At 42.5% G+C, this 68,352-nt stretch overlaps 2 protein-coding genes across 9 annotated transcripts in view; one reads left to right on the top strand and one right to left on the bottom strand.

Moving 5' to 3' along the window:
• Nucleotides 1-16,050, bottom strand: part of LOC109898302 (ABI gene family member 3) — a 22,531-nt gene extending 6,481 nt beyond the window's left edge. For 2 of the 8 annotated variants that reach the window (XM_031833871.1, XM_031833869.1), the window contains exons 1-7: nt 15,791-16,047; nt 15,445-15,660; nt 6,239-6,409; nt 1,922-2,101; nt 1,111-1,172; nt 390-491; nt 1-246 (exon numbers count right to left, since the gene is read on the bottom strand). The exon at nt 1-246 is cut by the window's left edge and continues 59 nt beyond it. In XM_031833871.1, coding sequence (XP_031689731.1) covers nt 1-246; nt 390-491; nt 1,111-1,172; nt 1,922-2,101; nt 6,239-6,409; nt 15,445-15,576 — 893 coding nt within the window. In that variant the 5' untranslated portion in view covers nt 15,577-15,660; nt 15,791-16,047. Of the gene's footprint in view, nt 247-389; nt 492-1,110; nt 1,173-1,921; nt 2,102-6,238; nt 6,410-15,444 lie in introns of all 8 variants that reach the window. The other 6 variants (XM_031833870.1, XM_031833874.1, XM_031833872.1 and 3 more) reach the window with 5 other exon arrangements.
• Nucleotides 16,051-50,227: 34,177 nt separating this feature from the next.
• On the top strand, nt 50,228-65,969 carry LOC109897266 (interferon alpha-G-like). The gene is made up of 6 exons (XM_020491801.2): nt 50,228-50,371; nt 50,591-50,662; nt 50,751-50,900; nt 51,024-51,113; nt 51,265-51,359; nt 65,696-65,969. Exons 1-6 carry the CDS (start codon nt 50,228-50,230, stop codon nt 65,967-65,969), a joined length of 825 nt encoding a protein of 274 aa, XP_020347390.2.
• The last annotated feature ends 2,383 nt before the right edge of the window (nt 65,970-68,352 follow it).

The raw sequence follows: 68,352 nt of genomic DNA, 5'->3' as shown, positions 1-68,352 counted from the left end.
GGTTCAGGGGTGCTGGTTGTGGTGGTGGGGGCCAGAGGAGGGACATCCAGAGAGGAGGCAGGAGGCGCCATGGGAGGAGGAGGAAGAGGGGCCGCAGCTGTCATGGCGGCGTCACCATCCTCCATCAGAGACAGGGGCGGTGGTGGGGGCGGGGCCTCCTCCAGCAGGGTGGTGATGATGTCAGAGTCAGGTGACGCGGGCCAGCTGGGGACCACGGGGGGAGGCACGGCCTTGCCGAAGCTGGACCTGTTACAGGAGGGGAGGGCAACGTCAAAGTGAGCTAGAGGTATATTTCCACGTCTGGTTGGAGATATTCTACAGTGTTTGGTAGTAAGTGTCAAAGCTTACATGTGTAGAGTAAAACTGTGTTTCCAGTAAGTGTTTTTTACCCAATGGAGCGATCATTGAGAGAGGTGAGGGACGCCCCTCGAGACAGAGAGGGGGCTATGGGACACTGGACAGGCTCTGGGGGTGCTCTGGAAGTGCTCCTGCTGAAAACACACACACAGCCCTAAGCGTCACATAGCATTATCACAAATGCTGACACTTGGACATCACACAGACCAGCTCTATCAACTCATAAATAGTGAGAAACATGCAGAAAGCTTCAAATCGCACTCGCGCACAATGACAGTGAGACGTTGTTCTCTTCTCTCGCGAAACAGTTTAAATATGCTACTCGGTGGCAAATGACACCCGCACATTTGATTTCTATACTTCCTGGTTTGTTCTTGGCATAATCACAGTGTGAAAGCTCTGTAATCGCTCTCTCCTGTCCACAGTAAATCTCCCTCTGGCTGAATGTCATTCAACCCCCGACTGAATGAACACAACAAACATGACTGGACAGGAGGTGTGGTTTTAGCCATGAATACATTCCCCAATCCTACCCACAAGCTCACACAAATTATTTTAAACATTTCTTTTGCTGATGTTTCTGGTCTCGAATAAAAGTTGAACAAGGGGTTTTCATGGACCACTGAGCACAGAGGATGTGCGGAAACTAGGCTTCCTGCCCGAAGGACTTTTACAGGAAGTGAAACAGTTACAGTTCGACTGGTAGTGTGAGAGCAGAGCAATCACATGGAGTCAGCTGTGTCAGCATCATACCTGATTGTGCCGCCATGTTTGCGTTTTGATGACCCTGCTTTCCCCATCAGCTTACCAGAATCCTGTGGGGATGCGGTGAGACAGAGCGATAGATAGAGAGAGAGAAAGAGAGAGACAAAGGGAGAGCAGAGTGAAAAGGAAGAGGTCGTTTATGTGTGTGTGTGTGTGTGTGTTGTAGATGAGCGAATTGTGTTGGAGCATCAATGAAGCGGCTGAGCCTTGGCAGCACTAATTAGTGTGTCTAGCCATTTTCCCACGGTGCACAGTGGCTGGCTGCTTGTTCTTTGTGTGTGTGTGTGTGTGTGTGTGTGTGTGTGTGTGTGTGTGTGTGTGTGTGTGTGTGTGTGTGTGTGTGTGTGTGTGTGTGTGTGTGTGTGTGTGTGTGTGTGTGCGTGCGCTAATCGAGGTCAGCCTTACGCAACAAGCTGCTCCTCTCTAACTGGATGTGGTGTAGACGAGAGGCAGGGTGGTAAAAACAAAAATCATGGCTGCTGCCTGGTTGCATCTTAAACGGCTTGTCTTGAGAGCTAAGGAAAACTACGGAGCCTTTGGACTCCAACCACAGTACCCCTGGTGACACAACCCAGGTTTTAAAAAGCCGTTTTCACCAAAGAGAAATGACATTTCCACATCAGTAATTTCCAGCATTACTATTGAATATTGATTGCAACATACAGTAGTGTACAGTTCTGTAGCTGTATAGTAAGACACGTGCAGGGAAAGTATTTGCGCCTTTGGCCTTTTTAATGTCATGGGAATGTTACGTAAAACATGTGAGTAATTGCACTTGAACTTGAAAACTCAGTCTCACCTTCATGCCATGTCCCAGTGTGTCCAGGTCAGAGTAGGCGATGGGACTACGGGTGTACTTGGGTTTGGGCTCCTTGCCTGTTGCCGGGGGGATTATTTTGTGACTGCGAGGAACCCTCTTGGCTGTGGTGAAAGCACCGATCTCTCTCCGGGCCACCTTCTCTCTGTGCATGTCCACTGTCTGCAAGACAAGAGGCAGAGGATGTTGCCGTCAGGGTATGAACCAATAACACTTTAAAAAATATATTAAAAAATTGTTTAACTACAGATAAACATGTTCTTAATTCCTTCCCTCTGGTAAATTGTACATTTTTCCAAAATACAAAATAAACTATACAGGATGGAATAGCGTGGTACCCTTTCTCTGGCAACATCATTGGCTCAATATAGCTCATAAACGAAAGTGGTAATATTCTCAAACCCTCTTTCAAGTGAGCCCTATCATTTAGTATACAGTTGTTAGGGACCCTTCACGGGTGCCAGCAGACAATGGAGGACATCAATCAGAGGTTTGCAGGAAGGAACGCTCAGAACAGAGAACATTGGGGTCTTTCATTCCATCCCAGCCCCAATGATGCTCTGTGTTGAAGGTCAATTTTCACCCTGTAGCCCCTCAACCCACTCACCCCTCCACCCCCAACCCCCTCCTCAGGTGACCTGGTTCCGTATGATAATGAGCATGCAGGAATGCCTGGGGTCTGTGCCAGCTTTTGGGGACAGTGGGCTACAGAGAGGGGGAGGGGAGGGGGTGCAGCGGGGAACAGTGGGGCTACAGAGAGGTGGATGGGGGGGCAGCGGGGGACAGTTGTGCTGGTGTAAGAGAGTAAGCTGGGGGGGGGGGCACGCGGTGTACTGGGGATGGAGAATTCAGCTATTCTGCATGGTAGAAGGCCAGGGTCCCCAAAGAGTCCCTGGAAACCAGCCCAGATCAGCGGAGAGGCAGACCCTGCAGCTTTCATATGCTGAGCACCAGGTGTAAGGAGATGAGGGGGAGGAAGGGATGGTGGGGTGGAGGGAGAGGTAAAAGGGTAGAGGATAAGGAGGGTTAGAGGAAAAGGAGGAAGAGAGGGAGGGGGAAAGGAATAAAGAACATTGGCACAGTGGGTACCATTGACACTCAGAGAACCCTGCTGATCTAGGTGCAACAGCGCATCAACCCGGACGGAGGGTGACTCATGAAATCAAATGTCCTTTTTTTGTGCCCCTTCAGTCCAGTCACTAACTCTGATGGGCCTCCTCATTCTAAATCCTGGGTTCAAGCAAGCAAATCTTCCTTTTTAGCAAAGTTAACTGTACATTTATGCTAACTAGTGAAGGTGCCTGAGAAGAGGAAGGGGAGGACCATCCTCCTCAGTGAATTTGATCAAAATAAAAATAGTGAAACACCAAAAAAGTTATCCTTTTTCAATAAATGAAACTATGCTAAATATATTCATGTCACCAAATAATTGATTAAAACACACTGTTTTGCAATGAAGGTCTATGGTAGCCTCAACAACACTCTGTAGGGTGGCACCATGGTGTAGTCAGAGGACAGCTGGCTTCCGTCCTGCTCTGGGTACATTGACTTCAATACAAAACCTAGGAGGCTCGTGGTTCTCACCCCCTTCCATAGACTTACACAGTAATCATGACAACTTCCGGAGGACGTCCTCCTACCTATCAGAGCTCTTGCAGCATGAACTGACACCTTGTCCACCCAATCAAAGGATCACAGAATTAATCTAGAGCTAGCTATATTGAATATTTTTTTCTTTTCACTTTCACTTACTTAGCTAGCAAATGCAGCTTGCTAGTTTAGCCTACCCAAACAACTGGCTCAAACAGATTGGGATGCTATGTTAGTTAGCTGGCTATGGCTATCCAACACAAGAATTCTTCCAAAGATAAGCTTTTGGTTTTATAAATGTTTCGCAACCGGGGCTTGCCAGTGTAAGTGCTAAACTGCTTGCTGCTGACTGTACACTGTAGTGCATGATTGTAGTGGGTTTACTAACGTGTTAGTTCTAGTACAGTGGGGCAAAAAAGTATTTAGTCAGCCACCAATTGTGCAAGTTCTCCCACTTAAAAAGATGAGAGAGGCCTGTAATTTTCATCATAGGTACACTTCAACTATGACAGACAAAATGAGAAAAGAAATCCAGAAAATCACATTGTAGGATTTTTAATTAATTTATTTACTAATTATGGTGGAAAACAAGTATTTGGTCACCTACAAACAAGCAAGATTTCTGGCTCTCACAGACTTGTAACTTCTTCTTTAAGAGGCTCCTCTGTCCTCCACTCGTTACCTGTATTAATGGCACCTGTTTGAACTTGTTATCAGTATAAAAGACACCTGTCCACAACCTCAAACAGTCACACTCCAAACTCCACTATGGCCAAGACCAAAGAGCTGTCAAAGGACACCAGAAACAAAATTGTAGACCTGCACCAGGCTGGGAAGACTGAATCTGCAATAGGTAAGCAGCTTGGTTTGAAGAAATCAACTGTGGGAGCAATTATTAGGAAATGGAAGACATACAAGACCACTGATAATCTCCCTTGATCTGGGGCTCCACGCAAGATCTCACCCAGTGGGGTCAAAATGATCACAAGAACGGTGAGCATAAATCCCAGAACCACACGTGGGGACCTAGTGAATGACCTGCAGAGAGCTGGGACCAAAGTAACAAAGCCTACCATCAGTAACACACTACGCCGCCAGGGACTCAAATCCTGCAGTGCCAGACGTGTCCTCCTGCTTAAGCCAGTACATGTCCAGGCCCGTCTGAAGTTTGCTAGAGAGGTAAAAACTCAACTCGTCATGTTTGGAGGACAAAGAATGCTGAGTTGCATCCAAAGAACACCATACCTACTGTGAAGCATGGGGGTGGAAACATCATGCTTTGGGGCTGTTTTTCTGCAAAGGGACTAGGACGACTGATCAGTGTAAAGGAAAGAATGAATGGGGCCATGTATCGTGAGATTTTGAGTGAAAACCTCCTTCCCTCAGCAAGGGCATTGAAGATGAAACGTGGCTGGGTCTTTCAGCATGACAATGATCCCAAACACACCACCCGTGCAACGAAGGAGTGGCTTCGTAAGAAGCATTTCAAGGTCCTGGAGTGGCCTAGCCAGTCTCCAGATCTCAACCCCATAGAAAATCTTTGGAGGGAGTTGAAAGTCCGTGTTGCCCAGCAACAGCTCCAAAACATCACTGCTCTACAGGAGATCTGCATGGAGGAATGGGCCAAAATACCAGCAACAGTGTGTGAAAACATTGTGAAGACTTACAGAAAACGTTTGACCTCTGTCATTGCCAACAAAGGGTATATAACAAAGTATTGAGATAAACTTTTGTTATTGACCAAATACTTATTTTCCACCATAATTTGCAAATAAATTCATTAAAAATCCTACAATGTGATTTTCTGGATTTTTTTTCTCATTTTGTCTGTCATAGTTGAAGTGTACCTATGATGAAAATTACTCATCTTTTTAAGTAGGAGAACTTGCACAATTGGTGGCTGACTAAATACTTTTTTGCCTCACTGTAGCTATGTTGACTATGAACATTTGGTGACGATGATCTAGGCTGTGTTTAGCGGTTAGCAGTTATGAAAAGAAGGTTTGGCTTCTGATGACAGTTGATGTGTTCTGCACTGAAGTCCACAAGTAAAGGGGAAATGTGAGAGGAGGAGATTACGTAGATGCGAGAAGGACTATACAAAGATAAAAGTGATCATGCTGTTTGTGAGTGGCTGCTATGAAAGTAAACGGTGTTTGCGTGTGATCAGGGGTGTAGAAATTCCGCCGATTCTGTTGAAAAACCTTTCGTAAACGGAAGCAAATGGAACTAAACGGGTATAAAGATTCCTGAATTTGTCCTATAGAAACTCTTGTTTGCAACTGTTAGAAGCTAGATGCAGGCAAGGGTGTGCAAGGCAGTATTGAATGTATTAATGTCTGTCACCTTGACTATTCAAATTTCTCTCGACCTGTGTGCACCTACGTTGTAAACTCTCATTCATAGGCTAAGTTGTAGCAACCTCATGATGCGTATAGGGAAAATTTGAGTATCGTGTAGTAGCCTAAACCTATCGATGTTACATTGAGCTGGGTGAATGGAATATGAATGACAGTCATCCAATATCCTGTAATAGAAATTAGTCCATGCTCATTAAAAAAAAGTGTCCTCCCTTACCTTAAACGGCACCAACCACCACTGCCGCTAACATCCACATGCTTGTGTTCTCTTCCTGAATCTGAATCGGGGCCTAACCCACAAGTGTGTATGGAGACATGCTAGTGACAAAAAAGTGTGGAGATGATGTACCTGTCCGATGAGGTTGACAGAAGACTCCATGTGTCTGAGCTGGGAGTTCTGTGCGTCTAGCAGCTTGAGGACGTTGGAGGCCAGGGTGCTGATCTGGTAGGCCACACTGGCCAGAGACTGGGTGGTAAAGTTCTTAGTCTCCTCCAGGGCCTTGACCGCATCTGCACCTGCCTAATGGGAGGGAGAGAGAGAAAGAAAGAGAGAGGGAGAGAAAGAGAGAGACAGAGAGCGAGACACGGGGAGACAGTCGTGAAAAGAGGATGCTCATGTCACAAATATCAAACAATAGAGTTGGGGACAACTTGGGGATCATAACAACCATGATAATAATAGCATCTGATTTTGACATTGACAATGTGAGATTACATTTTTCAGAGTTATATGTCATAGGATTCTGTTGACGCGTCTGAGAAGAGCAGTGCAATAAGACCTCTCACTTCCTCCTCACACAGTAGAATGCCTTCCTGAACTAATTCTCCCATAATATCAAAATACACACACAATGCCCTTTTTTAGATAGACATTGAAAGCACCTATTTACTAGCCTGGAAGAAACAGCCTGAGCGCTGGGTTCACAATTCTATTTCATTTCGTGGTGAATGTACACAGCAATTTCTCCGGTTTTCAATCAACGCTGACAGTGTTAAGTTTAACACTGGGAAAGTGTCTATACATTTCCACACTTTTGAGCGTTAAATTAACACTGAGCTTAGTGCTGACCCTGTTAGTGTTATACAATAACACCACAAAGAATTTCTAACCATTACACTACAAGGTCTGTATCTCTTGACAAGGTCATTCAGCGTTGGACATTATTAGTCTTTATTGCCACGTGCTCTTTTGTACGGTTTAACAAAGACTTCAGAAAGGGCAGCAGATGTGCTCAGACTTTAATTAAAATAAACCACTTTTTTTTTAAACTTATTTAACTAGGCAAGTCAGTTAAGAACAAATTCTTATTTTCAATGACGGCCTAGGAACAGTGGGTTAACTGCCTGATCAGGGGCAGAACGACAGATTTGTGCCTTGTCAGCTCAGGGGTTTGAACTTGCAACCTTTCGGTTACTAGTCCAATGCTCTAACCACTAGTCTACCCTGCCTCCCCCACTTAAATTGAGAAGCGGCAAGTATCCTAGTGGTAGAGCGTTGGGTCAGTAACTGAAAGGCTGCTGGATCGAATCGCTGAGCTGACAAGGTAAAAATCTGTCTGAGCAAGGCAGTTAACCCACTGTTCCCTAGGCCCCGAAGATGTCGTTTAAGGCAGCCCCCTGCACCTTTGTGATTCAGAGGGGTTGGGTTAAATGCGGATGACACATTTCAGTTGTACAACTGACTAGGTTTCCCCCTTAAATTTATACAAAACTTCTACCCACAGATGGCCAAGTCATTCAAAGCCACTAAGCCATGACCCCAAAATAATTTCAGTGTGATATCAATCAAATATATTTATAAAGCCCTTTTTTACATCAGCCGATGTAATGACTGTATTTGTTAGTGACAGAGACATGATTGTTAAATTTGTTCATTCTCAGTCCTGTGGACTTCACTGAGTTCCTACTGTTAAACTGTTTAGGAAAATACATTCAATTCAGAATATCATCAGGACTTACTTTGATGGCCATGTTTCACCCCCAAAACAGTGGTGTTATGAACCTTCTGGTTTACAGGCCACATCAGGCCTGCAAGTCACATTATGCTGGCTTGCAAAGTGCTATGTAATTCCTATTGGAATCGAGCCAGAGTTAGGACAGCCAACAGTTGGAATTTTTATTCACCTGCAACCCGCATTCAGAATGACTGCCAGGGTTAGGAACATTGATAAAGGAGCCCACCTAAACCCTTTAAACTGGAACAACTACTTCAGTGTGTCACGCCCTGGTCTAGTATTTTGTGTTTTTCTTCATGTATTGGGTCAGGCCAGGGTGTGGCATGGGGTTTTTGTATTGTGGTGTGTTTTGTCTTGGGGTTTTGGTGTGTATGTATTGGGATTGTAGCTAGTGGGGTTATCTAGCAATGTCTATGGCTGTCTGAAGTGGTTCTCAATCAGAGGCAGGTGTTTATCGTTGTCTCTGATTGGGAACCATATTTAGGCAGCCATATTCTTTGAGTTTGTCGTGGGTTATTGTCCTTAGTGTCTTCGTTCCTGTCGCTGTGTTAGTTGACACAAGTATTGGCTGTTTCGGTTTTCGTTACGTTTATTTGTTTTGTAGTGTTTGTGTTTATTTCGTGTTTCGTTTTGTTGATTAAACATGGATCGCAATCTACATGCTGCAGTTTGGTCCGACTCTCCTTCACCACACCTAGAAAGCCGTAACACAGTGATTGGATTACCGGTAGTTGAGAAAACTGTATTATTTATCTTTGTGTAGCACAAGATTAATAAATCAAGAAATGAAAATGCAAAAACACAGATACTAAAGACAATCCCCCAAAATTTAGCTGCAGTAGAGCATGCTGGGAAATCACATAATGACTCACACTCAACACTGGTTCTTAACATCAACACTGGGGTTCTTTTACACCACCGAGAGTTAATTTCACTCCTGAATCAACCCTAGAAAGGTTACACTGAGAAATCAACACTGGGTAACACTGTCCAGGTTCCAGCAGGCTACCTACAGTATTTAGAGCATCACCTAACAACTTGGTTGACAAAAGGCTGCTCCCGCCTGCCATAGAGCATGAGGAAGTAGAGCCTACCCTTACATGTGCACTCCTTCACACTCATGTAGAAATGGGCACATATACTGTAAACGCTCACTTTACATATACTGTACTCGCTCACTTTACTCTTCACATATACTGTACACGCTCACTTTACACTTCACATATACTGTACACGCTCACTTTACATATACTGTACACGCTCACTTTACACTTCACATATACTGTACACACTCACTTTACATATACAGTACACGCTCACTTTACACTTCACATATACTGTACACGCTCACTTTACACTTTACATATACTGTACACGCTCACTTTACACTTCACATATACTGTACACGCTCACTTTACACTTCACATATACTGTACACGCTCACTTTACACTTCACATATACTGTACACGCTCACTTTACATATACTGTACACACTCACTTTACATATACTGTACATGTTCACTTTACATACACTGTACACACTCACTTTACATATACTGTACACGCTCACTTTACACTTCACATATACTGTACACGCTCACTTCACATATACTGTACACGCTCACTTTACACTTTACATATACTGTACACGCTAACTTTACACTTCACATATACTGTACACGCTCACTTTACACTTCACATATACTGTACACACTCACTTTACACTTCACATATACTGTACATGCTCACTTCACATATACTGTACACACTCACTTTACATATACTGTACATGTTCACTTCACATATACTGTACACGCTCACTTTACATATACTGTACACACTCACTTTACACTTCACATATACTGTACATGCTCACTTCACATATACTGTACACACTCACTTTACATATACTGTACACGCTCACTTTACATATACTGTACACACTCACTTTACACTTCACATATACTGTACATGCTCACTTCACATATACTGTACACGCTCACTTTACATATACTGTACACGCTCACTTTACACTTTACATATACTGTACACGCTCACTTTACACTTCACATATACTGTACACGCTCACTTTACACTTCACATATACTGTACACGCTCACTTTACATATACTGTACACACTCACTTTACATATACTGTACACGCTCACTTTACACTTCACATATACTGTACACACTCACTTTACACTTCACATATACTGTACACGCTCACTTTACATATACTGTACAAGCTCACTTTACATATACTGTACACGCTCACTTTACATATACTGTACACGCTCACTTTACATATACTGTACACGCTCACTTTATACTTTACATATACTGTACACGCTCACTTTACACTTCACATATACTGTACACGCTCACTTTACACTTCACATATACTGTACACGCTCACTTTACATATACTGTACACACTCACTTTACATATACTGTACATGTTCACTTCACATATACTGTACACGCTCACTTTACATATACTGTACACGCTCACTTTACACTTTACATATACTGTACACGCTCACTTTACACTTCACATATACTGTACACGCTCACTTTACACTTCACATATACTGTACACGCTCACTTTACATATACTGTACACACTCACTTTACATATACTGTACATGTTCACTTTACATACACTGTACACACTCACTTTACATATACTGTACACGCTCACTTCACATATACTGTACACGCTCACTTCACATATACTGTACACACTCACTTTACATATACTGTACATGTTCACTTTACATACACTGTACACACTCACTTTACATATACTGTACACGCTCACTTCACATATACTGTACACGCTCACTTCACATATACTGTACACACTCACTTTACATATACTGTACATGTTCACTTCACATATACTGTACACGCTCATCTTACATATACTGTACACGCTCACTTTACACTTCACATATACTGTACACGCTCACTTTACATATACTGTACACGCTCACTTTACACTTCACATATACTGTACACGCTCACTTTACATATACTGTACACGCTCACTTTACACTTCACATATACTGTACACGCTCACTTTACATATACTGTACACGCTCACTTTACATATACTGTACACGCTCACTTTACATATACTGTACACGCTCACTTTACATATACTGTACACGCTCACTTTACATATACTGTACACGCTCACTTTACACTTCACATATACTGTACACGCTCACTTTACATATACTGTACACGCTCACTTTACACTTCACATATACTGTACACGCTCACTTTACATATACTGTACACGCTCACTTTACATATACTGTACACGCTCACTTTACATATACTGTACACGCTCACTTTACACTTCACATATACTGTACACGCTCACTTTACACTTCACATATACTGTACACGCTCACTTTACATATACTGTACACGCTCACTTTACACTTCACATATACTGTACATGCTCACTTTACATATACTGTACACACAGATGCACAGAGACTTCCTGTGTTACTTGCTGTGCTCAGATGAACACCATTTCTCTCTCAGACTCGAATGCCCGACAGAGACACGCGTCACACGCAGGCACAACCAATTATGATGCACTCAATTGTGTTTCTCTTTACAATGAAACACTCTCTTTACACTGAAATATTTGAAGGAGACGGGTGTTCACCAGAAGTGCACTTCTTCCTGCTCATCTCGACAATGCCCAATCTAGCAGCATCACTCTCCCAGGGTGCACACTGGATTACAATACAAGCACCGAAATGCTCCTTGTCACTTTAGTAAGCTTTCAAGATGAGTATGAGTACTTCTGACTACGTAAACTCATCTGTTCCTCTTTCTTTGACAGGAATGTTTCTTAATGTATACTGAACAAAAATATAAATGCTGCATGCAACAATTTGAAAAAATGTTACTGAGTTACAGTTCATATAAGGAAATCAGTCAATTGAAATAAATTCATTAGGCGCTAATCTATGGATTTCACATGACTGGGAATACAGATATGCATCTGTTGATCACAGATACCTGTGAAAACCAGTCAGTATCTGGTGTGATCACCATTTCCCTCATGCAGTGCGACACATCTTCGCATAGAGTTAATCAGGCTGTTGATTGTGGCCTGTGGAATGTTGTTCCACTCCTCTTCAATGGCTGTGTGAAGTTGCTGGATATTGGCGGAAACTGGAACATGCTGTCATGGACGTCAATCCAGAGCATCCCAAACATGCTCAATGGGTAACATGTCTGGTGAGTATGCAGGCCATGGAAGAACTGGGACATTTTCAGCTTCCAGGAATTGTGAACAGATCCTTGCGACATGGGGCCAAGTATTATCATGCTGAAACATGAGGAGATGAATGGCACGACAATGGGCCTCAGGTTCTCGTCACGGTATCTCTGTGCATTCAAATTGCCATTGATGAAATGCAATTGTGTTTTTTGTCCGTAGCTCATGCCTGCCCATACCATAACCCACTGCCACCATGGGGCACTCTGTTCACAAAATTGACATCAGCAAACCACTCACTTACACGACACCATACACGTGGTCTGCGGTTGTGAGGCCAGTTGGACATAGCACCAAATTCTCTAAAATGACATTGGAGATTCCTTTTCATTAACATTAAATTATCTGGCAACAGCTCTGGTGGAGATTCCTGCAGTCAGCATGCCAATTGCACGCTTCCTCAAAACTTGAGACATCTCTGGCATTGTCTTGTGTGAAAATTTTTTAGAGTGCCATTTTATTGTCCCCAGCACAAGGTGCACATGTGTAAGCTGTTTAAACAGATCCTTGATATGCAACACATGTCCGGTGGATGGGATTATTTTGACAAATGAGAAATGCTCAAGTGCCAAAATGTCCCTCCATCCACCCTCTGTGACTTCTAGGAAGATTTTAACCCACTAACCCCCCCCCCCCCAAAAAATACTGCCAAGTTTAAAACATTATTGTAAAGCCCTAGTTATTACTTTGCTTTGACAAAGTTATTTCTGAATATTATTTATTTAACGTGATTAGTGATTAATTTAAGTCCGTGTTTTCTGGTGAAAAACTGAGCGTGTCGAGCATAACACCTCAACCTCATTACCATTAGATAGACAGGCTAGAAATGTTTTAACAATTGAAAGTTTGTTGTGGATCTTGCATTCAATTGTCCCTCCATGTTGCACACAACAAGATTCCATTCCCTTTGTCACAGGGGGATTCATGGCAGATTTAACTAGGAATTAGCAGTTGGAGGGTCGTTCAAGTGGATATTTCCCAGATGTGGTAAATTCCCATTTCCCACTTGGTTACGAAAGCACCATAACACTGCTAAAAAATCCACTGTAGAGCCATATAGTTGTCACGGTTGTCGTAAGAACTGAACCAAGGCGCAGCGCACGTAGAGTTCCACATCTTTATTATCAACTAAAACTTAAGCAAAAAAATATATAAAAATTAAACAAACAACAAAATGTGACTAGGTGATGCACAAACACAAAATAAAATCCCACAAACACAGGTGGGAAAAATAGCTACTTAAATATGATCCCCAGTTAAGAGGCAACGATTACCAGCCCGCCTCTAATTGGGAACCAAACCAAAACACCAACATAGAAATGTTAAACTAGAACACCCCCTCGTCACACCCTGACCTACTACACCATAGAGAAACATGGGCTGTCTATGGTCAGGGCGTGACAATAGTAGTATAGTAATAGCATAAACACTCATTGGAAGCACAAGACACAGACCTACACTTTGACATACTGTGGACCGTTGTACAGTTTTCATTTAAATCGGGCACTTTTATTTTATTTTCATTATTTAACTACGCTGAAGAGAGGCACTTGTTTTACCACTTGAGATAGGAAAACATTTTTCATGAAGTTGAACATGTGCTGTTAATCACAGAATGTTAAAATCTGGTGAAATCAAACATTGTTTTTGACTCACCATCACAATTTCAATTATATCACTGCAACAGTTTTGGCTTGGTGGCCCAAAAAATTATCTCCATTGATCAATACGTAAAGAGTAATTTAAGAAGCCGAATTAGGAACCACTTTGGCCACGCTGTAGCCTATATTCTTAGAATTAGTGGTGATTCGAGGAACCCCATGGATTTGCAAGGAACCTTTGCTAGTAAATGGTTCATATTTGCACCTTCGGTTATTTGAGGGGTTCTTGGAGGAACCTTGAATGGTTCAATGTAGCAACACATTTATGGTGGAACAATATACAATGTATTTATTATTAAAAAAGGTTGAACCCCTCCCATCACATAAAGATTCCGGTTTGAACATTTACACAGGGGTTCCTCGAAGACCCTTCTCAGAGGGGTTCCTCAAGGAACCTTTTTGAACTGGAAAGGTTCCGCCGGTGTGGCGACCCAAAAGGTTCTTCCAGGCACCTTTACTTCTAAGAGTGTACACGCTTCGGAAAAAAAGGTGCTATCTCGAACCTAAAAAGGTTATTCGGCCATCCCCATAGCAAAACCCTTTGAAGAAACATTTTTGGTTCAAGGTTCCTCGAGGAACCCCTCTGCATCGGGTTCTACGTTGTTTTACCTAGAAACAAAAAGGGTTCTTCAAAGGGTTCTGCTATGGGGACAGTTGGCACTATGCATTGGTGCCGGTAGCTTTGTCCTGGCATCCGCCAAACCCAGATTCGTATGTCGGACTGCCAGATGGTGAAGCGTGAATCATCATTCCAAAGAACACGTTTCCACTGCTCAAGAGTCCAATAGTGGTGAGCTTTACACCACTCCAGCTGATGCTTGGCATTGTGCATAGTGATCTTAGGTTTGTGTGCGGCTGCTTGACCATGGAAACCCATTTCATGAAGATCCCGACAAACAGTTATTGTGCTAATGTTGCTTCCAGAGGCAGTTTGCAACCGAGGACAGACAATTTTTACGCGCTATGGGCTACAGCACTCGGCCATCCCGTTCTGTGAGCTTGTGTGGCCTACCACTTCACAGCCATTGTTTCTCTTAGACGTTTCCACTTCACAATAACAACACTTACAGTTGACCGGGGCAGCTCTAGCAGGGCAGAAATTTGACAGAACTGACTTGTTGGAAAGAATGCATCTAATGACAGTGCCACGTTGAAAGTCACCGAGATCTTTTGTGAGGCTATTCTACTTCCAATGTTTGTCTATGGGGATTGCATGGCTGTGTGCTCGATTTTATACACCTGTCAGCAATGGGTGTGGCTGAAATATGCGCATTCCACTCATTTGAAGGGGTGTTCACATACTCTTGGATATATAGCTTATGTTGAAATGTATATCATTTTTCATATTGGATATGCTGTGTGATAACAGTTGTGTTATGGAATGAGGTGAAAGATTCACCCATTCTTTTTCACTATTTTGACGGATCGATGCATGATGTCGGGCCTAGATTTGAATAGCCTACTCTCGTTGCTGTGAAGTTAACGGTACTGTGGGCTATTTGTTCAACTGTACAAGTAATTGATAGGCTATGGCATGTCTACTAGCTACGGCATAACTTAGGCAGTGTCCTAACACTGACGTAGTTATACATTAACTATGCGATGTCTGCACTAAACTTCCAATCTCACCTGCAGGTAGTTGCTCTCGCAGTATTCAGCCACCTTCATCAGGTTGTCGTAGTTGTCCAACAGGGCTCGTCTCGCCGACGGAGCCTCTTGGAAGATTTGTGTAATTTCATCAGTACAGCTTTGGTCCTTCATGATTCCCCTTTGCGCGCAACTGTCTTCTTTGGAAACCCGTGGCGACTGAAACCTCTCCGTGAGGCACTTGTGGGAACTTGTAAGCTGAAGAAAAAAAATCACTTTATAAATCCAGCACGCAGAGACATCATCACTTTGCAGAAGCAGTACCAAAAGTCGGGCTGGAGATTCTCCCGTCTTGCATTACCAAAAAAAGAGAAGCTGGTTTACTTACCACTTGACTGTGTGTGTCGTGTAGCTCACTTGATCTTCCTCTTTCTGCAACGCCTTGACATTTGCAAGACGTAGCTGCTGATGGTGTGTATAACGCAATAAAGCCTTTGATGTTGCATCTCACGTGAACCTGCCGCGGAAAATCAGTGCTTATAATAAATAGGCCTAATGTGTGCAATTTATCCCTAAATCATCTCTTTAAAACCAGTGAGTAATGACAATAGAGCTTCTTTTTTTAAAGGTATGCATGTCAGTTTAGCCTACGGTAAAACATGGCTTAAAAGAAAAAGTAATAGGCTTCGAGCTGTCAGCATCATAGGCGTCCCCATTGGCATCCAGGCTAATGCACTAGTGCCACCTATTGGTTATCAGGCAAAAATCCAATAGGGTAGGCAATAGCAGAAGTTTTTGGACACATTTTCCTACATCATTAGCACACTTTATTAACACACTTTCTTTCTTTAGCTTGGAGTTAGATCAATTGGAAGTAGAGGCAATTCTACATTTCACAAAATGATTTATTCAAAATAACTCAACAAAAAACAATCTCACCAAGTGTCAAGCACACCTCAAGTATTTGGCTACTTTTGGTCTTACTGTTGCGCCAAGTATACTTCAACAGCACTATCAAAACAAATATCCCCAGTCATCCCCCCATAGTAGAGGAGAATAATCCTCAGGGTCAGAGAGCAGACGCTTGCAGCCCAGATGGTAGTAAACACACAGCCTGATCTCAGCAGCCCTCTTCCCCTGGATCCAGCAGGACCCTCTGTCCTCCTGGGTTGCTCGGCTGCAGTGCAGGTGGTGGCCTGTGTCTATGAACAGACGGGAGGTCTCATTCAGGCCCTCCATGTAGTGGGAGTGGTACAGAGGCCTAGAGCCTTGGTCCCAGGCTACCACGTGCTGAGGTTTGGCCCCAGGGCAGGAGAGGATGAGTGGGGTGTCCACTGGGTGGTTGTGGTTGTAGACAGGGACCCCTGGAGCTTCTGGCTCATTGAGGCCCAGGAACTTCAGAATGACATAGTGCGCCACTAGGTGGCGCAGCACCACTTACATTATTTGGGTAGAATCCTGATATTAGAATGGAGAGATGTTTGTGTTGCTGTGTGGTGGCAGAAGTCTAACCTTTAGGCCTATTTCATTACAGCTAGTCTGGTCCTGCCCTTTGTCAGCGGAGACGAGGGCATTCCAGGGCTGTTTGCGAGGAGCTTCAGCTTTATCCATCCTGTCCAGTGGTTTCAGGTGGGATGCCAGGACTATGTCCCTGAGAGGATTGGGACATAAGGTCAAAACAAACCATAAAACTGTCTGCTGTTTGGACTTAATTGTTTCAAGACAACGTTACATTTCTAATGGGACATAATGATGAAAAAACATACAGTACATATGTCGTCTATTAACTTGTGAAACAACAGTGTGTAGGATGTTCAATTAAACGAGAAATCAACCTAGCCATCTCACCTAAACTCCTCATAAGTTCCGACCTTCCGGTGTAGAGCACGAAACCTTGCATCATTTCCTCTTTGATATTTCTTGTCCGCCTCAACAGCAGACTGCATCTCCCGCTCCAGCGCTGAGAAGTTTATAACCTCAGTAGAGTCAACCATCCTGTGAGACAAGACATGACCTGTGAACCTATGGCATCTCTTTTTAGTTCTGTGACACAGACACTGTACTCAGAATTGCCTGACAATCAAACTGTGATACTGTACCTCTGGTTCAGTCTGAGATTAATGCCATGTCTTTGTTTGGAAAAGTTCCTATCACACGCTCTACAAGCCAGAATGTAGAATAAAATGATATTTGTACTTACTTTACTGGTTGTCCTTGCAGGCTTTTTTGCAGGTAGGAATGTGAGACAATATATCCAAAGGAAAGTATGGTTAAATCAACTCTTCAATGCGCTGGTAGTGACTTCAGAATTCTATCACCTGAAGCATGCACAGAACCATGCACAGACATCAAGTCAATTCAACATCTACTCGACATTGTCTCAATGTAATTTTATTGAAATAGAGTGGAAACAACGGTTGAATCAACCAGTGCCTCATGCCTTTTGCACACAATGTATATAGACTCTTTTTTTCTTTTTTCTTACTGTGTTATTGACTTGTTAATTGTTTACTCCATGTGTAACTCTGTGTTGTCTGTTCACACTGCTATGCTTTATCTTGGCCAGGTCGCAGTTGCAAATGAGAACTTGTTCTCAACTAGCCTACCTGGTTAAATAAAGGTGAAATAAAATCAAATCAAATATGTATTTTCATCTTGTGCACATACTTTAGGTAATAGAAACCTGAATGCACTAATTTACCAGGCCATTGAAAAGTTGATTTAATAACAGTCCTGTGGATGCCTTCTTACATTCCTACCCGCAAAAGGACCAAGCGCACGGACAACCGGTAAAGTAAGTGAAATATTATTTTATTCAACATTCTGGCATGAAGAGATCTTGAGAGGAAATGTTCCTGAGGGGGGGGGGGGGGGGGGGGGGGGCTTTACATTGGCTCATTGTGCGTTAGCGATTCCTTGTGGCAGGCCGAGTGCCTGCAGGCTGACCTCGGTCATCAATTCTTAATTGTAACATGTTTTATTTCACGTCAAACACTTATGCGACGTAAAAAAAATTAAATAAAATTTTTTTGCAGGTTCCCCTCTGGATATTTTTTTGAATGTACAAATAAACACTTAATTATGTGTCTTACTTGATGCACAACATATACCGGTATATGCACAAGCATTTCGCTACACTCGCATTAACATCTGCTAACCATGTGTATGTGACCAATACAATTTGAGAAAAAAATATTATATAAGGCTTTTTATATTTAGGTCAAGACAACTACTGCTTTGGTTCAGTGATATTATAGGCCTAGCAGAACAGCTTTTTAAAATCTGATGGTTCTTCAACATGGAATCAATTTTTTTTAAACATATGAAATTGCAGAAACGTCTTACATTGAATTAACGTAAAACAAAAACGCAAGAATGCAATACTGAAATAGCCACTGGATCTGGTGTTGGAGGCCACAATGCATTGAAATAGTCCCTGGTTTTGTTCAAGGTGGAGGAGACCTAGAGCTGGTAGGCAGAGCGCTAGTGCACTGGAGGTCACAGATGGTGAGCAGGTAGATGACGGGCACAGGGGGCCACTGATGTTGGCTTGCTTTTTTTGTGTAGTACTCCCAATGTCCATGTGTTATTCCACACACTGAGACATTCAATGGGGTGCCTTCCTCTTCCAGCTGCATGTGCCATGTCCACGCTCTCCTACGGAGCTCTTTGCGGGGAGTGCCTGTCCCCGGTGAAACTTTGCTGTTGGTCCAGGGTTGGCTATGCCAGAGTTTGATAGTGCGGCTATGAGTTCACTGTCTGTTATCATCTTCTTGAAGCTGGGAAACGAAGGACGCTACTGCAGGCCTGAAACTCACAGGATCCTCCCTCATCCTCTTTTTGAGGTCTTCAAAGATCTCCATCCACTCTTCCTCTAACATCGCCCCCTCAGCTGGTTTTCCAGATGTACCTTGGAGAGCACTACAACCACCATTCAGATTACCAAATGAGTTCTAGACTATACAGTCTTCAATTGGAGCCCTTCACTTAATATCAGATACATTGTTGTGACATTGTACATTTGCCGTTAACATCAGAAACGGGCATGCTCAATTTCAACGGTGTCCTCGGACGCATTGCCACGGTCTATTGTAGGAGGAGAGAATTACAACCATCATACAACCAGATTGTTAGTCTTCTATTATTGTCCTGTCAGGGATAATGTTGCGAAATTGTAGATTTATTCAGTTATTGAGGAACATACCGAAAACATAGCATTCTGGTGATTATATTCCAGTTATCCAGATGCTCGTTAGAATCATCAATCTTCTCCTCTACATACGATGCAACACATGCTTCTTTGAACAGCTTGTGGTACAATCTGCAATGGACAAATGAGGAACACACCTACAGCGCATTATTTCTGGTGATAGCATTTAAACACACTGAATGAATCAGCAGTTCGAGTGTGTCAAGCTACTGACTTGAAGCAGAATTGAAGGTCGGGGCAAATGGAGCGATCCACAGAGGCATGCACATGGTTGTCTCCATACTGCACTTGCAACTCATATTTGATTGTATTTAGAGCTGATGAAGGAGAGTGGCTTATTTCAAACAGCTTTGTCAATTTCTCAATGGTGTCCGCTGACATCTCTCCTCTTCAGTCCCTCAGCACTTGTCAGACTGTGGTTGTGGTTGTTCCGTAGACAGACATGAAAGAGGTATCTGGGACCTAAAATAAATGTGTTTAAAATAAGAGAATTTCAAGCTACTTTCTGAAAACAGGAACTTCATAACTTTTAGGCCTACTTAATAACTTTGTTTTGACTTATTGTCTTATGATAGTGTGGATCAATTGTATTGCACTTATATTACTAACCTTGATTCCCTTTGTTGGGTATATGAGTGGACCTCTTCAAGATCAGGTACATTATTGCACCACAACATGTGTTGTTGGTACTTCTGGCTGACCTGGACCTTGTGTTATGCTGGCCTCTTAGGTCCACCTGTAGAAGATGTAAATCAAATGTTAATTTCAATTCATGTTTTTTTTAACATGGACCAACTTACTCTTATTACGTTTCATTGTAAGTTGTATAGCCCTTGGAAGCCCAGGCTTCTCATGTTTCAATAGTCAAGTGAACGAGATGGGATTTGGAAGGATGGCTACACGAGGCTACAGGGCGATTCCTCACAAAACAAGACCATGATTTGGGGGATTTTCATAAAAATGTAAGCCATAGAAGGTTCTTTGGAGGTTGATCAAATGTGGACCTGAAGTTGAGATGTCCATCTGAAACCATAACATTAGGAACACATGGAGGCTAATATACCAGCTACTGGGATTCTGAATAAACAAAACCCAACTGAAATAGCCCTGATAATACTCCAACAGGTTTACCGTGAGGTTGGGTGTGTTGACGATGTCTCCAGGTGGCACACAGTGAGAGTCTGACGTCCCTTTGGTCAGGATCTCCGTCAGGTACAGCAGCTATTTGCCATTGGCTACCTCCCAGGGCCAATCAAACTCTGCCTCCGGGTTTCCAAGGTTACCCAGTGGCTTCCCCAGAACATTCACCCATGAGGAGAGGAAGATTTTATTAGGATCTTCAGAGACACTAGCAAGGATTGTTTTCTAAGTAAAAAATAAAATCATTTTTACCTTAAATGTGAACTCCACATTGGGTCACCACATCATGGATCAGAGGGTTCTGTGGCATGTTGAGGGCAGCTTGCTTTTCTCTCAGTACTCCCCTTCTCTTCCAGCTCCGTGAGAAGCCTTGGACCAGATGACGGCAGTCCTGCTATGTCAACTCTCTGAATTGTCAGAGCCCTTGAGATGGCCAGGTTCAAATTATGGCCAAAGCACCCAAGCCACAAATCGGGGGAACTCTTCAAAAGCCTTGATCATGTTTGTTGCGTTGTCTGTGGTTATGCAGACCAGGTCTTTCTTGTTGATCCACCACTCTTCCAGCAAATTCACACAAAAAAACTCTGATGTTGTGAGCCGAGTGATCTTCTGGGAAGAACTGCGTTTCCAGGCAGTTTGATTCCAGTTGCCAGTGTGGGTTGAGGTAATGGATAGTGAAGTCGATGTCGGGTTGACCACCTTCGCTTTCACTGGTCCAGAGGTCAGTAGTTGCAGAAAACCATTTTCCTTGAGCCAAACTTTTTCCAACATCAGCTTTAACCTGGTTGGACAGGTTTGGGATTTCAGTCTTGGAAAATAAAGTTTGCGGTGGCACTTTGTAGTGAGGCACGGCAACCTTCGTCAGCCTCAGAAAGCCAGGCCTCTCAACAATTTGAAATGGCATCATGTCCTTTGCAATGTAATATGAAAGGGCTGCATCGAGGTCTTGAGGATCTTTTGATGTGGGTGCATAAGTAGCCTGCCTTTTAAATGGGTGCATAAGCAGCCTGCCTTTTAAATGGGTGCATAAGCAGCCTGCCTTTTAAATGGGTGCATAAGCAGCCTGCCTTTTAAATGGGTGCATAAGCAGCCTGCCTTTTAAAGGCGTGCATAAGCAGCCTGCCTTTTAAAGGCGTGCATAAGCAGCCTGCCTTTTAAAGGCTTTCTCAAGAGTCTGTGTCACAACTGTAGATGAGTGACCAGTAGCATCACTGGGTTTGCTTGCTGCACGCCCACTCTGTAAACAAAGGAACAGCAAATGTATAATTATTATCATTGGTGTTGTTACATTCGAATTCTAATTATTATTATTCACTCACTCATCACCATGCACTATGACCCCATGCACAATTTACATAAATACAAAAGAGTCTTAAGAAGACAGTGATAGTAATTGCAATGAGCCCAACAATTGACGTAAATACATAAATGAGTCTTGTATAGGAGTCTATAGTGTTTCTCCTGTTGGAACACTTTTTCAACCAAGTCAACGACTGGCGGATTTTAAATGAACACAATACATAACGTGTTATCGTGTGCAATGGGCGAATAGAGTCTGCAGACACATGACACATACAGCAGCAGAACAAAGTGTAGTGTTTTTACAAGAGTAGGTAACACTGAAAGCTTCAGTTCACATTATTGACAAACTACTAGCAAGTTAGACAGACAAACCATGACATTTTCCTCCTTTCCGATGTCCCCACATCATGAATTGAGCTAAATGTTAACGTACCTTGCATTCGCTATAAAGTAGTGGGTGGTGGTCACAAAGATGACTCAAGAGATTTGAAGTGTTGCCCCCTTTCCCAGCAATTGTTTTTCCATGTTCTGCAGACAGGGTGACCATCTTCGATTAAGTTTCCCTCAGCACTCTTGTAAAACCCATAATACGACCACACTTCAGATTTGGTTCTCTTGGAATGCTGAAAAATCTCCCGAGCGCTGTCACTGCCTTCCACCATGTTTTCACACAAAACAAAACCCATGTTACATGTGGCGCCTGCATCAGACTGTTGCTAACTTTGGTTGATGCTGGACAGTATTTACCGGGAGTTTTTCAAACCACGGTAATCAAACATGGTTTTAATGATGATTCAAATTTGAAACGGTAACCGTCGGGAATTTTACCTTGGTAATCGTTTCATCCCTATCTTAGTCTTGATCACGTTGAGGGAGAGGTGAATGTCCTGGCACCACACGGCCAGGTCACTGATCTCCTCCCTATATGCTGTCTCGTTGTTGTTGGTGATCAGGCCTACCACTGTTGTGTCATCAGCAAACTTAATGATGGTGTTGGAGTCGTGCCTGGCCGTGCAATCATGAGTGAACAGGGGGAGACTGAGCACGCACCCCTGAGAGGCTCCCGTGTTATGGATCAGCGTGGCAGATGTGTTGTTGCTACCTGGGGGCGGCCCGTCAGGAAGTCCAGGATCCAGTTGCAGAGGGAGGTTTTTAGTCCCCGGGTCCTTAGCTTAGAGATGAGTTTTGAGGGCACTATGGTGTTGAACCCTGAGCTTTAGCATTCTCACATAGGTGTTCCTTTTGTCCAGGTATGAAAGGAAGGTTTGGAGTGCAAAAGACATTGCATCATCTATGGATCTGTTGAGGTGGTATGCAAATTGGAGTGGGTCTAGGGTTTCTGGGATAATGGTGTTGATGTGAGCCATGACCAGCCTTTCAAAGCACTTTTTTGCTAGTCGTGAGTGCTAGTAGTCATTTAGGCAGGTTACCTTAGTGTTCTTGGGCACAGGGACTCTGGTGGTCTGCTTGAAACATGTTGGTATTACAGACTCAGACAGAGAGAGGTTGAAAATGTCAGTGAAGACACTTGCCAGTTGGTCAGTGCATGCTCAGAGTACACATCCTGGTAATCCGTCTGGCCCTGCAGCTTTGTGAATGCTGACCTGTTTAAAGGTCTTACTCACATCACACAGTCGTCCGGAACAGCTGGTTCTCTCATGCATGTTTCAGTGTTACTTGCCTCGAACCGAGCATATAAGTAATTTAGTTTGTCTGGTAGGCTCGTGTCACTGTGCAGCTCTCTGCTGTGCTTCCCTTTGTAGTCTGTAATAGTTTGCAAGCCCTGCCACACTCGACGAGTGTTGGAGCCGGTGTAATATGATTCGATCTTAGTCCTGTATTGACGCTTTCCTGTTTGATGGTTCGTCAGAGGGCATAGCGGGATTTCTTATAAGCTTCCGGGTTAGAGTCCCACTCCTTGAAAGTGGCAGCTCTAGCCAGTAACTTATGTGGTACACTCCTCAGTGCCATCCGAACATATTCCAGTCTGTGCTAGCAGAGCAGTCCAGTAGCTTAGCATCTGCTTCACCTGACCACTTTTTTATTGACCGAGTCACTGGTGCTCACTGGTGTGAAGTGTTCCAAAACCACATGGTTTCACATGCGAAATCATGTGGGTTTTCCCGTAAGGGTTATGCCCAATTGCCCACTTGAACATACCTTGTACATAATTACATAGGCAGCCTGCCTTCTCCCCTGCTATATGATATTGCACACTTGGACAGACTGCTTTGATTGCTTGGATTATTATGATATCATCCGTGTTTGAGGTGTTTTCCTTCCCTTCAAAGTATTTTCTAATGTTTTGCACCTTTGTTCTTAGCAACTGCCCTGTGATAAACAACTGCAACTGAAACTATACTGTGTAAGTAGAGCTCTTTTCAACATACTACTATTTGAGTGAAATCACTTAATTTGTATAGCCTAACCTTTTTAACGATGTCATTGTCATAAGCAGTTAACAAAAGACACATTACTAGTTGTGTAAAGTACTTAAGTAAAAATACTTTAAAGTACTACTTAAGTAGTTTTTTGGGGTATCTGTACTTTAATATTTATATAACTTTTACTTTAACTTCACTACATTTGAAATAAAATAATGTACATTTTACTCCATACATTTTCCGTGCCACCCAAAAGTACTCGTCACATTTTGACAGGAAAATTATCAAATTCACACACTTATCAAGATAACATCCCTGGTCATCCCTACTGCAGCTCATCTGGCAGACTCACTAAACACTGCTTTGTCAGTAAATTATTTCTGTGTGTTGGAGTGCACCCCTGGCTATCCGTCAATAACAAAAGAAACAAGAAAATTGTGCCGTCTGGTTTGCTTAATTTAAGGAATTTGAAATGATTTATACTTGTACTTTTTATACTTAAGTACATTTTAGTAATTCCAGTTACTTTTGATACTTACGTATATTTAAAACCAAATACTTACAGACTTTTAATTAAGTAGTATTTTACTGGGTGACTTTCACTTTTACTTGAGTCATTTTCTATTAAGGTATCTTCACTTTTACACAAGGATGACAATAGAGTACTTTTTCCACCATTGCATATTACCAAACCCCTTAAGCAAACACACTCATGTAATAGAAACGGCGAGAGTGCATTCACTTGTGCTACAGCAGGCAACGTTGTGGGCGACTGAAATGAAAGAAGCATAAGGGTCTCTGATTAAGCAGCTTTGCCTCGGCTGCATGGGAGCTCATGCTAAGACACGTCACAATCACTTATTCACTATCTCTGAATCTCACCAAATCCTTTAGCGATGAGGTGGGAAATCAGGGATAAAGAGGAAGATATGTCACAGTACACGTACACGTACAATAGACCTACTGTGCACACACACACCTCCTAGTCCTAACCTTCCCACACTGTACAAATGTCACCATTGACAACTCTCAGGGGGGAGAGTTGGCAAAGTAGAGTAAATAATTGACTATCTACATGAACACTAGATATCGTGAAAAAGCATGCACAGTAATAAGACGTGTGTTTTTCTTAGGGGTTGTGCTTCTTAAGGCATAAGCTCTGCTGGGTTTGAATGCACTTCAATGTGTAGCTCAATGTTGTGAAGCAAAGTCTATCTGTAAGTGTCACAAGGGTGAGGGTGCTGGCACACACTTCTGCCAACTTCCCAATGAGTGATTTTACACTGGAATCTCAATCATCTCACTAAACTTGTTTTACTCTGTGGTGAATACCAGGACTATAGCCAGGTGGATGGAGTATTCAGAATGGACTTTAACACATGGTCAGTCTGCTGTGAAAAGTGAATGTCCAAGATCGATATTCATAGTGACCTTCATGCGACCTTTTGCCACATTTCAGGCTTCAAACATAAAGATATAAAACTGTATTTTTTTGTGAAGAATCAACAACAAGTGGGACACAATCATGAAGTAGAATGACATTTATTGGATATTTCAAACGTTAAAAAAAAAATATTCGGCCCCTTTACTTTCAGTGCAGCAAACTCTCTCCAGAAGTTCAGTGAGGATCTCTGAATGATCCAATGTTGACCTAAATGACTAATGATGATAAATACAATCCACCTGTGTGTAATCAAGTCTCCGTATAAATGCACCTGCACTGTGATAGTCTCAGAGGTCCGTTAAAAGCACAGAGAGCATCATGAAGAACAAGGAACACACCAGGCAGGTCCGAGATACTGTTGTGAAGAAGTTTAAAGACGGATTTGGATACAAAAAGATTTCCCAAGCTTCAAACATCCCAAGGAGCACTGTGCAAGCGATAATATTGAAATGGAAGGAGTATCAGACCACTGCAAATCTACCAAGACCTGGCCGTCCCTCTAAACTTTCAGCTCATACAAGGAGAAGGCTGATCAGAGATGCAGCCAATAGGCCCATGATCACTCTGGATGAACTGCAGAGATCTACAGCTGAGGTGGGAGACTCTGTCCATAGGACAACAATCAGTTGTATATTGCACAAATCTGGCCTTTATGGAAGAGTGGCAAGAAGAAAGCCATTTCTTAAAGATATCCATAAAAAGTGTCGTTTAAAGTTTGCCTCAAGCCACCTGGGAGACTCACCAAACATGTGGAAGAAGGTGCTCTGGTCAGATGAAACCAAAATTGAACTTTTTGGCAACAATGCAAAACGTTATGTTTGGCGTAAAAGCAACACAGCTCATCACCCTGAACACACCATCCCCACTGTCAAACATGGTGGTGGCAGCATCATGGTTTGGGCCTGCTTTTCTTCAGCAGGGACAGGGAAGATTGTTAAAATTGATGGGAAGATGGATGGAGCCAAATACAGGACCATTCTGAAAGAAAACCTGATGGAGTCTGCAAAAGACCTGAGACTGGGACGGACAATGATCCAAAACATAAAGCAAAATCTACAATGGAATGGTTCAAAAATAAACATATCCAGGTGTTAGAATGGCCAAATCAAAGTCCAGACCTGAAGCCAATCGAGAATCTGTGGAATGAACTGAAAACTGCTGTTCACAAATGCTCTCCATCCAACCTCACTGAGCTCGAGCTGTTTTGCAAGGAGGAATGGGAAAAATTTTCGGTCTCTCGATGTGCAAAACTGATAGACACATACCCCAAGCGACTTACAGCTGTAATCGCAGCAAAAGGTGGCGCTACAAAGTATTAACTTAAGGGGGCTGAATAATTTTGCACGCCCAATTTTTCAGTTTTTGATTTGTTAAAAAAGTTTGAAATATCCAATAAATGTCGTTCCACTTCATGATTGTGTCCCACTTGTTGTTGATTCTTCACAAAAAAATACAGTTTTATATCTTTATGTTTGAAGCCTGAAATGTGGCAAAAGGTCGCAAAGTTCAAGGGGTTCAAAAAGGCACTGTATATTACTATAAATCCACCAGAGTAACATGAGCTTAATAAAACATTCACAATTATTGCAGGATTACATCACTGATGGGAATCCGGGCATTAAGAGGTCTAATATATCTAAGTGCAATAGCAGCAGGTGAATTTAATTATTTAGACCAAATGTGTTCTTCAACCTCCACATGGAGAAGTCATCATCATGGCGTTGTTGGACAAGATAGGATACCCGATTACAGTCCAGACCTGTGTTCAAACACTATTTGAAATCTATCAAATACTTACGAGTGCTTGCTTAAGTCTTCCTGGAGTGCCATATGGGCGGGGTTGAGGGCATTTTCTATTGTTTCCATGGCAAAGGGGCAAGGTCAATCAAGCACAGATAAAGTATTTGAAATGATTTCAAATAGTACTCAGGTCTGTTACAGAGCACAGCCAAGGAAGACCGGAAAGAATGGGTTACTATGAAGGAAATGGGTGATTTGTCTGCATGACAAGAGGGCTGACAGTGTGGGTATGAAGCTTTCATTGACTCCTGTGCGCTCCTCGACCCCTGCCGCAGGTGGAAAAGACGTTCACCCGCCGTTCAAAGAAGTTTGCGGGGGTCACATTACTCCTCCACCGGAAGATGTTATGTCTGTGAGACCGACTCCAACATGGCATGCCAAATACAACCTTTGAACTCCGCACCTGGAGTTTGTTCTAAGGGGCAGTGTGTCTCTCACGTTCAGTTATGTCATGTTGAAAAGAAAGCTCTGGAGGACTCTTCAGATCCAATTTCCCCTTCAATTTAGAAATCGACAGACTGAAGGACTCGGGAGCCTCTCGGTAAAAGGAGAATGTCAAGAATATTTAACCATTATTTTAAAAGACACTTAAAAGGTTAGAAATCCCTTTTTGTAAAGGCAACCTGGGATATTTACCCCACAGTAAGACATATTGGCTAGTAGTCAAACAACATCAGCCAACTGTATGACTTTTTATCTCTCGTTCTCTCTGTTGTGGTTGATACAGTAAAAGTAACCAGAGGCCACGAAAAAGGAGCCATTGAAACAGGGAGAAAGTGAAGGATATTTACTTCCACAGCAGACAGTCAAACAATGTCAGCCATTTCAATGAGTTGTCCCTTTCTGTTCTGGTTGATACAGCAAATCCAACCACGAACCGTCTACTTCCTGTAACACTCAGAGCCGGAGCCCTGTCCATCCTCTTGAGTTACTATACTGTATCCCAAATGGTACGCCATTTCCTATATAGTGCACTACTTTTGACAAGGGTGCAGCTTGGGACTAACTTGACAGGTGCTTCCTGTTGGAGTGAATTTTCGAATCTCTTCAGTTCCCCCACAGAACATTAAAGGGGCACTTTCCATTTTGAAAGGAAGACACTAGTATGGTGCTGGAAATAATGAATGTGAATTTAAAAACAGGTGACCTGCCCCTTTAACACTCATCTGCCACTCATTTTCCCCGTCATTAGCACCTGACACAGCGATGTTAGTGTAGTGTCACACCACTTAGGATCATGAAGATCATTAATTCATGCCAAGACTGTCAGCTGTTTTAAATGTTCATTGCTGTAATTGCTATGTTATACTTTAGGGAAATTATCTGGTACTTCTGGACAGTAGGCCATAAAACATAAGACAAATATGGGTAGGTTTCAACAGCAAGCAAGTATGGATCATTTTTATAATTTTACGTTTATTTAACCAGGTAGGCCAGTTGAGAACAAATTCTCATTTACAACTGTGACCTGGCCAAGATAAAGCAAAGCAGTGTGACACCAACAACAACAGAATTACACATGGAATAAACAAACGTACAGTCAATAACACAATAGGAAAAGTCTATATACAGTGTGTATACAGTGTGCAAATGGCGTAAGGAGGTAAGTCAATAAATAGGCCATAGTAGCAAGTAATTACAATTTAGCAAATTAACACTAGAGTGATAGATGTGCAGATAATGATGTGCAAGTAGAAATACTGGAAATAATGGTGTGCAAAAGAGCAAAAAAGTAAATAAAACAATATGGGGATGAGGTAGGTAGTTGGATGGGCTATTTACAGATGGGCTGTGTACAGCTGCAGCGATCGGTAAGCTGCACAGATAGCTGATGCTTAAAGTTAGTGAGGAAGATATAAGTCTCCAACTTATTCGTTTCAGTCATTGGCAGCAGAGAATTGGAAGGAAAGGCGACCAAAGGAGGTGTTGGCTTTGGGGATGATCAGTGAGATATACCTGCTGGAGCGTGTGCTGTGGTTATGGTGACCAGTGAGCTGAGATAAGGCGGAGATTTACCTAGCAGAGACTTATAGATTACCTGGAGCCAATGGGTCTGGCGACGAATATGTAGCGAGGGCCAGCCGACGAGAGCATACAGGTCGCAATGGTGGGTGTTATATGGGGCTTTGGTGACAAAACGGATGGCACTGTGAAAGACTGCATCCAGTTTGCTGAGTAGAGTGTTGGAGGTTATTTTGTAAATGACATCACTGATGTCGAGGATCGGTAGGATTGTCAGTTTTACGGGGGTATGTTTGGCAGCGTGAGTGAAGGAGGCTTTGTTGCGAAACAGGAAGCCGATTTTAGATTTAATTTTGGATTGGAGATGTTTAATATGAGTCTGGAAGGGGAGTTTACAGTCTCGCCAGACACCTAGGTATTTGTAGTTGTCCACATATTCTAAGTTAGAACCATCCAGAGTAGTGATGCTAGTCAGGCGGGCGGGTGTGGGCAGCGATCGGTTGAAGAGCATTTAGTTTTACTAGCGTCTAAGAGCAGTTGGAGGAATTGAAGCTCGTTTGGAGTTTTTTTAACACAATGTCCAAAGAAGGGCCAGATGTGTACAGAATGGTGTCATCTGCATAGAGGTGGTTTTGTCTCAGCTTGTCTTATCTTAGATCATTCATGTATTTCGTTCATTACAATGAAATTAGACCAAATGTATGAGATTAGCGTGAGCATGTCACACCCTGAACTTAGTATTATTTGTTTTCTTTATTATTTTGGTTAGGTCAGGGTGTGACATGGGTGATTATATGGTTTTGTCCTGTCTACGGTTTTTGTATGTTTATGGGGTTGTTACCAGTCTAGGGGTTTTGTATGTCTATGGTTGCTTAGATTGGTTCTCAATTAGAGGCAGCTGTTTATTGCTGTCTCTGATTGGGAACCATATTTAGGCAGCCATATTCCTTGAGTATTTCGTGGGTGATTATCTATGTCTATGTGTTAGTTGCCTGTGTCAGCACTATACTTAGCATCATGTTTGTTTTTGTAATTTGTTTAAATATTTCTTCGTCTTCATTAAAATAAGATGTATTCATATCACGCTGCGCTTTGGTCTCCTCCATTCAACGAACGTGACAGAGCAGAAGAGTTGTCAAATCGCTCCACTTTGAGATCCACCAATTAAGTGAAATGGAGATAGGACTGCTGACGCTAACATCAGTAATATCACCCATTAAACAGGAAGTCATTGAGGGTCAAGCGTTTCAATCCCCCAATCGTAATCAGGCTACAGGGAACCCTTTGATTCTGTAAATTACTCCCATTCACATCCCCTGGGGTCAAGGAAAAAGGGATTTCCTCCTCTTCACTTCCTGACATGACAGGACTGGTGACATACGGGTATAACGGTATGTCCCTGACTAAAACCACCACATCTTTAACCTGGACATACATTTTAGATGGGCGATAAAGGCAAAGTTTTTTTTATTTTTAAGTGGTATTGGTCTGTGTATATTTGTTTTATGTCTTTGATATCTTTGAATCTTTTGATTATCATCTTTGTAATTCTATATGTATAAAACATGTCATTAAAAAATATTAGAGCTCTGTGTGTTACACTGACTTGGGAAATCTGTCATTTGAGTCCAACTGGTCCGAACACGTATAAGCTACTTCCCACTCCTGATTTAAAACAGACGGTATTCCGTCTGCTAAATCCACTTATTTGATGTCCTTTTCATCTGTGTCAGATGGTGCAGTTCATTGACATGCCTGTGGGTTTACGTATGGATTTCCATTAAGAGCTCCATTCAATTAGTTGGAATGAAGGCGAGGAGAGAGAGAGAGAGAGAGAGAGAGACAGAGGCTCAGCTGCCATAATGTGTTTAAGGTTCTCAAGGAGCCTCCATTTGACCTGAATGTCAACTCTTGTCCAGTTCAGATGAGGTTCTCAATGTTCACTGAATTCGAAAGCTTTATCACGAAGGAAGTACAGATGAAGCAGGTTACAGTTCAGTATCAGCACAAGGGAGTTGAAATTCCAGACATGAAGCGATGAGAAAAATGGTAGACTTACAGTATATGCTATGTTATACAACTGGTGGGTCTAATCCTGAATGGTGATTGATTAAAACAGCATTCCAGCTGGTGTCTATTCCAAAAGTTACCAACGGCTAAATCTATGACATTAAAATGCCTGTTTACTCTTTTCCACCTGCCTGCGCAATCCACTGTCTCATCAGCCCAGCCAGGCAATTTATGAACTTGATCTCCACTAAATAAAGCATAAAACATTCTCACATTTCTTTTAGACTCACAACTCGTTTTCAACCGAGGAGATTTGTATAAACCTTGCTGTCTGTTATTCGACATTTGCAACATCGTTTCAATATTCAAATTCTTTCTCCAGCTGTCCCATAGTAATGAACGTGTCTCAGCCAGCAGAAGTCATGAATCAGCTGGCATAATTTTTTATGGATATATACAAAGAAATGTCAATTGAAAAAAGATCAAATGAAACAAAGTGCAGCTAGTTTGCAGCCTTTCCAGCTTCAGCTTGAAGTGATTGTTTTTTAGATGTGTTGTTGGCTAGCTCCTCTGAACAACAGTGTCCTGGCGAGTGAGCACAGGTTCTACCCCAGGCGAAATCGCACATCATTAGCTCATTGTTGTGGATGTATCCAAATAAATGTCACTAGAAAACAGCTCGCCTGCTGTTCTGTACCTTGCCACACCACACTGGATTTACTGACCCCTGCCTGCTCTGACCCTGAGACTGCATTCAGTTCTCAACCTTTTGCACCCTATCTGGATGACTGACCTCTGCATGTCCCTGTACTAGTAATACACTTTTGTTTCTTTGACACTGTCTGCATCTGGGTCTTACCTGAAACGTGATAATCATGAATGGTCACCCACCTCCATGAGCTGGTTGAGCCTAGCCTACTCTGTCAGACTGTGAGTCATGATTATTGTGTAGTTGAGACATGCCACACCTTGCATGGGGAATACAATATATTTTTTTGAGGTTCCTGTTACATGTGCATGCTTAGGCCTATGCGTGGAAATGTGTTGAATACAATTTATTTTGAAATGTTTATGATGGTACATGGTTTATGTTATAAACTGCATGAATGTACAAACCGCCAAATGTTTATAGCTTGGTAAAGATCCGGTAGGCATTTGAGATCCTAATGTGACATTTAGCCTGCATATAACAGTTTTTCAGAGCTAGACAGATTGAAGTGTTTGTTGCTGAATGTGAACCACGGAGAAGCTACAGCCTACATTGTAGAGGGGTTGCCAGGAATTTGACAGTAACTTACAGGCAGCTCAGTGGCAAGTAATATTCTGTATTTCATATTACAGTACACCAACTGTAAAATAAATATGGTATCAAAGAATGTACTGTGTATTGACACACAGTACAATGGCATAAAATCTACTGTATTATACTGTAAAAAAAAAGCTACCGTAATCACAGTATTTTACTGTAATTACATGAGACAGAAGCAAGCAGGATGGCTGCTAGACAAAGTGTTTACACATAACAGCATAGTGTATGGTACTGTATTCTGTGGGGTGGAATTACAGTACCATTTGAAATAAAGCAATTCTTTCCCCGAACCACAACATTTCCCCACAATGCACCATCATTTACAGTATGCTGCTTTACTGTTGATAATACCCCAAATTGGGGAGTTTGACATCCACAGATGCAATGCCATATTATTTCCCCCTATCTTGCCTGTGCATATTCTAGAACAGCAAAATTGATCAATCAAACATTTGACAACACTTGTGCCACCGAGAACCCAAAGAGACTTCCCGGGGTCTTTCCTTCCTTGGCGACAGGTTGAAACCTTGAAGATAATGTGCACAACAGGACAAGCAACAGGAGGTAGTAAGTTAATCGTAGAGAACCGGAGTAGTTGAAAGATCAAATGTTCAAATGCAGAATTGGTTGTCTTCTTTTTCAAGTGACTATCAAATCTTTCCCACAAGTCAAATAACCGTGCGACTGAGCAGCCCTCAACGAACTCGCATAATAACCCCCACGACACTTTCAGCCTGGTCTCATACACTAGACATTACATAGTAAAAGTAAATCCGGACACTCAATTGATTACATTAAATTATATTTGGTATGGTCACATAAGACAAAATTCATACCACATCATACATTTAGCAAATTCGTAACATATTGTACGAATTGGAATTCGTAACTTATCATACGAAATGGATGGTGGACATCCACAAATTAATACATACCATACGAAACGCAATGCATCGTGCTAATTGTAGCGTCTCATATGTACTATGTTACGTCTACCCATGAGTCCAGGTTGGACAGTTCCAGACTACCAATAGAGCAATTGCTGTAATGCATTGTGAGAATCACTGCCAGACAGCATATAGTAGCTAGCCTATTCTCTAGTCTAGACAGTGCATTCTCCAAGTAGTGTGGGAGTTTAGAATATAATATTTAAGTGTGTATACTTGCCCCAAGGAGAAAGTGGTGATTGGAATAATCATGGATATGGAAGACAAATTGCGAGCATTTTTTATTTTATTTTTAAACCTGCACTTTGACAATAACCTTCCCCTTCTGCAATACAGATCATTTGCAATTGGGTGTATGGGAAATCTGTGTATGATCACTGTCACACCCTGACCATAGTTTGCTTTGTATGTTTCTATGTTTTGGTTGGTCAGGGTGTGATCTGAGTGGGCATTCTATGTTGGATGTCTTGTTTGTCTATTTCTATGTCTGGCCTGATATGGTTCTCAATCAGAGGCAGGTGTTAGTCATTGTCTCTGATTGGGAACCATATTTAGGTAGCCTGGGTTTCACTGTGTGTTTGTGGGTGATTGTTCCTGTCTCTGTGTTTTGCACCAGACAGGGCTGTTTTTGGTTTTCCATGTTTATTGTTTTCTAGTGTTCGTGTTTATCTTTGTTTATTAAACATGAATCAATATAATCACGCTGCGTTTTGGTCCGCCTCTACTTCACCACAGGAAAACCGTTACAATCACTTTTGAATAACACTGAACAAACATGTTATAACAACACACACTGTCCTCACTGCCTGTAGTAGTTGAAACGTTTATGGGCAGAGTCCTATGATGTCATTAAAGAAAACAAACCGCATGACTTAGTTAAGTTGATCTTTCTTAGAAGTATGCCATGCCATTTCACATAATAATGCTGTTAGTAGACAGTGTATGCCCCCAAGACACGTCCCTCTCTGTGAGGTTTCCCGTAGTTATGCTTTTGATGATGTCTGACTGGGTAACAGGTTCAGAATCCATTTCAGAATCACAAAGCCAGATTGTCGTCATCCTTCCTCTTGTTTTCCCCTTCAATAATTCACGTTATCCCTCACTTCCTCTCCTCTCTATCCCTTCTGTTTCTCAACCATTGTAGATGTTTTCCACAACCTTGTTCTGAGCAGGCACACCAGGCAGCAGCTGCTGTGACAGTTATTGCTGGCTGAAGAAAACGTTGTTTTGACTTGAACGCACCTCTACTTCGGAGTAACATTTGTGAAATGGTTATGAGCGAGTAACAACCTGAGAAATCAGGATGAAAGAATCATTTTTTCTGCCCGATGTTGAATGTCACATCGGGCATTCAACAGAGTCTGGGCTCTATTTTCGGCTGGTGTTAATCCAATGCAATGTCATACTTGAGTAAAAGTAATTATACCTTAATAGAAAATGACTCAAGTAAAAGTGAAAGTCACCCAGTAAAATACTACTTGAGTCAAATTCTAAAAGTATCTGGTTTAAAATGTACTTTCTGTAAGTACAGTGGTGGAAAAAATACTAAAAAATGCTATACATCAAATTCCTTATATTAAACAAGCCAGATGCCACAAAAATATAGTTTTTTTTACACCCTGATAAGTAGACTTTAGCCTACTGTAGATGATTCAGGAAGGAGAGGATAAAGGGGCTGTAGGACCGCTGACAGCATGGTATGTCGCAATATCACGTCACAACACACACAGACACAGACGGCTACAAGGACTCGGTGACAAGAAACATCTCAGAATCTCTATCCCATACATACAGTTCACCCAGAAAAAAATATATATTCTACAGGATTCTACACCAAGCCATAACAGTCAACAGTCCAACTTTCCAAGCTCACGTGGGGTTGCCTGGGAACCAGATGGCAGATGACAACACCAACATCATAGTTCCAAAGTCAAAATCTATAATGAAGTCACTCATCAGAATCAAAATAGCAGACAAATGACTAAAGGAATGGACAGAAGGGGGAAAAGGAAGGAATACATACTCCATCCACCCACTGGTTTCAATCAGCAATAACCACAAAATAACACGATCAGAAACCATAATCACCCGTCTAGGAATATGACTCAATGGCCTCATTCACTCACTCCAAAAGATAGGAAAACACAAAACAGGTTAACGTCCCAACTGTCCTGTAGTAGGAACTACAGATCGGATCCTCCTTCACTCTCTAACCTATGAACATCAAAGGCAAATGCTCAGAAAAACGATCTCAACCCTGAGAATAAGCTTCAACCTCTCCAACTTAATCAAAAGCTGTCCTGAAAAAAACGGTAATGCACTTCAAAATAAATTCCTTCCTCCAATCATGTACACTTGAGTGCAGATTCTAGAACACCTCCATGGTGTCATCACACCCCAGCCCAGTAGGTGGCGGTAATGTACCTAATACTGGTATGCACACTGCCCTAAAACCCCAACGAAGAAGAAGAAGTAGGAGCTAAACTTCCAAGCAATGTCCATCCCTGTGATCATTAAAAAAAACATATTCCTCTTTAAGTAAAAAAAAAATCCCAAACAAGCCCTTCTTATCAAAGTACTAAAAGTACTGTACTGCAGTGATTGTTCCTATTATATCCGGGCACTCTTATCAGTTCTTCCCACACTCTCATCCCACACAGGAAGTGTAGAAAGTGCCATTTTGTGCATTGGTTATGTCCCAAATGGCACCCTATTCCATAGATAATGGACAAAAGTAGTGCACTACATAGGAAATAGAGTGCTATTTGGGACACACATAGTGTGTCATGCTGATAATCAATGGGGCATTTTCCCAAAAGGGCAACAACGATCTTACTCCATACGTTATACAGTACTAGCATTTACAACTTAGCAGTTGTAAGTGCTTAGCCTTTCACTACTGCAGACTGAGGGAAGTGTTGTGGTTGTCGGAGAATTCCCCATACATCAGTCCTGAGTCAGTGCCAATTCATGAAACTTAAAATGGTTTGAACTTGAAGTACATAATGAAAGAGGGTGACTTTGGTTTCAGTTCAATTCAAATCCTGTAATTTATTGATCCAATGATGCAACATCATCAGGTTATAACCATTATGACTGTCTCTAAGTAGAGAACAATGTCTCAACCTGCCATTTTCTTTAATACCCACAAAATGGCAGTAAACAAACTGTGGCCTCGTGTTCTTTTCATGTTTCAATGCTTACAACGGGCAATCACATGTACCTCACAACCAAAGCACCCCTTGTTATATTCCAACAATGTTTACGTACTAACACGCCTTATCTTGTCTAGGACATGCTTGTACAATTTCTTTTAAGGACGATTGCCTGCGTGATCAAAGAAACAGCATGTTTGGACAGGTGGAGAAACAAGTTTGCTTTTCCACAGCTTTCAGCCTATCAGCATCCAGGAGCCAAACTACCCGGTTTATAATACAGATTATAAACTGGGTGGTTAGAGCCCTGAATGCTGATTTGCTGACAGCCGTGATATATCAGACCGTATACCACGGGTATGACAAAACATTTATTTTTACTGCTCAAATTACTTTGGTTTATAACAGCAATAAGCACCTTGGGCGTTTGTGGTATATCGCCAATATACCACGGCTGCCTGTGTCCAGGCAGTCCGCGTTGTGTCGTGCAGAGAACAGCTCTAAGCCGTGGTATATTGGCCATATACCACACCCCCTGGGACCTAATTGCTTAATTACACAACGGGTGGTCTAATCCTGAATGCTGATTGGTTAAAACCACATTCCAGCAACTGTCTATTCCACTAGATTAAAATAACAGCTAAATCTATGAAGTTAAAATGCCTATTCACTCTGTTCCATCTGACTGTGCAATCCACCGTCTCATCTCCCCAGCCAGGCAATTTATAAACTTGATCTCCACTATAAAAAGCATCTAGACATTATCTCACATTTCTTTAAGACTAACATTTAGTTTTCAACAGCGGAGATTTGTATAAAACTTGCTGTCAGTCTCTCCGACATTTGCAACATTGTTTCAATATTCAAATTTGAGCTCCAGCTGTCCCATATTAATGAACGTGTTGGGAGTCAGGACGAGACAGACAGGCAGGTAGCATGTCTCAGCCAGTCAACATGAATCAGCTGGCATCATTTTAATGGATATATACATATAAATGTACATTTTAAAAAGGTAACACTAAACGATGTGCAGCTAGTTTGCAGTCTTTCCAGCTTCAGTTTGAAGTGATTGTGTTAGCTGTGTTGTTGGCTATCTCCTCTGAACAACATTTTCAGAGCACATTTTCTATGCCAGGTGAAATCCCGCCTCATTAGCTCATTGTTATGGATGTATCCAAATAATTGTCACTATAAAACAGCTTAAACAAATGCAAATACAGCTACTGTTGTTGTCTGGCTGCAATGTTGACGTGACTGTAAGTTAGACATAGTTGGCTAGCTAGCAAGCAAAGGATAAGAACGTTGCCAGCCAGGATGGCAAATGGAACATTTAGAACGAATGACTGGGTCGTGTCCATAGATACAGAACAAAAAGATTGAAAATCTGGGTTGTGTCTCTGGCAACCGAACCGATAGAACGAACGATCAGCCGGCTTGGGTCAAGTCATTGGTATTATTTTTTGACACGATCATGGATGAATACCAGGAGATGTGTTGATGATGGCAGGAAGTATATGTGGTTCATAGTAAGTGTATCGGATGATGAGACCTCTCAATATTGAATCACCCTTGTGGTAACAATCCAAAACAGTTTGCATGCAATGTAAGTCTTGAGGAAGCACCAAGTTGCACTTTCCGCTCGATAAATGCCACACGGTTTCACCCACAGTAGAGGTTGTAGTTAGGTTTCACACCATGGCTGCCACATAGCAGAACCAACAGGTCTATCTCTTTCCCACGGTCCCAGCCTGGCAAATGAGAGGTGGACAGAGTCTGAGCACTCACAGACAAACAACAACTCCATTCTGTATACACAGGGGAACTAGGCTACATCCCAAAGGACACCCTGTTCGCTACATACAATACTTCTGACTAGAACCCTATGGGGACTACATAGGGAATAGGGTGCCATTTGGGACGTCAACATTGTCAACTACAACTTCAACTTCAAATACTATTTCAAATAATTGCAAATACTTTATCTGGGCTTGATTGAGTTTGTCTGGCTTAATAGAGAAGTAGAATATTCCCAATAATCCCATCTGGCACTCCAGGTAGGCTACAGCAACAACAACAACAAAATACTATTTGAAACCAGGTCTGCTGACAAGCAACAGAAAATGTGCAGATCTCTGGCAACGTCTCTCCTAATCAGACTGTCACAACGAGTCTCTTTCCTTAGTGTAGCGTACATAATATTGGACAATGGCTTGTGGAGTAGAAATATCTTCAGCTATTATTAAGGTGGTGAGGAAAAATATTATATCCACGCTATTTTAGAATTGGATTCAAGTATGTAATGCATCGAGTATCGAGTTTGTTCAGAGCTACAAATATGATGCATCTCCACGGTGTGATTCTCTAACATGGCATTGCCGACGTCAGGACTGGCCTGTGGGGATCAGGTTACCGTGGATCACCGTTCGACAGAGATATCTCTCATTCCCGCGGAGGGGGAGAGATATAGAGGGATTGATGGGAAGGGGTTGTGACAGCCCATTGTAAATCTTAAGGCAGCAGATGAATCCTTGTTCCTGTTGGGGACTGGAATGTCTTCGTGTGGGCCTTATGGAGAAGGTGAACTGTGAACTTGTCTCAACTAGATCAGAGTAAAATCCTAATATCTTGCTACGCCCCAAGGAACCCAGAGAGCATGCCATGAAGATGGAAACGCCCTTTGTGGCCCGAGGGTATAACACTTGTGAATTAAGAATTTACATACAGACTAAGTTGACCGTGTGCTGCAGCCAAGGTCTACGGATAGTCGTGATCCCAAAACACAACACGAGGAAGAGCACAAAGGAACCTATTAACAATCAAGGCTACGGTTGATTACTGTATCTAAGAAGGTGAATTCAAGAAGAACCAGCCAGTTATCCTCTTCAAATCATTGGTTGTCTACACGGACCTCCTACCCAAGCTGGGAGCATCGACACGGCTGATTAGCTTCCTCAGAAGTCCACTCTCACAGATCGAGTGCAAGGGAACAGACCACTAAGAGAATGGACACTGACATTGTGTCGACAATCAGAGAATTACACCTGGAAAACTAAGGAAATGTGGCCATTGAAAGAAGGTCGTCGGCTCAACCTCATAAGAGGAACTCTGTCCACGAAGAGATACCCAACGGCGACTTTCAAAAAGTAAATATATTAATTATAATTCTGACCCATAAGAGCAGTAGTTCGGGGCAAGATCTTAGGGCTAAACTAAGTACAGTTTACAAATGTATCCAAGTGTGCTTTTCTCTCGTGCACTCTCTCTCTCTAAATCTCCATCTTGTGTAACACGTGTCATATTGTGTTGGTCCGCTAGGGACCTGTTTCATTGTACTAAGTTCTAATCAATAGCCTTTAGCTTGTTAGTAAATATATAATCAACTCAATTTGTGTGGTATGGAATGATTTAGTGAGACCCCTGTTTGTGCAGATTTACGAATTATGAGATGTTCAGAATGAGACTGCTATGAAATGGATATTCTGATATTCTTTGAGTTAATTTTGTAAACGGTAACTCATTAAATCGCCAGCAGCATACCACCCTGCATACCACTGCTGGCTTGGTTCTGAAGCTAAGCAGGGTTGGTCCTGGTCAGTTCCTGAATGGAAGACCAGATGCTGCTGGAAGTGGTGTTGGAGGTCCAGTAGGAGGCACTCTTTCCTTTGGTCTAAAAAAAATATCCCAATGCCCTGTGTAGGATGGGACATTAAACGGGTGTCCTGACTCTGAGGTCATTAAAGATCCCATGGCACTTGGGTGTTAACTGGTGTTAACCCCAGTGTCCTGGCTAAATTCCCAATCTGGCCCTCAAATCAAATCAAATTTATTTATATAGCCCTTCGTACATCAGCTGATATCTCAAAGTGCTGTACAGAAACCCAGCCTAAAACCCCAAACAGCAAGCAATGCAGGTGTAGAAGCACGGTGGCTAGGAAAAACTCCCTAGAAAGGCCAATACCTAGGAAGAAACATAGAGAGGAACCAGGCTATGTGGGGTGGCCAGTCCTCTTCTGGCTGTGCCGGGTGGAGATTATAACAGAACATGGCCAAGATGTTCAAATGTTCATAAATGACCAGCATGGTCGAATAATAATAAGGCAGAACAGTTGAAACTAGAGCAGCAGCACAGTCAGGTGGAAGTTGAAACTGGAGCAGCAGCATGGCCAGGTGGACTGGGGACAGCAAGGAGTCATCATGTCAGGTAGTCCTGGGGCATGGTCCTAGGGCTCAGGTCCTCCGAGAGAGAGAAAGAAAGAGAGAAGGAGAGAATTAGAGAACGCACACTTAGATTCACACAGGACACCGAATAGGACAGGAGAAGTACTCCAGATATAACAAACTGACCCCAGCCCCCCGACACATAAACTACTGCAGCATAAATACTGGAGGCTGAGACAGGAGGGGTCAGGAGACACTGTGGCCCCATCCGAGGACACCCCCGGACAGGGTCAAACAGGAAGGATATAACCCCACCCACTTTGCCAAAGCACAGCCCCCACACCACTAGAGGGATATCTTCAACCACCAACTTACCATCCTGAGACAAGGCTGAGTATAGCCCACAAAGATCTCCGCCACGGCACAACCCAAGGGGGGGGGCGCCAACCCAGACAGGATGACCACAACAGTGAATCAACCCACTCAGGTGACGCACCCCCTCCAGGGACGGCATGAGAGAGCCCCAGCAAGCCAGTGACTCAGCCCCTGTAATAGGGTTAGAGGCAGAGAATCCCAGTGGAAAGAGGGGAACCGGCCAGGCAGAGACAGCAAGGGCGGTTCGTTGCTCCAGAGCCTTTCCGTTCACCTTCCCACTCCTGGGCCAGACTACACTCAATCATATGACCCACTGAAGAGATGAGTCTTCAGTAAAGACTTAAAGGTTGAGACCGAGTTTGCGTCTCTGACATGGGTAGGCAGACCGTTCCATAAAAATGGAGCTCTATAGGAGAAAGCCCTGCCTCCAGCTGTTTGCTTAGAAATTCTAGGGACAATTAGGAGGCCTGCGTCTTGTGACCGTAGCGTACGTGTAGGTATGTACGGCAGGACCAAATCAGAGAGATAGGTAGGAGCAAGCCCATGTAATGCTTTGTAGGTTAGCAGTAAAACCTTGTAATCAGCCCTTGCTTTGACAGGAAGCCAGTGTAGAGAGGCTAGCACTGGAGTAATATGATCAAATTTTTTGGTTCTAGTCAGGATTCTAGCAGCCGTATTTAGCACTAACTGAAGTTTATTTAGTGCTTTATCCGGGTAGCCGGAAAATAGAGCATTGCAGTAGTCTAACCTAGAAGTGACAAAAGCATGGATTAATTTTTCTGCATCATTTTTGGACAGAAAGTTTCTGATTTTTGCAATGTTACGTAGATGGAAAAAAGCTGTCCTCGAAATGGTCTTGATATGTTCTTCAAAAGAGAGATCAGGGTCCAGAGTAACGCCGAGGTCCTTCACAGTTTTATTTGAGACGACTGTACAACCATTAAGATTAATTGTCAGATTCAACAGAAGATCTCTTTGTTTCTTGGGACCTAGAACAAGCATCTCTGTTTTGTCCGAGTTTAATAGTAGAAAGTTTGCAGCCATCCACTTCCTTATGTCTGAAACACATGCTTCTAGCGAGGGCAATTTTGGGGCTTCACCATGTTTCATTGAAATGTACAGCTGTGTGTCATCCGCATAGCAGTGAAAGTTTACATTATGTTTTCGAATAACATCCCCAAGAGGTAAAATATATAGTGAAAACAATAGTGGTCCTAAAACGGAACCTTGAGGAACACCGAAATTTACAGTTGATTTGTCAGAGGACAAACCATTCACAGAGACAAACTGATATCTTTCCGACAGATAAGATCTAAACCAGGCCAGAACATGTCCGTGTAGACCAATTTGGGTTTCCAATCTCTCCAAAAGAATGTGGTGATCGATGGTATCAAAAGCAGCACTAAGGTCTAGGAGCACGAGGACAGATGCAGAGCCTCGGTCCGATGCCATTAAAATGTCATTTACCACCTTCACAAGTGCCGTCTCAGTGCTATGATGGGGTCTAAAACCAGACTGAAGCATTTCGTATACATTGTTTGTCTTCAGGAAGGCAGTGAGTTGCTGCGCAACAGCCTTCTCTAAAATGTTTGAGAGGAATGGAAGATTCGATATAGGCCGATAGTTTTTTATATTTTCTGGTCAAGGTTTGGCTTTTTCAAGAGAGGCTTTATTACTGCCACTTTTAGTGAGTTTGGTACACATCCAGTGGATAGAGAGCCGTTTATTATGTTCAACATAGGAGGGCCAAGCACAGGAAGCAGCTCTTTCAGTAGTTTAGTTGGAATAGGGTCCAGTATGCAGCTTGAAGGTTTAGAGGCCATGATTATTTTCATCATTGTGTCAAGAGATATAGTACTAAAACACTTGAGCGTCTCTCTTGATCCTAGGTCCTGGCAGAGTTGTGCAGACTCAGGACAACTGAGGTGTGGAGGAATACGCAGGTTTAAAGAGGAGTCTGTAATTTGCTTTCTAATAATCATAATCTTTTCCTCAAAGAAGTTCATGAATTTATCACTGCTAAAGTGAAAGTCATCCTCTCTTGGGGAATGCTGCTTTTTAGCTAGCTTTGCGACAGTATTAAAAAGGAATTTCGGATTGTTCTTATTTTCCTCAATTAAGTTAGAAAAATAGGATGATCGAGCAGCAGTAAGGGCTCTACGGTACTGCACGGTACCGTCCTTCCAAGCTAGTCGGAAGACTTCCAGTTTGGTGTGGCGCCATTTCCGTTCCAATTTTCTGGAAGCTTGCTTCAGAGCTCGGGTATTTTCTGTGTACCAGGGAGCTAGTTTCTTATGAGACATTTTTTTTGTTTTTAGGGGTGCAACTGCATCTAGGGTATTGCGCAAGGTTAGATTGAGATCCTCAGTTAGGTGGTTAACTGATTTTTGTCCTCTGGCATCCTTGGGTAGGCAGAGGGAGTCTGGAAGGGCATCAAGGAATCTTTGTGTTGTCTGTGAATTTATAGCACGACTTTTGATGTTCCTTGGTTGGGGTCTAAGCAGATTATTTGTTGCAATTGCAAACGTAATAAAATGGTGGTCCGATAGTCCAGGATTATGAGGAAAAACATTAAGATCCACCACATTTATTCCATGGGACAAAACTAGGTCCAGCGTATGACTGTGACAGTGAGTGGGTCCAGGGACATGTTGGACAAAACCCACTGAGTCGATGATGGCTCCGAAAGCCTTTTGGAGTGGTTCTGTGGACTTTTCCATGTGAATATTAAAGTCACCAAAGATTAGAATATTATCTGCTATGACTACAAGGTCCGATAGGAATTCAGGGAACTCAGTGAGAAACGCTGTATATGGCCCAGGAGGCCTGTAAACAGTAGCTATAAAAAGTGATTGCGTAGGCTGCATAGATTTCATGACTAGAAGCTCAAAAGACAAAAATGTCCTTTTTTTTTTGTAAATTGAAATTTGCTATCGTAAATGTTAGCAACACCTCCGCCTTTGCGGGATGCACGTGGGATATGGTCACTAGTGTAGCCAGGAGGTGAGGCCTCATTTAAAACAGTAAATTCATCAGGCTTAAGCCATGTTTCAGTCAGGCCAATCACATCAAGATTATGATCAGTGATTAGTTCATTGACTATAATTGCCTTTGAAGTAAGGGATCTAACATTAAGTAGCCCTATTTTGAGATGTGAGGTATCATGATCTCTTTCAGTAATGACAGGAATGGAGGTGGTCTTTATCCTAGTGAGATTGCTAAGGCGAACACCGCCATGTTTAGTTTTGCCCAACCTAGGTCGAGGCACAGACACGGTCTCAATGGTGATAGCTGAGCTGACTACACTGACTGTGCTAATGGCAGACTCCACTATGCTGGCAGGCTGGCTAACAGCCTGCTGCCTGGCCTGCACCCTATTTCATTGTGGAGCTAGAGGAGTTAGAGCCCTGTCTATGTTGGTAGATAAGATGAGAGCACCCCTCCAGCTAAGATGGAGTCCGTCACTCCTCAGCAGGTCAGGCTTGGTCCTGTTTGTGGGTGAGTCCCAGAAAGAGGGCCAATTATCTACAAATTCTAACTTTTGGGAGGGGCAGAAAACAGTTTTCAACCAGCGATTGAGTTGTGAGACTCTGCTGTAGAGCTCATCACTCCCCCTAACTGGGAGGGGGCCAGAGACAATTACTCGATGCCGACACATCTTTCTAGCTGATATGCACGCAGAAGCTATGTTGCGCTTAGTGATTTCTGACTGTTTCATCCTAACATCGTTGGTGCCGACGTGGATAACAATATCTCTATACTCTCTACACTCGCCAGTTTTAGCTTTAGCCAGCACCATCTTCAGATTAGCCTTAACGTCGGTAGCCCTGCCCCCGGGTAAACAGTGTATGATCGCTGGATGATTCGCTTTAAGTCTAATACTGCGGGTAATGGAGTCGCCAATGACTAGAGTTTTCAATTTGTCAGAGCTAATGGTGGGAAGCTTCGGCGTCTCAGACCCCGTAACGGGAGGAGTAGAGACCAGAGAAGAATCGGCCTCTGACTCCGACCCGCTGCTTAATGGGGAAAACCGGTTGAAAGTCTCTGTCGGCTGAATGAGCGACACCGGTTGAGCGTTCCTACAGCATTTCCTTCCAGAAACCGTGAGAAAGTTGTCCGGCTGCGGGGACTGTGCCAGGGGATTTACACTACTATCTGTACTTACTGGTGCCACAGACGCTGTTTCATCCTTTCCTACACTGAAATTACCCTTGCCTAACGATTGCATCTGAAGCTGGGCTTGCAGCACAGCTATCCTCGCCGTAAGGCGAGTACAGCGGCTGCAATTAGAAGGCATCATGTTAATGTTACTCAAACCATCACGGTCACCTAATAATCCCCAGTTTACAATTGGCTCATTCATCCCTCTCCCCTGTAACTATTCCCCATGTCGTTGCTGCAAATGAGAACGTGTTCTCCTGTCAACTTATTTGGTAAAATAAAGGATAAATCAAATGTAAAAATACATTTAAAAAACTTTTCCCATGGTGCCCCAGGTTACTGAGTTAATGGTTGCCTGATTAATTTAATCACGTAATTATAAACAGTTAATAATTCAATGAATAGCAGTCGTCACATTAATGACACAATGTCACGACACCAACCATGCCATTAGTATGATGCTTATACTTATGGTCACGCTGGTAAAAAGGATTTGGAGACTGGCACATCTGGGTTTTTCAAACACCCAAAACATACACTTATACAAAACACTCAGATGTACCCAAACAAAAGAGCGAGGGTAATCCTCGTAGAACAACACGGGACAAGACCCATAATACACAAAGCACAAAACACGCAGCACAAGCTGAGACAACGCATAGATACTCACACAACCAACGGACATGGGAACAATAATCGACAGCCCAATGGGGAAACAAAGGCACATTTATACAAATACAATCAGTGAGGAATTGGAACCAGGTGTGCGTAATGACACAGTTCAGTGCAGCCTAGAAGGCCCGGTGACGTCGACCTCCGGAACTGGTTAACCTCAGTGAGCAGCAGTACCGGGGGGATCCGTGACACTTATCTAATCTGTGCCCCTGACAAGGGAGCTGCTGCCTGAGTGCTTTGTTAAACTTTGCAAACTCTGCACATTACCAATGGAAGATTGGTAATAAATGTTTTATCGATGTGTAATGGTTCAACATTTATACATATTTGGTTCTTATTTATTGCACAGTTTATTCAATTTGTCAGTCCCCTCAGGCTTCAGGTCATCTGTAAACATTGTGATACAGAAAGTGATAATTTTCTGTAAATCACAGATCATTTCCCCAGAATGCTAACATGGATCAATACAGTGTTGGTCTCTCTTATCTCTCTCAGATGCAGCAGGAACGATATCAATTCTGCGCATCAGTTCTACCTTAGCCATGCTAAAATGTATTGAATAGCAGGCTCATCTCTGTCTAGCACATGACTATGATATTTTTTTACCTACCTTAGTTGAATGCAATGATGGTAAGTTACTCTGGATAAGAGCACTGGTTAAATATTTAAAATGTAAAAATGTACATCCCTTCATTTACCATAGCCCTTGGTTTATCATAGGTCTGGGCTACAGACAGGTCTGTATTAAGACATTACATTGTAAAATATCCATTGCCGTCACAGCACGGTGTACAGGTGCAGTCTCCACACAATGTGTGGCCCAGAACACAGTTGATTTCCATGGCAGAGGTTAACAGTACATGGCCCAAAGACAGGCCGATCCATTCATGTCTATCCATTAAGCCGTCTCAGTGGGGCTCAATGGGGGATTTACCGCCACTAAGATAGAGCACACACAATTTCACCAGGGCGACTCTGGCAGCTCCTGACTGACGGGCGGCTCTGGCGGGTCCTGGCTGACGGGCGACTCTGGCGGCTCCGGACAGGAGGGAGGCTCTGGAAGCGCTGGACAGACGGGAGCACCTGGAGGAAGGAGACGGAGAGACAGCCTGGTGCGTGGGGCTGCCACAGGAGGCCTGGTGCGTGGAGGAGGCACCGGATGGACCGGACCGTGGAGGCGCACTGGAGGTCTCGAGCACCAAGCCTGAACAACCTGTCCTGGCTGGATACCCCCTGTAGCCCGGTCAAGTGCGACGAGGTGGAACAGACCACACTGGGCTGTGCTGGTGAACTGGGGACACCGTGCGTAGGGCTTGTGTCATATAACTCATATGGCTCAGGTCTCCTACCCGACTTAGCCACACTCCCCATGTGCCCCCCCCCCCCAAGACATTTTTGGGGCTGCCTCTCGTCCCTGTTGCGCTGCCATGCTAACTCCTCATATTGCCGCCTCTCGGCTTTAGCTGCCTCCAGCTCTTCCCTGAGGCGGCCATATTCCCCAGCCTGTGCCCAGGGTCCCTTACCATCCAAAATCTCCTCCCATATCCAGGAGTCCAGAACCTGCTGCCTCACGTAACCATGCTGCTTGGTCCTTTCTTGGTGGGTAATTTATAGATCGGCAGATAAGGGTCCTCTCGAGCGGCTAGATGTCCTTTACCATTCGACCATCAGATTTTCTGCAGCTAGCAACTGGAACGAGCTGCAACAAACACTCAAATTAGACAGTACATTTTTTTGATGACCAAATTTTCCAAGAAGGACCTCCGCGCCACCTTCCTGTTCAAGTGAGCACAGCACAACAAGGTGAGTCCAAACATTCATTGTATGCTGCTGCATAAATTATGTAATTTCACAGTAGAACAAAATAACTCTCGCCAAATTCTACTACATTCCAGAATTTGAGAACTGAACCATGATTCATATGCCATAGACGTAGGACATTGCCAACATGAGTCAGTTTCCTTTTAAAAGGCAATATGGAGGATGCACTTCATTTTGTAAAAACATCCTGCCAATGTCAGGGCAAAAGAGTAAATCCTTCATTACAATGAGTCCACAGAAAAGTGGAAAGGGGGAAGGGGTTTCAGAATGGCCTGCACAATTACATTGTAATGGGTTACAGTACCTGTACTGTCCTGAAAGCAAACAGAACTAAAACCAGGTGTATATCTGCCATATCTGACCAAAATAAGACAGTATTGTACTTTCAACCAGGTGAATGAGGAGAGATGACGTAGCCAACAGATGAGTTCATGATTACATATTGCGTATCGGGGCAATAAGCATGTAATAATGTGGTAGAGTGAGCTAGCATAGCATGTAAGTGTTTCACTGCACTTTCTATACATTCTGTAAACTGTGTATGTGAAAATTACAATTTAATCTCCCAATGTTTTCAAATTTTATAACACACAGTTGAGAATGACATTCATGCGATTAATACAGCAATATAAGTATTCTAAGCATCCATATCTTCTCTTTTCTAGCACTAACTACTATAGCATATGTCCTCATAAATCCTCTCTAAAACGCAAGAGCACCAAAGGGGGGAAGAGTTTCCCCTGCAGGCCTGTTGACATCACTTCAAGCAGATCAGAAAATGTCTTTATTTATGGGGTTGTCTCAATCAGTTACACTCTTACACTCTTATGACAGACAGAGTTCTTAGAAAATAGCAAGTATTGTAGATTATAAAATGCAGTTTTAGACAGTTTTATTTTTTTGTGGACTAAAGCCATTAAAAGATCCTGTTGGTATGAATCGTATTTATAGTAAGGTTTCGTTTAATTGTCATGGTGTAGAACATTGGCAGCTAAGCGCTGAATTGCATTGAAAAAAATTTACGAATAACTACATAAACAAATCAATCATGTGAAATCATGTGAAAATGTAACGTTCTACCTGCTGGGATAGATGACGAAATGCAATGGTATGTAAAAACCTGCTTGTTTTCGAAAGCGAAAGCGATTTGTGGTTTGTATTCATCGATGGCATCATCTCCCGCGACAGAGGCTGTCACACGTTCATGGCTAGAAGGATTCCTAGTTGTCAAAGTATCATTTATTTATTTGCATTTTTGTTAACCCTAAACCGTTCTCCTAAACTGAACCTAATTCTCCCAACATGCTTCGTTAATCATTACATTTGATCTAGCTGTAAGTAAGAAATTAGTTCCAAAATAGATCGTTTTTAATGACCTTTTTTATATTCCAATGTTAATTTGTTTTACAGCGAAATAATGAAATGCCATGGAGTACATTAAGATACGTGTTGAGTCCAACTATTGTTTTCCTTTAACAGAGTAGCGATACGATTAGTTACACTTTCCATCCCTTGGGAGAGAGGATATAAATAGTATGCCTTTAAATGCTTATACTGTAGGCTATCATGCCTACTGAATAAAGGTCAGATGTAACAACAAAACATACATAGGCTACTGTATTTAAAAATACATTGCAGTGAAGAGCAATGTGTGCCTGCCATTACATTCTTCTCTGTATTGATGATGTACTGGTTCAAATAAGTATTTACATAGCCAATGATTTGAGCAGCATTCTTGCGCACACCTGCACACAGAAGACCAGAGCGCAGCATTTCGTCAACAGCTCTGCAAGGTGAATAAATGGAATTTACAATTCTCTTTCAGTTTCCTCGCTTGAAATGTCCTCTTTTTTTCCCCGGTAGGGAATTACATATTACCTCATCCATTGTATTTCAATGAGGGAGACTATAAAGCTAGGGCTAGCCCAATGTTGAGAAGTAGTGTTCAGGGATTTATCAACTGACTGAACATATGGCTACTCTTAACGTGTCCTTTGTGGTACATCTTCTGTGTATAGTTGTTCTTAACCCGGTTGTGTATGCCAAATGCAGTGACCGAAACGGGCAAATATATTATCTTTCTCGAACTCGCCAGACCCTCAATGATCTTGCCATGGTATGTAAATCTCTTTAACCTATTACAAATTGAGCATATAGGCAGGAGACGTATATGGCAGAGACGTATGTGGAAATATGCCTCTGAATATAGGCTGTAGCATATATAGTGTGCGATCACAAGTTATTTATTCTAGCTGCAAAGTAGATTATTGGAGCTTCATTCATTCATATATTCAGTTGTTTTATTGAGATATGGTGTCTTTTGTGTGCGGTATAGGTGAGGAGACAAATGGGCTGTATCCAAGAGGCGGAAAGGATAATGGTCCAACGTCCAACGCTTTCAATAGAGGTGATGCTCAGGAGATCATGAGTGGCTACAATTTTAGTGTTTGTCTAGTTCAATTGTATGTTTACACGGAGTGTTATTGTGATTACAGGAGGGGGAAAAGCTTTGGACACTGAAACTTGCGTTTCAACTAGCCAGCGAGCTCTTCCAACAAAACCTAACACTTGTGAAATGGAATACCTTCAAAATCAGGGAGCTCCAAGACCTTCTTGCTCGACAAAATATGACCTATTCAGAATGTGTACGTTCCGAATGTTTAATTTGTATACTCTAGCTTTTAAACAATTATTATTATTGTTATTATTATTATTCATGTAATCTCATTTATATTTATATTAATGTTGTTTGTTGTTTACTAATTCAGGTTAGAGACATGAGTGTGCGTCTAAACCTTCCAATTGAAAATATGGTTAAGAACTACTTCAAACAGCTGGACGACTTTCTTTTACATGAGGTAAAACATCTCATACGTTGCATTTTTTTTTTTGTCAATTGTGTTTCAAACGTAAATTATTGAGAGGGGTGGAGTGGGCCTAGCCTATACCTATGATGTATGACGTATTATTTTCACCTAAAACATATTTGTTTCGCGTTTTTTCTTTCAGCGTTTCAGCTCCTGCTCATGGGAGGTCGTGAGAGCTGAAATGGGGAGCATCCTAAGGGATTTTTACAATAAATCAAAAATATCAAGAAAACACACGTGAGAGTAGCATTACTTGTAGTTCAATTCTGCGTCCCAAAAAATGTTTTGTTTAATTTATTAATTAATCCACTGTAAGCGTTATATATTTATGTTATTTATCCGCGTTGCAAATAATTGCCATGTACTCTATAATATTTCAATAAAAAAGACAAACACGCTTTATTTTGGGTTACGTTGTGGTAGCAATTTTGTACAATTGTGTGGTGTGAGGCAACCAACGAGATTTTCCTTTAAATGTTATCCTATATATATATATACATATTTTTTTTTTATCCTCCTGACAATTGCATACTGTATCAACATCATCTTCGATGGAAAACAAACTCATTTACAATACTCTGAATTCCTGAACTCCAGCCATATTTCCCTGCACTTTAAGACATTATCATATCACTGTAAAGCATGGTTGAGTTGTATAGTTATTCATAATATTAAGTACACATATATATATACTGGATATCATACAACATACTTGACGAAATGTTGCGTTATTGTCCTCTGTGTGCAGATGAGCGCAATGCTGCACAAATGGTAGGCTATGTCAATACATGTTTGAACCAATCCATGATCGAAACAGATAATAATATAATGGCAGGGACACAGTGTTCTTCACGCAATGTATTTTTAATACAGTAGCCTATGTATTTTTTTTGGTAGTTCAATTTGACCTTTATTAAGTAGGCATGATAGCCTACAGTATAAGCATTTAAAGGTGTAACGGATGTGAAATGGCTAGCTAGTTAGCGGTGTTCGCGCTAAATAGATTTGCTCTGAGACCTTGAAGTAGTGGTTCTCCTTGCTTTGCAAGGGCCGCGGCTTTTGTGGAGCGATGGGTAGATTCTTCGTGGGTGTCAGTTGTTCATGTGTGCAGAGGGTCCCTGGTTCGCGCCCGGGTATGGGCGAGGGGACGGTCTAAATTTATACTGATACAAAGGCATACTTTTTATATCCTCTCTCCCAAGGGATGGAAAGTGTAACTAATTGTATGGCTACTCTGTTACAGAAATAAAAATATGATGATAATAGTTTGACTCGACACAGGTGCTCCATTGCAGTTATCGAGATGTATGACTTGCAGCCTAAATGGCATTTAATTATTTCGTTAGAAAACAAATTGACATTGGCATATGAAAAGGTAATTCAAACGATTTCTTGGGGACCTGATTTCTTATTAACAGCTAGATACAATGTTATTATTAACGTAGCAAGTTAGGATAATTAGGTTCAGTTTAGGAAAAGGGTTTAGGGTTAGCAAAAATGCTAAACATTTTATAATAGTATGACAATTAGGAAACATTCTAGCTATGAAAGTGGGACAGCCTCTGTCGCGGGGGATGATGACATCGTTGAATAAACCACAAATCGCTTTCACTTCAGAAAACAACCGTTGTTTTCTTTTACATACGACAGCATTTTGTGATCTATAGGTAGACAATAACACGTTCTCATATGGTTTTGAACATAATTTTTATATATTGTTTTATGAATATATCACGATTTCACATTATTGATTTGTTTATGTAATTATTTGTTTATTAATTTAAATGAACAGAACGATGCAATTCAGCGCGTAGCTGCCAATGTTGTACACCATGACAATAAACGAAACCTTACTATAAACACGATTCATACCAACTGGATCTTTGATTGGCTATAGGCCCCAAAAAACGTATCTGTCTAATGCTGCATTATATTCTACAATACTCGCCATTCTCTAAGAATTTCGCCTGTCATATTTCAGTAAGAGTGTTTTCTGATTGAGACAACCCCATAAACAAAGAAATGTTCTGATCTGCTTGAAGTGATGTCAACAGGCCAGCAGGGGGCATTATTACCCCTTTAGGTGCTCTTGTGAGGACCACAGTTTAGAGAGGATGGATGCTTAAAATTCACGTATGAGGACATATACATAGTAGTTAGTGCTAGCCAAGAGAAGATATGGAAGCTTAGAATTGATCATTTACAGTATTAAACGCTTAAATGCCATTCTCAACCAGGTGCTTTAAAATATATTTTCAATACATTGGGAGATTAAATCAAATCAAATTGTACTTGTCACACACACAGTGAACATCATGTATAACAAGTGCAGTGAAATACTTGTATGCTAGGCTAGCTCAGTCAACATTATTATTACATGCTTATTGCCTGTATAAGCAATATGTAATAATGAACTCGTCTGTTGCCTACGTCATCTATCCTCATTCTCCAGGCCATCCAGACTGTTAAATAGCCATCACTAGCACAGAGAGGCTGTTGCCTACATACAGACTTGAAATCATTGGCCACTTTAATAAATTGAACGCTAGCCACTTTAATTATGTCACTTTTATCATGTTTACATATCTTGCATTACTCATCTCATATGTAGATTCTGTATTCTATACTATCTATTGCATCTTAGCGTATGCGCTCTGACATTGCTCATCCATATATTTATATATTCTTATTCCATTCCTTTACTTAGATTTGTGTGTATATGGTATCTGTTGTAGAATTGTTAGATATTAATTGTTAGATATTCCTGCACTGTCGGAACTAGTGGCACAAGCATTACTCTACACTCGCAATAACATCTACTAACCATGGATATGTGACCCAATACATTTGATTTGTTCCGTTTGTTTTTCAGGGCCGTGTAAACCATGTAAACCATTACAATGTGATTGTGCAGGCTATTTTAAACCCCCTTCCCACATCCACTTTTCTCTGGGCTCATTGTAATGAATGAATTTACTCTTTTGCCCTGACATTGGCAGGATGTTTTAACACTAGGAAGTGCATCCTCCATATTGCCCTTTAAAAGGAAACTGACTCATGAAACTGACAATGTCCTACATCTATCTATGATGAATCATTCAAACAACTTTTATTCATGAGTGTGATTAATAAAGCTCATCCTATGTTTGGACGTCTTCCTGTCCTCCATTGCAGACACAATCTCCTCCTCCTCCAGTCCGGTGTTGCTCCTTAGCTGGTCCATTTACGTGTTTTACGCCCCCCCCCCCCCCCCCATGCTGTGGTTACCAGATGATTAGTTCACTAAAGTTGTTGTTTTTAGTTAGGCTATGGAATACATTTCATTTCATTTCACAGTATTTCATGCACCGTAACTGTCCACCAGAGGGTAGGGTAGCAGAATTTCTAATTTTAGTGTGAATCCCGCTAAAGTGTAATGCTCTAAATCAAAACATCACCTTGGAGCTTGGTTAAATAAGTAGTGACACATCACAAACATTATGGAAAATGGTAAAATATTTATTTCAAGAAAAGAACATAAAAGTAATAATAATACAATTATAATATACTAATACTATTGTGGTATACTTTTTGACATATTTATTCATTCTCCCCCCAGTAATCAACATGCAAAATTGGTAGGCTACAGAACACAGAATGAAATATAAGATAGGACATTTTTAACATGTTCTTGTAACTTAAAAACTATCAATGGTGACCGTGGCCGTGACCCCACTCCCTGCGGGTGTTTCAGGAGGAGTTGGGATATGCAAGAAACACATTTCCATTACACATTTGTACAAGAAACACCCACAGGTGACAAATATAAGCACACCCCCGAATTATTGTTATTATTATTATTATGCCTTTACCGAATCTTAATCCAATCAACCTCAGTAAAACTATACCTATACCTAAAGTTAACCTTAACCTAACCCTCATTCCTAAACCTAACCATAACCATAACCATAATATATACTTCTTTTACCGCTTTGACTAAATTCAGTTTTTCTTCTTCCGGTTGAATATCCATTTCCTGGTTTTATACATTGGGACAAACTTCAGCATAGTTTTTAATGACCCCTGTGAAGCGAATGACTTGGCCTTGAAGTCCTGCATATTGCATATTTCCCATCACCTAATGAACAACCACAATACCAGTCTGGTGTTAAGCGTGGGCTACCTCTTGTATAGATGTTCTATCTGGACACTGTGGCCAATAACAAAGCGGCAACTGCTTTTGGATACTTTATGGGTGGAGTCGGCAGAAATGGATGGCCTTCTAGGTAAATATTGATATAGTAGAATGAAAAAATATTCATCCTAACCACTAATGTATTGTAACGTCTTGTGAGGAGATACTTTCTGTATAAAAACCCTTGACATCTTCCTCATCAAACCTCCTAAGATTGCTTTCTGGGCTGTATTGACGTGTCCTGAAAAGGACATTTTAGATTGAAGGGTCATAACTCAGTTATTATTTTCATATCTACAAAGAATAAGCAATTTTCTTTACTTTCAGAGAGCGAGCTGATCAAGGGGTCGAAAATGTAGATATTGCCAGATGTTCACTGTCCGAGGAACAGGCCGTGGAAGCTTTTTTGCTGGCAAACGTGTCCATAACCCTGAAGAAATTTGGCTTGTCACCAAAAGCACTCACAAACTTCTACAGATGCACAATCGAGAGCATCATATCGGGCTGTATCACCGCCTGGTATGGCAACTGCTCCACCCACAACCGTAAGGCTCTCCAGAGGGTAGTGAGATCTGCACAACGCATCACCGGGGGCAAACTACCTGCCCTCCAGGACACCTACACCACTCGATGTCACAGGACGGCCATAAAGATCATCAAGGACAACAACCACCCGAGCCACTACTTGTTCACCCCGCTATCATCCAGAAGGCGAGGTCAGTACAGGTGCATCAAAGCAGGGACAGTGAGACTGAAAAACAGCTTCTATCTCAAGGCCATCAGACTGTTAAACAGCCACCACTAACATTGAGCATACTGACTCAGCTCCAGCCACTTTAATAAGGGAATTGATGCGAATTGATGTAAAAATTTATCACTAGCCACTTTAAACAATGACACTTAATATAATGTTTACATACCCTACATTACTCATCTCATATGTATATGTATATACTGTACTCATTTAAACTGCTGCATCTACTGCATCTTGCCATCTTTATGTAATACATGTATCACTAGCCCCTACATTACTCATCTCATATGTATATACTGTACTCTATACCATCTACTGCATCTTGCCTATGCTGTTCTGTACCATCACTCATTCATATATCTTTATGTACATATTATTTATCCCTTTACACTTGTGTGTATATGGTAGTAGTTGTGGAATTGTTAGGTTAGATTACTCATTGGTTATTACTGCATTGTCGGAACTAGAAGCACAAGCATTTCGCTACACTCGCATTAATTAACATCTGCTAACCATGTGTATGTGACAAATCAAATTTGATTTGATTTACTACTACTGGGATACAGTCAGTAATAGCTACTCTCCCACTACTATTTATAATACAGTCACTACTACACTAGCCTCAAATTGTCAACACTAGACTCAAACAATTTAAACTCGTAAATTCCTTTGACTAACACAAAAAAATTGTTCTGTATAGCTGAAGCAAGTCTTCTTATTATGTTTTTCTACTCCTACAGCCTGAGTAAGCCCATGGTCAGGAGCAGAGTATGGAACATGGTCTCTCCAGAAAAGTGTGTATCTGTATTTTACTCTACCATCATTAACCATAGCAGTATGGTGTCATGCTGTACTGATGAAAACCATCAAATCAATCCTACCAAAAAATCTTCCCAAAAAAGCCTGATTAGTGGTCCTTTTATGTCATAGAAATGTGCATCAATGTCATGTTTGATTCACTGCATAAATTGTTGATGGAATACTGTATGTGTTTAGCTTATAGCAAGGTGGTTGGGGCAGTAGTTCTATTAATGTTAATATATGTTATGTAGTAGTGCAACTATTACAGGTCAGTCTATCTAAAACTACCAACATCAGCCCTTCTCTTCATTACAATTAAGTCATTCATTACATTTAGTTCTCCCAGGCTTTTGTACAAGCAGCCCAGTGTCTTGGTGGGGTAAGTAGAACTTTTATCATATTAGCACATACTGTACCTCTGCATAGTGTGGAATTCTGTGTCAATAGTCTGGCTCAGACACAGTTGTTTGGAGCATTCCGATATGCCACAGGTGTCAGGTTCACCTTTTGTACTTAAAGGGTGATTATTCCCACTCTCTGTGGAATGCTGCAGATCTGCCCGCAGACGAGATAGGAACACTTATCCCACACAGAAGAGGTGGATGGAATCTGGCAGGTTAAGGTAGCCTTCTTCCTCCAAACTGTGCAGCAAGTTGTAGTACTGACATGTCACAGCACTCCAAACATCTCTCCATAAGCATTCCGCTCTAACAGAGAGAAACAAAATGTTATGGTCCTGTGGTCTTCCTCCATGATTAGTGAACACTGAGGTGGGTTCGAGGTTATAGACATGCAAGTTGTGTGTGCCCCTGTGAGTGGTTACTGACTGTATGTGACGCAGACACCTATCGGAGTGTACCTGGAACATTTAAATATAGAGGGCTATGTTTCTCACCACTTGGTTATTGCAAGGCTAACCCCCAGGGAAATCATGACTTCGCAGCTACAGGGGTTGATAGTCCAGCGAAAATGGCTGAGTGTTTATGTGGTGTAAATCTTAAAATTAGCAGCTGACATCTTTAATGATTTTTTAATTAATGCATGTGAGACAGGTTCCATGTACAACGAGACAGGTAGATAGGAAGAGAGAGAAAAAGAACACAGAACAGTTTAATTACATCTGCCTCCTGAGGTTGAAGAGGCGCTGCTGCGCCTTCTTCACAACGCTGTCTGTGCGGGTGGACCAATTCCGTTTGTCCGTGATGTGTACGCAGAGGAACTTAAAACTTACTACCCTCTCCACTACTGTCCCATCTATGTGGATAGGGGGGTGCTCCCTCTGCTGTTTCCTGAAGTCCACAATAATCTCCTTTGTTTTGTTGACGTTGAGTGTGAGGTTATTTTCCTGACACCACACTCCGAGGGCCCTCACCTCCTCCCTGTAGGCCGTCTCGTCGTTGTTGGTAATCAAGCCTACCACTTTAGTGTCGCCCGCAAACTTGATTGAGTTGGAGGTGTGCATGGCCACACAGTCGTGGGTGAACAGGGAGTACAGGAGAGGGCTCAGAACGCACCCTTGTGGGGCCCCAGTGTTGAGGATCAGCGGGGTGGAGAGGTTGTTACCTACCCTCACCACTTGTTACCTACCCTCATTGACTGTGTTTGAAGTAGGCATAATAGTTACTATAGCCAGTTAGGCTACTCTTGGTGCGTTCTAGAATCCTGCTGAGTTTCATCAAATTTGACCAATAGCGGAGAGGAAGAAGCAAAGCGAGCGGAGAAAACAGAGGCTCGAGTCCGCCCCAAAAATGTGTAGCATGAAAATACAGTGAGAAGCAGACAAAGTGGAGATTGTTTTGTCAAGAGGTCAATAAGAGTGTCAAATTTGGTCAAAGTGAAATTTAATTGCTAATTTGGAGAGCTCTGAGGTACCACAAAGCATGAGACAACAACAACAACAAAAAATCACCTTTATAATAAAGCATTGCATAACATATCTTCGCATTTGAGTAGTGGCACAGAGCAGTAGAGTTGAGGCACTTACACGAGTTGCACACATGGGAAGTTGTTTTGTAGCCTAGGGTCCTGGGAAAAAAATTGGCCTTGTATAAAAGCATCTCATGCAATTCTGCATCATTTTACATGACTCCAGACTTTGGCAGAATCGTTTTTAATACCACACAAGTGATCGAAATGACAAACTACTTTGACGCTGAAACTGAGAATAATCTGAGATCAATACAAACATCCTTGTCTTGAATCCATCAATAGGCTAAGCCCAGGTGTGGGAGGACACATATTGTTGGCTGCTATATGAGGAGGAAATTATAGTCCTAAAAATTCTTTCCAGTTTCACTGACTCACCTAATGATGCGCAGCTCACTCGCCGGTGCTGGCCGATGCGTTGACGCCACATTTATCTCTTGTTTTCTGTGAAACAATATTTGGAAGTTGATCAAATAGTTTGGTAGCCTGCAGCAGACAGATTAGAGTCTTCTCTTTACAGCAGGAGCCATGTGTTTTCCAAGCTGTGTTTTCCCACAATTGTACTTCAAATATTGCGAAAGGCCTGTTTTGTATGCATGCTGTTCACTGACAGATTTGCGTTCCCGACTGTACTGTATGCTATGCCTTGTTATTGGGCTACACACAGCTAGTCTATTTTTTTAAGAAGCTATTGGTCCTCTGTGGCTAAATTATAGGCCTTCTCATGGTGTAGTAGATTATTCTGATTTTTTTTATTAATTTCTGAACAGACAGCAGCAATTCTATAACTTTGGCAAAAAACAAATAGTTTTTCTGTGGTGCTGCAGCTCCAGCAGAACCCTTTGCGTGGCTATGATTCTATGAGAAAAAAGAATGATGAACTACAATGTTGGAGAGATGAGAGTTGCAGGCTCATGTCTATCAGAGTAGAAAGAGAAGATAGAAAGTGAATGTTATTATAGTTCCTTGAGAGATACGGGCACGCTTCTCACACTGCCATGTGTTGGTCTCAAACACATGGTTTAAGCAACATTGAAACCTAAGCCCAGCCCGCCCAACTCTTAGAATATCAGGCCTGGGGCTGAAAATCTACTTTTCAAATTATGTTTTTTTTTGGAGGGGCAGGATAATTAACTTAGTGACAACTCGAATGAACTTGGATCACTTTTATTTTTAAAAAATACGTTACAAAAAGTACAAAATAATTTTTCATGCTATGAGAGATACCAGAAATAAGTTCCGGAACAAAACAGTCCAAAATGGAGAGGTGCCAGATCTTGTTCCGGCAGGATCCAGCTCAAATGAAGTACTGCCCCCATGGTGAGCTTCAAGGTGATAGAAGTGACATGGAGGCATGCAATTCAATGGTAAAGCACATTGTCATTTTCTGATTGGCCAGTTTTTTGGCCATTTTGCAAGAAATCAGTTTCTGCTCTTCAAACTTGTTAAAGACACGTCCACTGAACATACATACCAAGTTTTGAATCAATCAGGCCCAGAGTTCCAACCAAACAGGGAAACCTGCGGTACTGAAGTATTGCGGAATCTGCGTGCTGCCTAATGACCCTCTCCTGCCCCAGTCGTAAGCTCACTGTGGGCTACACTGGGGGCAGTGACATCCAAGCCATAAAACCTCACAAAAGTGTGTGGCGATGCCAACTCAACCGCAGGACAAATATCTCCCCCCTTTAGATTAATATAAGGAATGCCTGCAAATACACCTAGTGTATATTTGCAAGTTAAGCACATATAATTTACTGTATCACAAAATATTTAAAAAAAATGCCTAGTTTGGTGTTAAGAATGAATGGTAATTCAGGAGAGAGGACCAGGCTTGAATGAACACTTTAGCTAGTTGCCTTGAACGCAGCTCTCGACTAACTCAACAACCACAGGCTGCTACTAACTGCCAATCAGATTCCACACCTGTTGCAACACCTTAATTACTTGCCGTGAACGCAGCTCCTCAGCAGCATCAGCTGCAACTCGTCGATAGTCAGCATTCACACCTGTCGTCGCTCTCTTTTATAGTTATGATGATCAAGGTTGCGCACCATTTGGCCACCAGAAAGATCACAAAGAATGCTTAGCAGTTGTCAACAAATGTTAAGCTATCTTGTAATCAGATAAGGGACAGAAGGTTACTGGCAGCTAGATTTAAGTAAGTTACTAGCAGTTACTGGCTATTAGATTACTGTGCATTTTACAATAACTTACTGTCAGGTGGTTGTCAGTTAGGTAACGCAAAATTCACTGCGGCTTCTGTTGTCGAATTTTCAGACCCTCTCAACTATCTCATTGCAAACAGGGCATGCAAGTCACACAGATCATATCTGATATCACACTCACAGTAAGAAAAAAACGTGGCTAGGGAGTGGGCGGTGGGAGATTAAATAAATCAACTAAGTAGCTTGGCACAGTTCATTTGTTTAATCTCCCACACTTGTAACACTTAGGCGTATACGCCACATTAAATCAGATCAGCGTTGATCTATCATATACACAGGATACAGCATAAACTGTTTTAAAAAGTATGTGCTTGTTCTAAGATTAAAACGATTGAAGGAACTGTTTGCAACAGTTTGAGTATTTCAAACATGAGGTATTTTTCTGTATAATATACTTATGCTTTTAGTGTTTCACAAACAATATTATATTAGGTGCAAACTACTTACAGCATCTCAGAAATGGGCTAGATCTAACAATTTCATAATTTACAGAACTGTTTTAAATTGGATCTCAATTTCTTTTGGATGATTTATTCAAAACTATTTGTTTGATGCAACACCTACATGGGAATACGTTTAAAAGTAACACACATCAGAACTTTGAAACTTCACTTTTATTGCTTACTTTTTTATTTGAAGTACAATGTGTTTCTGCAAGAGAAAACAACTTGCAAAGTAAATACGTTTCAGTGGCAATGTCAACAAAGGGAAATGATCACTTTTCAACCTCATTTGTCCTCTAGCAGCTCTCCAATGTCAACATAATGTCATGTCATGTCTTATAAAAAAAGATGTGGTATAAATGAAACTGGAATCTGTTACAATAATGTTCATCATGTGATTTTAAACAAATATCAGCATATAGGCCTATATTATTCACTTTGTAATGAGCATTGAACACTTTTCTGCTGCCCAAAACATTTGAAAGATTCAAGTAGTGCTGATCAAAAGGTTGAGGGCAGGTGAAGATGAGTATTTGTGTTAACAGTTAGTGATTGTACCAGTTTAACTGGTTTTATAGTTATGATGATCAAGGGTGCGCACCATTTGGCCACCAGAAAGGTCACAAAGAATGCTTAGCAGTTGTCAACAAATGTTAAGCTATCTTGTAATCAGATAAGGGACAGAAGGTTACTGGCAGCTAGATTTAAGTAAGTTACTAGCAGTTACTGGCTATTAGATTACTGTGCATTTTACAATAACTTACTGTCAGGTGGTTGTCAGTTAGGTAACGCAAAATTCACTGCGGCTTCTGTTGTCGAATTTTCAGACCCTCTCAACTATCTCATTGCAAACAGGGCATGCAAGTCACACAGATCATATCTGATATCACACTCACAGTAAGAAAAAAACGTGGCTAGGGAGTGGGCGGTGGGAGATTAAATAAATCAACTAAGTAGCTTGGCACAGTTCATTTGTTTAATCTCCCACACTTGTAACACTTAGGCGTATACGCCACATTAAATCAGATCAGCATTTATCTATCATATACACAGGATACAGCATAAACTGTTTTAAAAAGTATGTGCTTGTTCTAAGATTAAAACGATTGAAGGAACTGTTTGCAACAGTTTGAGTATTTCAAACATGAGGTATTTTTCTGTATAATATACTTATGCTTTTAGTGTTTCACAAACAATATTATATTAGGTGCAAACTACTTACAGCATCTCAGAAATGGGCTAGATCTAACATAATTTCATAATTTACAGAACTGTTTTAAATTGGATCTCAATTTCTTTTGGATGATTTATTCAAAAGTATTTGTTTGATGCAACACCTACATGGGAATACGTTTAAAAGTAACACACATCAGAACTTTGAAACTTCACTTTTATTGCTTACTTTTTTATTTGAAGTACAATGTGTTTCTGCAAGAGAAAACAACTTGCAAAGTAAATAAGTTTCAGTGGCAATGTCAATGTCAACAAAAGGGAAATGATCACTTTGTCCTCTAGCGGCTGTTTTTCCATTGAAAGCCTATCCACCATACAAAGACTTAGGACCCAGTTCACAAGCTCTGTGCCTTCCTCTACATGTGACCAATCTTTAGGCATTGTTTCAGGCTTTTACTCTGAAAAATTAGGGAGATACAGCACTTTCAATCTGTAGCCAGTGGAAATTTCCATTCATCAGCCATGCGCCGGATCGTCAACGTGCCTTTCTTGTTTCTACTTTCCTATTGACAAAGCTTTTGTCCAGTTGAAATATTATTGATTATTTATGACAAAAACAACCGGAGGGTTGATTTTAAACATCGTTTGGCATATTTCTACTAACTTTTATTGTACTTTTTAAAAACTTTTCGTCCTGTAATTAGTGTACGCGCCTTCTGCATTCGGATTACTGAACAAAATGCGCAAACAAAAAGGAGGTTTTTGCTCATAAAGAGAGACATTATCGAACAAAACAAACATTTATTGTCTAACATGGAGACCTGGGAGTGCCACCAGATGAAGATCATCAAAGGTATGTGATTAATTGTAATGCTATTTCTGACTTTTGTGAAACTCCTTGGCTGGAATATATCCTTCCTGTTTGGCCCTGTCCGGGGGTGTCCTCGGATGGGGCCGCAGTGTCTCCTGACCCGTCCTGTCTCAGCCTCCAGTATTTATGCTGGAGTAGTTTATGTGTCGGGGGGCTAGGGTCAGTTTGTTATATCTGGAGTACTTCTCCTGTCCTATTCGGTGTCCTGTGTGAATCTAAGTGTGCGTTCTCTAATTCTCTCCTTCTCTCTTTCTCTCTCTCGGAGGACCTGAGCCCTAGGACCATGCCCCAGGACTACCTGACATGATGACTCCTTGCTGTCCCCAGTCCACCTGGCCGTGCTGCTGCTCCAGTTTCAACTGACCTGAGCCCTAGGACCATGCCCCAGGACTACCTGACATGATGACTCCTTGCTGTCCCCAGTCCACCTGGCCGTGCTGCTGCTCCAGTTTCAACTGACCTGAGCCCTAGGACCATGCCCCAGGACTACCTGACATGATGACTCCTTGCTGTCCCCAGTCCACCTGACCGTGCTGCTGTTCCAGTTTCAACTGTTCTGCCTTATTATTATTATTCGACCATGCTGGTCATTTATGAACATTTGAACATCTTGGCCATGTTCTGTTATAATCTCCACCCGGCACAGCCAGAAGAGGACTGGCCACCCCAAATAGCCTGGTTCCTCTCTAGGTTTTGGCCTTTCTAGGGAGTTTTTCCTAGCCACCGTGCTTCTACACCTGCATTGCTTGCTGTTTGGGGTTTTAGGCTGGGTTTCTGTACAGCACTTTGAGATATCAGCTGATATACGAAGGGCTATATAAATACATTTGATTTGATTTGGGAAATGGCTGTATGCGTTTCTGTGGCTAGCTAACATAATCGCAAAGTGTGCTTTCGCCGTAAAGCGTTTTTTTAAATCTGAGACAGCAGTTGCATTAAGGAGAAGTTTATCTATATTTCTATGAAAACACTTGTGTAGTTTATTAATGTTTATGATGAGTATTTCTGTCATTTTATGTGGCTCTCTGCACTTTCACCGGATGTTTGTTTGAGACAATGCATTTCTAACCACAACGCGCCAATGTAAACTCAGAATTTTGGATATAAATATGAACTTTACCGAACAAAACATACATACATTGTGTAACATGAAGTCCTACGAGTGTCATCTGATGAAGATCATCAAAGGTTAGTGATTCATTTTATGTATATTTCTGCTTTTTGTGAATCCTCTCTTTGGCTGGAAAAATGGCTGTGTTATTCAGTGAATAGGCACTCACCTAACATAATCGTTTGATTTGCTTTCGTCGTAAAGCCTTTTTGAAATCGGACACCGTGGCTGGATTTACAACAAGTGTATCTTTAAAATGGTGTAAAATACATGTATGTTTGAGGAATGTTATGAGGAATGGGATTTCTGTTGTTTTGAATTTGGCGCCCTGCAGTTTCACTGGCTGTTGACGAGGTGGGATGCTACACGTACCCTACAGAGGTTAACAAGTAAAATAAAAAATCCCCATGTCACGACTTCCGCCAAAGTCGGCTCCTCTTCTTGTTCGGGCGGTGTTCGGCGATCAACGTCACCGGCTTTCTAGCCATCGTCGCTCCATTTCTCAAATATCCATTTGTTTTGCCTTGTTCCATACACAACTGGTTTCCATTCCATAATCACTGCATGTATTTTAGTCCTCTGTTCCCCTCCATGTCTTTGTGTGTAATTGTTTTTTTGTTATGTGGATATTGTCAGGCGCCATACTTTTGTTATGTTCCGTGTTTTTGGCACGTTTATGTCTTCATGTGTTTTTATGTGCCGGAATGAAAGTGCACCTGTCTGTCACCTGCTCTCCTGCACCTGACTTCGCCTCTCGTACACACCCGTAACAGAATTACACACCCAACCATGCAGTCAGCAGGAGCAGGTACCCCGGTTAGAGGAGTCGAGGAGCGCGTCCAGGAACATTCTGCTATATACATCATCTTGGTGCCATGATGGGTCGCGTTGTCCAGACTATGGACCGCTGGGAGAGACAGGAAATCTCCCCAGTGCCTCGACCAGCGCAACCGGGGTTACCTCTACCCGTCCCGTCCGGAGCCAGTCCCAGTGGGATACGTCTCTCCCTTCCCAGGGAGTATGATGGGACGGCAGCGCAGTGCCAGGGATTCCTGTTACAACTGGATCTCTACCTGGCCACTGTGCACCCAGCTCCCTAGGGAAGGGAGAAAGTGTCTACCCTCGTCTCATGCCTCGGGGAGAGCTCTGGAGTGGGCAAACGGCAAAGGGAGACGTGGAGTTGGACCACTTCGAGGAGTTCACCCGTCGCTTCCAGGCCATCTTCGACCATCCGCCCGAAGATAGAGCGGCGGGGGAACGGCTCTTCCATTTGAGGAAGGGGACGAGGAGCCGCCGGAGCAGGCTGGAACGACTGGGCCCTCATCGACCACTATCGGTGCAGTCTGCGCGAGGACGTCAGACGTGAGCTGGCCTGCAGGGATGCCACCATCTCCTTTGACTAACTGGTGGATTTGTCCATCCGGTTGGATAACCTGCTGGTCATCCACGGACATCCAGAGGGGGCTCTGTCAGGGCCATCTTCCAGCACCCCCACTCCGGTGCCCATGGAGTTTGGAGGGGCTTTGCGTAGGGAGACTGGAGGAGGAGCCATCATGTGCACTATCTGTGGCCGCAGAGGGCACAATGCCGGTCGGTGCCGTGTCGGTTCCTCTGGGAGTCGAGGCAACAGGCAGGGCACTCTGGCGTCACCCCAGGTGAGTCTGCACCACACTCATCCAAAGTCCTCTGTTGACCACCTGTTTGTACCTGTTTCTTTCCCTGATTTTTCCCGCATTCCCAACATAAGGTGCTAGTCGATTCAGGCAGAGATGAGAATTTTATCGACAGAGCATTAGCCCTTAGTTTAGGGATCCCCATTATTCCTGTAGTTAGACCTTTTCCGGTTCACGCTCTGGATAGTCAACCTTTAGGGTCCGGGCAAATCAGGGAAGCCACGGAGACGCAGGGGGGGGGGTCACGAGGAGAAAATCAGTCTCTTCCTCATTGACTGTCCTGCGTTTCCCGTGATACTAGGTCTTCCCTCATCATAACCACACTATTTCCTGGCAACAGAGGGCTCTCACGGGGTGGTCTCGAGAGTGCTCGGGGAGGTGTGTAGGGGTTTCCATTGGTGCTACCACTGTGGAAAGTCCAGACCAGGTCTCCACCGTGCGCATCCCCCCCAGAATATGCCAATTTGGCTCTCGCCTACTGTAAAAAGAAGGCGAATCAATTACCACCTCATCGACGTGGGAATTGTGCGATAAATCTCCTGGCAGACGCTGCGCTTCCCAGGAGTCACGTGTATCCCCTGTCGCAAGCGGAGATGGTGGCTATGGAGACATATGTCTCTGAATCTCTGCGTCAGGGGTACATTCGGTCCTCCACTTCACCCGCCTCCTCAAGTTTATTTTTTGTGAAGAAGGATGGAGGTCTACGCCCGTGCAATGACTACTGAGGTCTCAATCAAATCACGGTGAGGTACAGATACCCACTACCTCTTATTGCCACGGCGATTGAGTCAATGCATGGGGCGCGCTTCTTCATGAAACTGGATCTCCGGAGTGCGTATAACCTGGTACGTATCCGGGAGGGAGACGAGTGGAAGACAGCGTTTAGTACCACCTCAGGGAATGATGAGTACTTAGTCATGCCATACAGGTTGATGAATGCTCCATCAGTTTTCCAATCCTTGTAGACGAGATTTTCAGGGACCTGCATGGGCAGGGTGTAGTGGTGTATATCGATGACATTCTGATATACTCCGCTACATGCGCCAAAGCATGTGTCCTTGGTACGCAAGGTACTTGGATGACTGTTGGAGCATGACCTGTACGTCAAGGCCGAGAAATGCCTGTTCTTTCAGCAGGTCGTCTCCTTGCTAGGGTATCGCATTTCCACATCAGGGGTGGAGATGGAGAGTGACCGCATTGCAGCCGTGCGTAATTGGCCGACTCCCACCACGGTAAAGGAGGTGCAGCGATTTTTAGGGTTTGGCCAAAACCCCAGAGATTTATCCGGGGTTTTGGCCAGGTGGCTGCTCCCATTACCTCACTGCTGAAGAGGGGTCCCGTACGGTTGCAGTGGTCGGCTGAGGTGGACAGGGCTTTGGGCAGCTAAGAGCTCTTTTTACTTCGGGTCCCGTGCTGGCCCATCCGGATCCCTCTTTTTATTGTACCGGCTGTATGGCACAGAGGAGCGGCCCATGGATCAGACTCCCATACTCTCAGCCTCTTGCCTGGTAGCGCCGGTCATGTGGGAGCTGGACGCGGACATTGAGCAGGCATTGTGTACAGAGTCCGCTCCCCTCCGGTGTCCTGTCGGGCGTATGTATGTTCCGTCTGCTGTCCGTGACCAGTTGATCTATTGGGCCCATACATCACCCTCCTTTGGTCATCCGACTGGGAAGTCCTGGTGGCCCACCTTGGCTAAGGACGTGAGGGTTTGTTTCCTCCTGCTCAGTGTGTGCCCAGTGTAAGGCTCCGAGACACCTGCCCAGAGGTAAGCTACACCTCTTACCCATTCCACAACGACCTTGGTCACACCTGTCTGTGGATTTTTTAACCGATCTACCTCTTTCACAGGGAAACACTACGATAGAGTGTTTTGAGCAGTTAGTGGAAAGAGCAGTTAGAAGCATTGTGGGAAAGGATTGGTTTGCTGTGAGCAGGGCCTGGGTACCAACGGGGAATGATGGGAACGTTATACAATGGAGCGTGGGACCTGGGGAGCCATTCAAAGCAAAAGTAACAGAATTATGTGCTAACCTAGCGGAACATTACCACCGACACGCCGACTTCTCTAAAGTA

The sequence above is a fragment of the Oncorhynchus kisutch genome, linkage group LG10 (genome assembly GCF_002021735.2).
Source record: "Oncorhynchus kisutch isolate 150728-3 linkage group LG10, Okis_V2, whole genome shotgun sequence".
NCBI lineage: Eukaryota > Metazoa > Chordata > Actinopteri > Salmoniformes > Salmonidae > Oncorhynchus > Oncorhynchus kisutch.
The sequence above is the reverse complement of the archived record's forward strand: the minus strand, read 5'-3'. Positions and strand labels throughout refer to the sequence as shown.

Bases quoted from the DNA above. Each gene is read 5' to 3' on its own strand.
- LOC109897266 (XM_020491801.2), top strand. From the start codon at position 50,228: ATGGCTACTCTTAACGTGTCCTTTGTGGTACATCTTCTGTGTATAGTT. The intron at 51,114-51,264 runs GTAAAACATCTC...TTTTTCTTTCAG, and splicing joins ACGACTTTCTTTTACATGAG to CGTTTCAGCTCCTGCTCATG. The intron at 51,360-65,695 runs GTGAGAGTAGCA...CTGTGCACCCAG, and splicing joins AAAATATCAAGAAAACACAC to CTCCCTAGGGAAGGGAGAAA.